The sequence below is a fragment of the Telmatherina bonti genome (assembly GCF_933228915.1).
Source record: "Telmatherina bonti genome assembly, chromosome: 6".
NCBI lineage: Eukaryota > Metazoa > Chordata > Actinopteri > Atheriniformes > Telmatherinidae > Telmatherina > Telmatherina bonti.
In genome coordinates this window covers 13,744,503-13,816,591 of record NC_136624.1, presented here as the reverse complement: position 1 = coordinate 13,816,591, position 72,089 = coordinate 13,744,503, and the positions used below count along the sequence as shown (strand labels likewise).

The following is a 72,089-nucleotide window of genomic DNA, read 5'->3' as shown; positions in this document are numbered from 1 at the left end:
TGGAAAAAAGAAAGAAGACTCGAGGCTTCATTAAGTGACTCTGGTGGTTCTGTGCTGAGAGGGTCGACCTTCAGAGAAAGAACTTCTTCTTTCAGAGCTTTTTCACCTGATCTGCAAGTGTTTGCTTAACATTAGCCCCACACTGGAAATGTTGACTTTGAGCTCCGCTCCCTCCTTTCCAGCTCCTGATACTCAGAGTGTAAACACCTCCCCGTATGAGTGTGATGATGATGATGATGGCCTTCCACAGCTACCCTTTCCTTTTACGCACTGGATGGAGCAGCAAGCAGAGCTGAACACACAAAAACAGCTGTTGGAGAGGTAAATAAAACCCTTGTTAAACTTAGAAGTGTCCTCTGTGCTCTCTTATGTCAAGCTTCCAGGCTTCAGGTTGGAGACATTAACTCTACAAGGGGTGTTTTGCATCCAAGTATTTTAAATAAAAAAATATTAACTGCTTTCCTGAGAAATTATTATTTCATTCCTAATTCAGTTTAAAATCAAAACAGACTTTTTGGGGGGAAATAATCACAAGGGCGCACAAATAACCACAGACATACATACAGAAGAAATACACAAACCATATTGCTATTGCTGTAAATTTACTCTGCACTTGTCTTATAGAGTGTTTTATTTTAAGATGTTTAGAATTAAGCTTCTACTTTTAAAGTGTATCATGGATATTCTTCCATGTGTGCAAATAGTATAATATTTAGTATAATATTAAAATAACAAAAATTTAATTGTAGTTATTCTCACAGTCAATGTCATTTTCTACCAAGGGATTTATCATCACTAATTTTTTTCTGTGTAAACACACACACGCACACACACACATATGAACGTATGTTTTATATATATATATATATATATATATATATATATATATATATATATATATATATATATATATATATATATATATATATATATATATATATATATATATATATATATATAAAATGTTCGTCCATGAGACTGAAGCTCACTCTGTCACCTGTTTGACCTCCCCTTCCTCCCTCTCCTCCCCCCTCTGCAGCCTCTGTTTCCAGCACATGGCCCTTATGTTACCTGCTATGCCAGCATTGCTGTTTATTTTTTCAGGAATACGTTTTCTGGCGCTCTGTGCCAGAGACAATATTATGCTGGAAACATACAGGTATTAACTGTAAAGATTTCAGATGGTCAAATAAACCGGGTCTGCAGTTCTCTGCACGGCCCAACAGAGAGGAGATTGTGTGTGAAAAGCCTGCTGTTAATGAAACACATGGAAGGGGGAGGCTGCTCAGTCACTAATAATCCCTCCTCCCTCCATCCATCCACTCATCTGTCGTTCTGTGTCTCTCAGCCCAGGTGATTTCCAGCCACTTCTCTCATTCATCTTCCCCGCCTTTGATTTCAATGTGACGTTCATTTCACGCTCATTTCCTGCCACATCGCTTGGCTCTTCAAGCCGGCCTTTCATTCAAGGCTCTTAGCTGCTAAACAGCCTTTTATACTCTGAACTTTGGCAAGAGAGTGGCTGTGCAGACAAACAGCGTTCAGCAGGATGTAAATGATGATGGATCTGTTCTGGCAAGCTTCAGGATACGTTTACGTCCACCCCCCACCCCACCCCCTCATGCATCAGATCTGCGGTTCCACATACAGATGCCAAATCATCGTCAGGAGGCTTAAACATACAGCAAGATGCAGAAAAGAGGACATATCCCCAAATTAATCTATACTAACCATTTACTTTCTTAGATCCATCTTGCTGGTTCGGGTTCCACACCTGTTCTTCCGGAGCGGCCTTAATTATAGGTGTCATAGATGAAACAATGTCTTGGAAACAGTTGCTGCAGATTTCCAAACATGATGAGAATCTCCCGTCCCACCACATCCCAAAGCTGCTCTATTGGACTGGGATCTGGTGACTGTGGAGGCCACTGGAGTACAGTGTACTCTGTTTAGAACCAGTAAGGGTTTGGCTCATTGTTGCATCTCCAACCAGTCCAACTATTCTCCTCTGACCTCTAACATCAACAGGACATTTAGGTCCATACAACTGCTGCTGGCTGGATATTTTCTCTTTTTCACACCATTCTCTGTAAACCTGAGAGATGATTGTGCGTGAAAATCCCAGCAGATCACCACTTAATGGAGAACTCAACCCACCAACCATGCCAAGTTAAAAATCATTTAAATCCCATTTCCTCCTCATTCTGATGCTCGGTTTAAACTTCAGCAAGTTCGTCTTGATCATGTCTACATGATTAAATGCACTGCTTTGCTGCCATGTGATTGGCTGATTAGATATTTGTGTGAACAAGTCTGCTGCTGATGGTGATATTAATCGTTTGCAAGTGTTTATTGATGATTTTTCGTCATGTTGTTTATTTGGTCTGATTCAGAAAATCTAAGATAACCACAAAGTGACTTCAAACATTCCTTAAGAAAAATAAATAAACACCGTTGTTCAAACTTTTGCAAGTTTTCCTTACTTTTAAGCTGCATGTATAATTGTTTTATCTGTTTATTTTCCCCGGCTTCTGAGCCAAATGATGAGGAGGAAAAAAACTCTACCAAAGGAGATGATGGTGAATCTAAGGCCTTGTCCACACGTAGCAGGGTATCTCACAAGACGAAAATATTTTTCTCCTATTCAGCCGGCCATGCACAAAATTGCAGATTTATGCAATTCAGTTCAATTCAATCCAATTCAATTCAATTCAGTTCAATTCAGCTTTATTTGTATAGCGCCACTTCACAACAATGTTGTCACAGGGCACTACATATCATTTCAAGCAAATTCATACATAGCCTTTAACAGAAACCAATGGATTGCATCGACTTCAATCCAATCCCCGCAGTAAACCTCAGACTAAAGTGAAGATTTGCGAACACTACGTTTGCATGTCTGCATTTGGACATATATAACCTTGGTTTTAGGTGTTGAAACGTCACTGTCTGTGACAAAAAATCCAATCATGCCAGTTGTGTGACCTTTATTTTTCAAAGCCATGGACGTCCTTAAAACTGCGTTAGCATTATCCATTGTCCAGGCACCTTGTGTTTGTTTTCACACTGCCTACAGTACCGTTCCACGTGGACGACCAAAGAGGAAGGACGAGTTTAGGTACAGTTATCATTCGCTACCTAACCATATCACGTTCGAGGCATGATTCGTGTTTTGTGGAAGTGACGTTGTGAGACAGAAAGTTATTCTGATTGGACAGGATTAGGGGCGCTACTGCTGTGTGGTTTTGAAAAACGAGGTGGTGTGGACTCATTCATTTTACTGACCAGAGAGGGAAAGATGTTCGGTTTTAGAAAAACCCAGTTACGTGTGTACATGGTCTCAGTCAGGGGCCACCAACTCCGGGCTTTGAGGGCTTCCAGACTGTATGTTTCAGAGTTTCCCTGCTGCAACACACTTGACCCAAATCAATGGCTCATTAACAGGCAGGTGAAGAAGATGACAAAATGTTGGGGTAACCTTTTCATTTGAATCAACTGTGTGTCGTACCCGGGAAACACTAAAACCTGCAGGATGGTAGCTTATGAGGACCGGAGTTGGTGACCCCCTGATCGAGGTGATGACAGCTTATTAAAACTCTTCAGACAAAACCAGTCGCAGTTTTAATCAGCACAGACAACGAGATTTTCATCCACCATGTTTTACAGTTCAGTTGACATAAGCAGACATTATTTTTTGCTTTGTCCAATTTCATGCAAACAACCTTTTTTTTTTTGGTCAATATGATTGCTTCTAGATATATTTTTATATTTCCCAGATTTAATCACTATGCATGCGATTTGTTTGAAAGATGCTTTCTCTGTGTGATCGTACTGTCATGTAATGATGTCTGTGTTTATTTGTACAGATAAACTAGCCACCTTTATCTGTACAAGCTCCTTTGTATTCACTTGTTAATTAAAAAGTTTAACCTACATGAAAGTGAGAAGTTTCTGAATCGCTGAGAAGGAAATAGTCTGGAAGTTAAAACTCTCACCATGGATCAGAACTGATGTTGGAACAAAAATGTTCATTTTTATTGTATTTACTGGGTAAATGGTAAATCTTGCAGGCTTATAACGTGTTTTTATTTGTGAAAAGTGATTTAAAAAATTAGAGGTGATTTATTTATATGAACAACCTGTGTCTGAAACAGAAGGATAAGGGCGCCCCCTTCAGGTGTTGATGGGTAAACTCGATCAGGTAGCCAGCAAACTGCAATACCTACTCTCCCCTTGTCTTTCTATAAAATTTAGAGTTCTATGCCCAAATAAATACTTAATATCCTTAATTTGAACCTTTAAACCTCCTTGTAAAATTATGGTATGTGAAGGAGTGGTAGAAATTTTGACTATCCAGGCCATGGTTTTAATGTCTATAAATTCTCTGCTATCCACAAACACACACAGAGCTGTAAGTCTTTGCCTCTCCCTCTGAATAACCCTTCCATCACTTACAGCTAGTTTAAAGTTTGCATCATAAAGTAAATACAGGGCCAAATGAAGAAAAAAGTACATAAAAATCTCAAAAGGCAGGGCTTAAAAATGTCTATGGTTGCTTATGATGATGTTTAAAGAAAACTGAAGTGTTCTTCCTGGAAACTTCATGTTCACTGAATATGAACTTTTTTTTAATTTAATGAAATGTTACCTATCTGTGGTGGATCAAGCTATCTGAAAAAAATGGAGGACTGGAAAACTGTGCTCATATTGGGAGAAACAGATACGTATAGTTGTGTCCAAAAAAGGAGAAAACAGTCCAGTTTATAAAGAAAAGCCAGAGTGTGGCACTGGAAGAGGCAGGATTCTTCATCAGAACATGCTAATGCCCCGTGAAGGGCCTGAGAGCTTGAAGAATAGTATTTAACACATAAATACCACGTCCACTGCTCCGAAGAACAAAATGTGGCAAATCCAATCCATACATCAGCCTGAGTCCACCATCACAGCAGAGAGTGGGGACTCCAGCTGAAGATCTTGTGGACAATAATGGGACTGAAAACGACATTCAGGAGGCGACACAAACAGCTCAAGCCACAGACTAACCGAGAGATCAGGAGACAGAACTGACTGATCTCAACAGGAAAAACGTCCCAAAGAAACACTGACATGTGAATCACTGGGTCAGCCCACTCACCGTGTGGGGGGTCTTCATGTCAACACACCAGTGTGTGGACAGTGTGTCGTGGTGACCGCCAATGTTTGGACAACATATACTTTATCCTACTCCTGTCGGATATTACTAAGAGTTTGCTAAAAGTTTTATAATGAACTTGTGTCTTATTATGTGAGAAATTAATGCAGCAACGTGGACTGTGTGAAAACTGAGTTGTTACTATTAGTTTGCACATTATCGGACAGGAAAAAAGAAAAAGACTGAAAACAAGTTTGCCGAAATGTAAATGTTGCATTTACATTTTTAACACAAGATTTTGTTTGGTATCATTGTCAGACAAATATTACTCACCAGGTTTCAGTTACCTACATGACTTAGACATGAACCATGATGCCTGAATAATGTAAGTGGTTGTTTACAGTATATTGGTCAAGTCCGGAGAAGGTACAGAGAGCAGAAATGCTATGTGTTGTTGCACATTAGCATTATTTGTTCTGTTATTAGGACTTTTAAAGGTAAAACTAGATTAAATTAAGGAAATTGTGTTGATTTGTGAGATACTGTGAAGTTCTGCTAGCCATTTACTTATTTTTTTTAGAGCCGTCGGTCTGAGTGGTGTAACATTAAAGGGCCCACAAGTTCATTTATAGAAACGTTAAATGAATGTCAAACAACTGGGAATTTCTAGGGAAGTTTTTAGTCCAGAGTCACAGCGATTGTAAAGCGAGATGTACTGATGATCTACTTTGCTTGGTAACCTAAGGAGGTTTGTCTTTGCATGATTGGAATCAAATCAGAAGGATATTCAGTGTTAGGACCAGTATGTTCTTCAGGATCTCCTCCTGACCAGAAAACAACAGGTACAGAGTGATCAGGTCCTGACCAGTAAGCTGCTGGGACGTCTTCACACCAGTTCCAGCTGAATGGCCATCACTTCTCTCTGATCCAGAATTAGTAGCACACACAAGTGACTTTTTTTTTGTTTCTGTTTATCTCATTATGGTTAAACACATTTTACCTAAATGTGCTAAAAGTGCTTTTAACTAACTGCATGAATGAAACATAACTGCACTGAATCAAGCCTGAAATAATAATCCACTCCAACAACAACCACACCATCTGGATGAATATATGATGATTTGTGGATTCTGCTTCTGTTTTTAAGTTATTTCTCTACCAGTCTAGCTTTGTTTCTTTATTCAGTCCCTTTGATTCAGCTTACGTCCAGTTCATGGGTCCTTATCCTGTTTTCTCTTAATCATGACAGAGTGATTTGGCCTAATGTGGACCCACAAGACCTCAGCAGGTGTGAGGAGGATTTTATGGAGTTGCATCTGACCTAGAGGGCTTATGAGTGCATGTCAGGTCCTTCCTGTATGGGACAATGACAGCTCTGAACATGATCAAGCTGTTATCCGTAAAACCAGTCTGCCACCCCCAGAATCCATCCATATCGTGTCTGTCATCCTTCTGGCCCAACAGCCTGCGTTGGAGTCACCTTCCTGAAAAAAGCTCTCCAGACTGAGTGCTTCTGTTCAGCCAGACTCATTTACCTCCAGTCAACGTGTTGGCACGCTTCTGGGTTTGGATGAAGCGCCTGTGGCGGAGAACCCGACCCCACACTGGAGGTAGAGCCACTGCCAGCTCCAAGATCCCCACCTTTTCAATAACCATTTTATGAATTCAGGTTCTATTTTTGAATCAGCACCTGCGGTCTCATCATTAGCAAATCCCACCACCTGCTCACTTGCATCCCCTCCCAATCCACACCAGCCTCCCCCAAAGCTTGTAGTTTCATTTTACAAGTGGTCATGGAGTGAGAGGTTTTGGATTAATGATGTTGATTGGACCCTAAAAAACCAGCAGGGGGCTGGATTCATCGTTACGGCTCCTATTGCAGATATTTTTAACTTGTCCACACACACTGCTGTATGTGGATTCATGTTGGGGACCGGGCTGATCTTAACTTCTCTTGACCTACTTCAGTTTTGTCCTGTCTGTCCATGGTTCTGGAAAGACAATAACTTCAAACCATTTTGTTGTGATCCAAGTACAGTACGTTTATATTGTTTATTTATTATAACTGTGTTCATACAAGCCAATTCATTTAAAAAAAAAAAAAAAAAAAAAATTACCCAGCTGCCCACCAAACATCAGACGTCCATAGATGTTTTCATGGCTGAATCAGGTCAGCTCGTCGAAGCCTGTTTATTTTATTAATTTGTTTATTAATTTAGACCAAAGTTAACCTGACCCTTAAGGAAAATGGGATTTATGTGCTTTAAATACCATCTGCTGCAGGTACGTATATCCATTTACAATTCTATTTTAGTCTTTTATTTAGTTCAAAATGGATTTTGATGGATAGATGATAGATAGATGGATAGTTGCTTTTGCCTTTCGCTATTTGGCAAACTGCATATTGAGGTAGCAGTTAACACTGTTGTCTCATTGCTAGTCGCTGGTTTGAGCCTTTGGTCAGTTGTGTGTGTCCACATGTTTCAGTAATGTCAGGCCTTGTTACCGGCGAGGAAATTTCTTTTTCTCTGTGCGATGGAATGGTGGTTGCTCCAGGATGTGCTCTGCAACCCTGCATAGGAACATGTGGGAAAGGATATTGGAGAGAATTTTGTCACCTAAACTTCTTTTCCACAACATGATAAAATATATATTTTTACGCCTTTCACTTGTCAACCAAAGCACAATGTTGATGATGCATTGTGCAAAGTAATCTTTTCATGGTCTTTTCAAACGACTTGTGCTGTGTGGGAAATGGGAAATCTTGACTTTGAATTAATCCTCCACCCTTTGTGGGTGTGTGTCAGTGGAAAATGGAAAAGACTCTTAAATAAACAAGAAGATAAAAGTCTTCAATAGAACTAGAACTATCAAGTGGGGGCATCTGTCTAGACCAGTTTGGGGTGGCAAGAATTAAAAGGAAGGATCAATAATTACTGTAAAGACAGGAAGACCTGCTGTGTCATGATGTGGTGTTTTGTGTTTCTCCTTAGTTCTGGTTTCCTGTTTTAAATTGTAGTTTTTCATGTTTAGTTCTCTTGGTTCTTGTTTAGCTTCATTGTTTTCCTGTTGATTTAGTTCACCTGGGTTCATTTAGTAGATTTGTGTCACCTGTGTCTTGTTGTGTTCAGTGTATTTATAGTCCTCACTGGTTGGTTTTCTTTGCTGGTTCATTTTGTTGTTTTAGTCCCCTGAGTTCCTGTGGTTTAAATAAATCTATGTCAGGATGGGTGGTGGGGATGTGGACCCAAATGCAGAAATGAGCCACAGGGAAGCAGATTCAAGACCGATTTTTTTAATAGATAATAAAAGAAAAAGAAAGTGGAAAATATATAAACTATTGAAATGAAATAATTCTATTTATTTCTTTCTGCCTTGGCCAGAGACTGCCTACCCTGTCTACACTATATATATATATATATGTATATATATATATATATATATATTTTTTTTTTTTTTTAATTTATTTATTGAAAATACAAAGTTTAATAGGAGTCAAACTGGATTTTGAAAAAAATCTTTACAGAAAGCAATTGCATACAATTTTTACAGTTAGACAAAAAATTACTTTCCATATTTGCTTGTGCATAAGTAATTAAATGATGCATGACAGGAGTTTTAATGCACTAAGTTTGGTTAAACAAAGAAAAGTACAGTTTAATGAGTGATTGTTGTCTTTAAAGACCTGCATAACCTCATATTACTGAGGTAAAGTCCAAGATTTGATCCGCATTCACACATTTTTTCTACTATCCCTGCTAAGTATAATTTCTAGTCGCCACTGTGATATAAAAACTCCAAAAACCACTGGCTGATACTCTGGGGGGAAAAAAAAACAGCGTCCAAAACATCCAGGTTAGCAACAATCTCACAAGAAAATGTTTTTAATTATAACAAAAAACAAAACTTCTGTTTTTCTATTCACTAACCTCAGGTCCTGTTTAAGGTCTATTGGGAAAAAAACAAGCAGTATTTTCATCGTTTTGTTCCTATTCACATCTTAAATTTCTTAATTTCAAATTATTTGTCCTGGAAATGCACTGTTATGCAGGGAATTTGAAGAAAATTCCCATCAAATACGATTGGGGGTCTTTCTGCATCAATGCTGCTACTCAGTGATATGGATAAATAACAGCTCATGTCCTATATGAATGGACTGATAATCCCTATTCTCAGAGTGAAAAGGTCTGAACTGAGAGCCCATTTCGTTTGATTGCATCATTAGTAGCTCGGCGTCCTTCTACACTTCTTGTTTCTACCAGTATTAGCAGTGAAATCATCATAAATAAAGATGATCTCTTCAGTCAGTTCAAGGAAACTTTCCAGGAATCAGTGGCTAGGTTTTATTTAAAATCATGTAATGATAAAAAAAAATAAATAAATAAAAAAAAAAAAAACTCAGAAATTACATTAAAGAACAAACTTAGCACATCATAGCAGTGATAATGTGACAAACATTAAAAACATCTTTTTCTGCTATTGTTGCTTCAGAACCACAGCAGGACAGAACACCATCACTGATTTATCGTTGACCTGCTAAACTCAGGATTTTGTAGGGTAATAAATATAGTAATTGTTTTTTCTGAACTAAAAAACAGAAGTCATACCTTTATTTAGTTGTTCGAAGAACAGAAAAGTTGTGCAGAAAATGTTTTTATACTTCATCGTTAGTTGCCTTCATGCCTGTTTTAGCCCTGTGGGATATACAAAAAACTTATATTTTAATATTGTAATTGCTTCACTTAATAAAGTTAGAAAAATGAGTAGTAGACAAGTGGATTCCAGCTTCCACATTGACTCCAGCAGCAGTTGTCCTTTCTGCTAATTTTTTCTCTATTTCAACATTTTCTGTTTTTACCAAAACCGCTTTCTGAGCGTCCACAGATTAGATCATATTTACACACACAGACACACACACACACACACACACAGGCAAGGACAAGAACAGGTTGGTCATTTCTACACTTTGTGTAAAAAAAATTCTATAAATGAGGGTCCTGGGTGGGATCTTTAGAGCTGGTCCGAACACCCAGTAAAGTGAAGCTGCTTCCAGTGGTGACCAGCAGGTGGCAGCATCAGCACACAGACTAGATTTCTTCTTCACGGCCTCTGAACTTCTTTAATCTAGATGTCCTCCTTAAAAAATAAAAAATAAAAAATGTATGAAAAGCAAATACTTAACTTTAACTCTTCTACCAATACAAATGTACTGAATATTTTAATGAAAAGATGTGGTGTGTCTGAGATAAAATGAGCGTGCAGCATCAGAAACAGTCCCAACAAACACACAGTTTGACCAGAAATGAGCAGCTGGGTGAAAATATCCCACAAAAAGTCAGGCAGCGGTCCATCATTTGTGTTTCAATGCTAAACATGATCAATATAAAACTTTATTTATGTATAACTTTTCTAAACAATTATGACAAAGTGCTTCAAAATTAATCTGAAAACTGAACAGATGAACTAAAACAGAACAAGAAGATAAAATGAAACTATACTGAAACAAAACAAAAACATTTAATACAGTTCCAAACCTTAAAAGAAAGCAACAAATCCAAGCAGAGACATAACAGATTATTAGTGACAACATACAGCAGGGGCATCAGGGGAAAAAAGAAAGACTATTGGGAGTGACTGGGATATTATCTACAGTGATGCCGCATTATGTCTGATTATATCTGAATCATTAATACGCTATAGATGTTTGAGTCCACATGATAAGTATGTTCACATCATCATCAACCAAACAACTAAGGTTGGGTTTAAACCAAAGAATCTCTTCTCTGTAATCAGTGCAGTACAAACTATAATATTCACATGTTTTATCTCTTTTAGGAGTTAAGAGTCACCACCAGTCATTTAATAAACCATAAAACTTCATCTTCCATCTATATGTTAGAAATTTGTATGTCCAGTTTTATACATTGGTACAACCAAGAGACATCTGCAAGATAAATTAGCTCAACATAAATATGCAATTAGTCCAGGTAATGTCAACTATCCTACAGCAAAACATTTCTCTAGGTGCCACAGCGGTGATCCATCGACATATGGAACTGATCATTCCTGCTGTCCATTAGAGGTGATCCTCAAAGCAAACTTGACCAGAGGAAGGTCAGACCTTTTCATTTATAGGCCATTAAATTTCAGGCCTGAGTAGGAGATTCACAATTGACAGGTTTTTCTTGTAAACATTTCTGTTTACAGTCAACATTTTGTTTCAGTGGTTGTTTTCTGAACTCTTCAATTCAGTTCAAATGTGTTCATATAGCATCTTAGACCAGCCTCTGCTGACCAAAGTGCTTCACGACAGCAACTCTATCACAGAGGAAATAAAAATAATTCCATTACAGAGAAAAACAATCATGCCGTTTAAAAAAAAAACTTTCTGTGGTTTGACTTTTTATGATGTTTGTTGACTATTTGTGTAGGCTTGGCAGTGCAGCTCCTGTTGCGTGGCCATTTTTGTAGTTCTTTGTAGTTTTCCCCCGTGTTTCCTGTGGGAGGAGTGATGCCGATGGAAACTTCTTTCCCTAGTGGAAAATTCCCATTTGTGGAATTCCATGATAAAGTCACCCTGAACTCTTTTCACCCTTTCAGTCCTGAGCCTATTTTTCACACCTCAGAAATTGTACAAGCATACTGAAGCAGCATATCTCTGCAACACAAAGTCTATTTGAAGTCATAGTAGAGGGATATGCTAAGCTGTCTGAGGATCAGATGATATAGCACAAATTAAAGCAGTTTTGGGCTTACCTGCCTGAAGAACAAAAACAAAAAAGCAAATGTGAATATCCTTTTAGAATGACGCAAAAGTAGCTTAAAATGTATTAAAGTCCGTTTGACCCTCTGAGGACGGTGAGTGCACTAAAAGGTTGTGATGTTAAGAACTCACTATGACTGCTAAAAAAATTATCAATTAATTTTTCATCTGTGTTTTAACGCTGTGTCTGAGATTCTAGGAATGAAAATAGGCAGATGCCTTTAAATTACAGTTTGATTTCCCCGAGACAGCAGCGCATTTACATATAAACAACAGGCTCTTCTGGCCTTTACGTCTTTGGTAGCACACCACTGCCCCATCCATTGCTGTGTATTTAAGATGTTGCCTCTGTCTTGAAAGTGAAAAAATTGGAAATGAAATATAGTGATGAATATGATTATGAGAATTGCTAAGAAAAAAAAAAAAGTATATCTTAATTTATTTGATTTTTTCAGTCAATACCAAAATATGATATATATATATATATATATATATATATATATATATATATATATATATATATATATATATATATATATATATATATATATGTGTGTGTGTGTGTGTGTGTGTGTGTGTGTATATGTATATATGCATGTATATGTATATACATATATAGGTGAAAGCAACACCACTGCCTAATAATACAACAAACCAAACTGCAAAATGATACCTAGCCAATTGGCCCAGTCTCTTCACAATTCACAAAGAATCTTACAAAACACAAGGAAGCAAAAGGCCTTAAAGGCTCCACACAAACAATCAGTCTCGAAAGTCTAAGTAGCAAAGTGGGCAGGCTGTCAAACAAAGAACACATTCAGCTGCCCCTGAATGAAGAGATGCCGCTTTTTATCCTGCACAAGTGCCACCTGAATCAGCAGCGAATTAGGGAATAACATGTATATATATATATATATATATATATATATATATATATATATATATATATATATATATATATATAAAATGTGTGTGTGTGTGTGTGTGTGTGTGTGTGTGTGTGTGTGTGTGTGTGTGTGTGTGTACATATTTGCCTCTCGTGTCCAGTGTCGTCTGCTTTGTGTTCCAGTAGCCCGTTTGTCATCACAACACCCTGGTTCCTTGGTGTGTGACGCAGACCTTGGTTGCTCGGGTGACGTCTGAGCCGAAATGTAGTTGGGCAGCAGTACTAAGGTTCTTGCCCAAGGACCCAACTGGATGATGTTGCTTTTGGAGCTATGTAAATACCTATCACTATGTTACCAGTAAATACCTATCACTATGTTACCAGCGGGTAGCATGGTCCTAGGTTAAACTGTTGCTTTTTGGTAAACATATATATATATATATATATATATATATATATATATATATATATATATATATATATATATATATATATATATATATATATATATGTACGTATGAATGTGTGAGTGTGAGTGTTTGTGACAAAAGACATCACGCGGTGACTCAGATGATGTCTGGTGTGAGGCAACTCCAACTTCTCCTTTTGGTAAATTAACAATACGCCCACAATAGTAGCTTACTTCACATATTACACACAGTCACTCTGGACAGAGCCCCCCACCCCCACCCCCACTCTCCAGTCTTCATTTCCTTCCATGGACCTGAGCTATCACTCATATATAATATAGGTCATGAAGCTAAGATGCTGCCAAGGACATTCCCATCACCACGTAAATCTAATTTATGGAGTGTACACACTCACTCACACATACACAAACACACACAAGTACACTAATACACACACACACACACACACACACACACACAATATCTTTGTATTGGGTTTTCCCCTGTTTAACTTATCTTATCTTTTTGTCTTTCCAGATATGCTCGGATTAATGAAGCATAACAGTTTTGATTGAGGAGAAAATCCCCACGTGTGCCTGCAGCTCAGCAATAAAAATATCTACTCCAGGAAATTTCCATCATTTATATGAATTATTTTACAATCTAGAGTCAGAGTTTGGAGCCACAAGAGCATTTACTTTCACAGACTGTTTTACTGTTCTCACATGCATATTCTGTACGTCATCAATATTCAGAAAGAAGTTTCACTTCTATTAAACACCCAACTCTCAGCTGATGCTCAAACAACCCCGGAGGCAAACATGTGAAGTGCTTCGTATTTCACTTCTGTTTCAGTGGAGAGGAACCTTTGAGGAGAAAAGGGGAAACCAGTGATGATTCTTCACAGTGAAAAACCTGAAAAGAAAAACGAAAACTGGAAAACTGTGACAAAACAAGCTGTTTTTATTCTTGGCAGATGAGAGAGGGAAGTCATCTGTGATAAAAGGAGGAAGTATAGTGAAAGGGAAATGGAAAGCCGGGATTGAAAGAGGGACTTTACCAGAAGCTGTCGTCACTCAAAGAATTTCCATGAAGCAGCAAAAAACCCCGCAGGGCAACCATTAAAAAATTCCTGTTGGGAGGATCTTTTTTTCTTTGACTGAAATAAAGAAAAGAAAAGATTTCTCTGATAGGAAGAAAATCGCTTCCCATCATCGTAGATAAGACACATCCCAGTGGTTACTTAAATAAGAAAAAAATTTTTATTAGTTCTTTATAAACAGATAATTTTGTATATTATTGATATTAAACTGGACAATTTGGTTTGTTTAGTGAAATGCATTTAAAAACAAATACTTTACTTTTTAAATGGGATTTGCCTGTTTTAAATTTCTGCGCAAAACAGACGGAAGGACTTTTTTCTGAAGAAAATTCTTTCAAAATCTGTTATATTTCGCCCCTCTGTGTTTGATATGAATTATTATGCTGTTTTAGGAACAAAATATTACTATGCTGGTTTAAGACTTATATACAGCTCAGTTTTTCTTTTACAATAGATAGCAGTCGTTGTGAGCAGGGTCACATCTGTAATTTATATACACACACACACACACACACACACACACATATATATATATATATATATATATATACACACACATATATATATATATATATATATATATATATATATATATATATATATATATATATATATATATATATATATATATATATATAGCGGCTGAAACGAGTTTCCTCTGCAGGGTGGCATAGCTCTCCCTTAGTGATAAAGTGAGGAGCTCAGTCATCTGTGAGGGGTACAGACTCTCCTCCATATCAAGAGGAGCCTGATGAGTAGTCGAGAGCATCTGGTTAGGATGCCTCCTGGACGTCTCCCTTGTGAGGTATTCCAGGTACGTCTCTCAGGTAGGAGACCTAAAGAAAGGCCCAGGACACACTGGAGGGATTATATCTCTCAGCTGGCCCGGGAACACCTCTGGATCCCTCAAGATGAGCTGGCGAATATGACAAGGGAGAGGGAAGTTTGGGCTTCTCTGCTTAGGAGGCTGCCCCTGCAACCCAGCCCAGATAATAGTCACGAGATGGAAGGATTGACAGATACCCGATAATCTGGATATGTCACACTCTAATTCTGACCAAAGTTAAAAATTAAACTGTTGGATGTTGTACTTGGAGATCTCAATTGATGGGACACCTCACGCCAACTTCTGTCTCCTCCATATACCCCTGCCAGAAACACCAAAAGAGTAATGGTATGGTCGGATAAATTGTCCTATTTTGTCATACTTTTTTCATTTTAAAGTTAAACAGGCCTCACAAAAACATAACAAAACAGAAAGCAAGAAAACATTGTGAAAACTCAGTCTGCTGAGCCCCCCACACCTTTATTTTTTCTTTATTTATATGTTGGGGGGCGTGGCCAAGCTGCAGTCCTCGCTGATTGGCGGAGAGAGGAAACGCCGTGGCGTATAGATGAGCGGACGTGCCGGTGAGGAGCCTCAGTGACGACTAGCAGCACTGGAAGGAGGCGAAAAAGGAAAGAAAACGTTCAAGAGTTGGACGTCGCAAACGTTTACTGGACTATTGTTGGACGCAACAGCGACACAGAAAACCTCCAGAGACATATCCCCGCCAAGTTAACTTTGTGCTCAACTTTAGGTTTTTGTATTTAATCACCTGAGAGGACAGCCATGATCAGCCTCTGCCTCGTGCTGTTGTTATCGGTCTCCGTCTACTCAGAGTCGGTAAGTTATTCCTATAAATTTCGCAGTTTATTCTAAAAAAAAAAAAAAAAAAACTTTCTTCTGGCGCTGAAGTTTTATGCAAGCAGACCGTGTAGCTGTAAGCCATTACATAGCTTTGATTTGACACGAGGAGAAATATTTTACCCGGATTAACTGGTTAAAACAGAAAATGTAGTTGTTTAGTTGAGCTACTGCTTTGTTGTTAACTCCAGCTGGGGGAAGAGAAACTCACAGGCATCCGCAGCCTGCTGCCATTATCCCATACGGGGCCCAGACTGGGGGAAAAGCTGGCAGGCGCTGCTCATTTTTACGTGAAAGACTGGGTTTGTTGGGAAATGTTTGGACTGATCTTCCTCCCAGAAGTGTGTGTGTGTGTGTGTGTGTGTGTGTGTTGCTGACTGAATCAGCGGAGTTTTCAGCGTACTTCTTTCTTTCTTCCCCACTTTTCCTGCTTTCTAAAACACTCCAGCAGGCTGTTTGGGAACATTTGGGATGAGTTAAACAGGGACTTCCTGTGTTGCCAAAAGCTAAAGGTTGACTTAATGTCGAAAGAATTTGTGTACTGAGGCTCTGGAAGTGGCTGAGATTTTCCAAACACCAAGCCTCAGTCTGTGTGGAAGTTTAACTCAATCAGGTTTATTGTTTTATAAATCTTTAAATTCTTTTATTCATTTCAAATGGTTAATAAAGAGCTTCCATATTCTTGGTTTTTAGGATTAACATCCATATTAGATTCACACATGTATTATGTTACACAGCCAGTAAAATCCATGTTATATATATCCTTATCTGCTGGTGGGACTTTTTAAAGCTGCTCTGCTTTCATAGATAGATAGTTCATGGGAAAAACCAAGATGGAACCATGGCAGCAAGTGGTAAATATGATCCATGTTGTAAATTAAGATTCAAACTAAGATATTTTATAATTGAAAGAAAAGCTCTGTGAATGGACTAGTCTGTGTATTTCTGGTCAGCTGGAGGTGTAGGCTAGTTTTATTTGGCTGTGAATAAAGTTGGAGGAAGAATAAGACACAAAACCAGTGGATAGAGATTTTCTGGAGTTCCTTTCAAATGCTGGTCACAACACTTGTACATAAACCACCTAGTTAAACATGTCCTGGGAGAAATATCAGAATGATTCACAAAATCTCAACCCACTTAGCATCCTGTCTTTTCCTAAAAAGAAAAAAAAAGGTTTTTGTGTAACAATGTTATTTGTGCAGGTCATCTAATTTTCCTGAGACTTGTTTTTGCAGTTAATAAATATTATTATTGAGTAAAACAGGAGTTCTACAACACATGTACGCAAACCAAAGTGTTCCAACTCAAGACTCCAGTGTGACAGTCAGCCATTCAGCGTGTTTATAGAGTTTGTAAATGACTGAACTTTAGTCATTGCTTTTATTTTCTATATTTCAGACTATCTGGTCTTTGAACATGGCAGCGCCCATGGTCTTAGCATTAGCTGCTAATTTGGGAGCTAACTAGCTTGTAAAATGCTTTACTTTGTGTGTCTGATCATGTTATAATGCCTTTATGATCTCCTTGCATATTATTGAAATTGGATATTAATGAGACTTTTGGTGTGTATAGTAGGACTGTTTAACTCGGTCCCACGAGAGGACCTGCAGTCCTGCAGGTTTTCTGTGTATCTGTGCTTTACCACACCCAACTCAACCTAAATGGACTCAACAGCCTATTAAGTTCTGCTCAGTGACTCATTATTTTGAGTCAGGTGTGTTGAAACAGGGAAACATTGAAGACTTGCAGGACTGCGGCCCTCAGAAAGTTCAGTACTGTCATCATTTCCAGTTGAATTGTGCTACTGACTGTTTCATTTAACTTAATAGCAAAATGGATCAAAATTCGTACAAAATGTTCATTTGTAATGCTGAAAGTGTAGCTTTAGCAATAAGTGTCTTCAGATCCATTGATTATTTGTCAAATGTCAGAATCTGACACATATTTCAGCACAATAAGATTTAGTTTGTCTGTGTCGATGGTCTTATGTGAACGTCAGTGTTTCTTGGGTTATTTTTACTTTGATCAGTAGCAAGTATTCATCAGGAAGAGTGTAGCAGTTTGTCTGTAAGCCACCCACATGCAAACACATGCACCCTGCCCCTCCTCCTCTTCCCAGTCAGCCCAGTTGGTCTGTACAAATGGTGTGAAGAGTGAAGCAGCCATGATGGCCGGTTCGACGACATGCCTGACGTACGCATGTTTTTAGTCCGTTGGCCTGTTGTTGTCATGAAACGTGGGTGTCGGAAACGTAGAGGTCGGTCGGATCCACTTCGTCTTTACAGTCCATAACATTCCTCAGATCCACGGAGCTTCTCACTCCTCCTCCTCTTTCTTTTTTTCTTCCTCCTCCCTGCTGGAATGTGACCTTTGGTGATCTTGACCGGCCCTCTTGGGGATTTTGCACACTTGGAGGGATCTCAATAGGGCTCCAGGACCTTTTCACAGGGACACTTCTTTAACCCTGCCTCGCGTGGATACACCTACAGCTTTCCCACCACACATTTGCTCTTTCCTATTTTTCCTGCTCCTTAAATGAGCTCCAGATTCCGGCCTTTGCCTCTCCACTTAGTCCTCCCTTCATCCAGTCCGTTCACCTTTTTTCTTTGCTTGCCTTTGATGGGTACTTATCCCCCTGAGCTTCTACAATCCTTCCCTCCACCTTCCTTTTCTTCCCCCGACCCACTGAGGTCATTATTGGTATGTGGGTTTGGCCTAATCGATAACAATGTTCTCTACCTGACGATAGAGTGTGCTCTGAATGCATAAAGGGTTTCTTTTTTCTTTTCTTCTTTTTTTTTCTGTTTGGAAGCCACATGAGCGATAGGAATGTTTTTATCCGAGGATTGAGTTGGATTTCAAATCCACTGAATACCATGAGGAAGTTATTGCTTCATTTGGCAAAAGTCTGCCCCAGGTAATCGTGTACAGTTTTATCAGCTTGTCCAGCTGAAACAGGGCCAAACAGGTACTGCTTTTCTTTCTTTCTCACTTTTTTTCTTCTTCTTCTTCTTTATCCCCCCTGTCGGCATTTTCTGCCCATGTATGGCCACAAGTTCCAACAGGTCTGTGAGTCAGGGAAACTCCATTACGGCAACTTTTATCTGAATTGTGTAGTAATCTGCACCGCTTTCATTCAGTTAGCACCATCAGACGGCATTAATTTACCAAATGTGCCAGAGATGGCGACCGTGCTGGTTAATCAGGGCAAGAAAAAAAAAAAAAAAAAGAAATCCTCTTTGGTCTGGAGTTAATCCATGTTGCAGCAGCAAACCTCGGCTTGTTGCCTTTGCAGCTTCGGGGGCGAGTCCATTTGTTATATCTTGTTGGAATGTGACCGGTTTTGCATTTACACCCCCCGCCCCGATCATTTGCAAGAGAATGAGCCAGGTTTTTTTTTTTTTTTTTAAAAGGAAGTTTTTTTTTGTTTCTTTTGCATGACGGGGTGCAATGAAAAGCCCACGCGTTGAAAAGATGGAGGGGAAGGAGGGAGCATGATAAATAGTATGACTAGGATGTAATAATGGTTCCTGCATTGCTGTCCGCTGGTCTATAAAATCCCTTTGGGCCGAGGAATGTTGGCACAGAGAGAGGAGGTTTTTTTGTCCCTTCCTGCCTGCAATGGCGAGCCGCGGAGAATCTGATCTCCCTCCACCCCTTTCAAACCACTACATACTCTGGTGGTTGTAACGGGAACTATATGAGTACATTCAGGGCAGAAGTTGAAACCCCTCCCTTCCCTCCTGGACCTTTTTCTGGTTAAACATAAAATGTCTCATTAAAGTTTAACTTTAATGTTCAAACTGGCACTGATCTGACATTTGTATTTAACTTTATTCTGAGTTTGTTAAAGGATGCATGGATCTAGTAATCTGGAAGAGACCGGCCATATTTACATGAGTTTTAATTGAATGATTATGTAAACATCTAATTCTGAATAAAAATGACCATTTGGAATTAGATTCATATCCAGAGTAAGTGGTTTGTTTATTCTTTCTTTAAATGTACCATTTCAAAATGGTACTTTTGTGGTTTAGCCAAGAATAGAACCAGGAAGTGCAGTTTATTTCCATATATACATCAGGATGTCACATCCGCCTCTCGTCTAATCAGACTTGGTTCCCTGTACACTTCAACTTAGAACTATTATTATTTTCATGTAAACTCAAGAGAATACTTTAATTCTGAATTATTTTCTTCCACTCAGAATTAAGAAACATCAAGTAACCATAGCCACAATTTATTTATTTATTTTTTTTATTTTAAAAAACTTTACTGTTGTTCTTAAACCAAAATGTCTGATTGTAATCTGACAACATTTTAGCGAAACTAGGTGGATTGAGACTAAACGGGAGAAAGATTTTACCAGAAGTGCGGATGAGGGAATTCAGTCATGTGATCCAGGTGTGTTGGTGAAAGGGTTCATCTATAAGTTGCAGGATTGTGGATCTCCAGGACCGGACTTAAGCACCTCTGGTTTTCACTGTATCCTGAGTATACAGAATGCAGTTCAGTCTAGTTTTGTTGTTTTATGTTTTAATGTCTAAGCTGAAGAAAAGAAAATTTAGATTTTTGATGTTTTGTTGATTTTAAAATACCCAGGCAATCATGATAAATGTTCTTAGTTAAAGACAAATATATCATCTTTAAGACAACAAGTCAGGTTGATCCACACATCGTTGCTGAAAACAGAAGAACTAACTAAATCTAGGTTGAGATCACATCCTCATACGACTGAATTCCACCGTATTCCATATTATCCAGGCAATTCCATCAATTATGTCAGGCTGGGCAATAGCATACATGTTTGTGGTGAACATGTATTGATTGAACAGAGGATTGATTGAAAAACTGTCTTATTGTTGAGATTCCTCACAAATGTAAGTCTGCATAGTTTTATTTGCATTTTGCAAAATTCCCTTTCAAACAAGGTGGTTGTTGAGTCTTTGCATCAGTGTGGTTTGTCTTTACTACTCTAGAAATGCACTTTCAGTAAATGAAAGCTAAGGAAATTTAACACAGAGCTAAGATGTGATGGTTTTAGGTGGTATGAGGGCTTTTCCATCCTAGACCGTCCTTCCTGAGAAATGTCGCTCAGTAATGCAGCATTTCTTTGATGTGGTGTGTGCGTCTCACGTCGTTAAGTGTGTGTGTGTGTGTGTGTGTTACATCTGTGTGTGTGTGTGTGTTACATCTCTGTGTGTGTGTGTGTGTGTGTGTGTGTGTGTGTGTGTGTGTGTGTGTGTGTGTGTGTGTGTGTGTGTGTGAGGTCCGTCTCTCTGCAGTCAACCACCATCGCCACAGTCTCTAAACCTGCATTCTGAGTCCTCTGAATTCAGCAATGTGGTGTGTTTGTGGAGTTGTTACCTTCTTAAACCTGATGTTAACATACTTTGACTGGATCTTCTTGCCAGTTGTTGCAGGCTCAAGGCCAGTCCATGAACTTAGAAAGACCAGAACCAGCAGAACTGTGCTGGTTTTGGCCCGTGTGCACACTGTTTTGGCTCCACTGTAGATGGGACAGGAATGTGGCGGCTGACTGAGTAGCCAAGTCGACCCACATTGGGAAATAGACTTCAGTCAAAACTGAATGGCAGCACACACTCATGCACAACCTGTCAGCAGCCTGCTTTTATCTACTGTAAAAGAAACATTTTGGCTTTGTTGCCACATGTGTGGGGAGAAAAAATGGTGTCTATTTATGTTGGATTAGCTGAGCAGAAATGGTGGGATCACGGAGAGGCGCCCAGATCAACCTTGTCACAGATTTATCTGAGCTAAAACACAGTATGATGTTGTCAAAAAAATCCTTGTCCTAAAATACTAATAATGATAAAACAACCTCTGCAGCTAAGTGATTAAAGCATGATCATCATAATGGAAAAGGGGGAAAAAAAAGTCAACATTTAGGATCCACTGCAGATGTTTATTAAATAAACTGAACAAGTATTTGAGAAAAAACTGATTAAATGCACTGTTAAATATTTAGTCAACCTCTTCCACAAAAATACGAGTGTAAAACACTTTGAGCTGCTTTTGTATGAAAAGGGCTTTATAAAGTTCGGTTCGTAGAACGGTTTTGTTTGCCTGCAACTTTCTGTGTATTTTAGCTAAAGAGGTCAGTAAAGCAGTTCCTGTCCAGGCGAAGGTCCCACGTTTTGATTTTAATAACAAAATAAGTTATATTTGTGATTATAACAAGAGGAAAGCTGCAAAACAAGGAAGTTTAGGTTGAATCAGCCCTGCAGGGCCAGCATGATGAGCTTATCTTGGGAAGTGAAAGGCTACTATTGTATTATTCAATGGATGGACTTTTTCACTTGTCCATTAGAAATAATCAGTCTCAGTAGCTCAGTTGTTTATTCTGATGATTCATATTCACATGTCTGCCTGAGCTGGTTTGTCTTTGAGTGCTTCTTGTTTTCCTGCTTTTTTTTTTCCTTCTTTTTATTTCCTGCCTTTTTAACGCCGCAGGCCATCTTTCAGCTGATAAAATCCCCCGTTTACATTTGGTCTGTTGGACTGTAATGTCTTTGATCCAAGGCAGCGACATGCTGCCAGACAGACATCAAAAGGCTGGAGGATGGAAGAAGAAGAAGAAGAAGAAGAATGGAAGATGTTCAGTGAGTCTGGCGGCAGGCATTTTGGCTTACTTCTCCATCAGTCCTGGATTTGGCAGTAATGGGGAATCATCCCATCGGCATGGCTGGATGGGCTCATCGGCAGGAGGAAGTGACCAATAAAGGTTGCTTGGATAAGATCAGACGTTCCCACAGGAGGTGCTCATCAAACCTCAATTAGGCTTATCAGCGGAGGCTGAATCAACAGTCTGCTGCCCAGCTGGCGCTCTGCTCCACACAGCTACCGCTCTGTCTTAAATTCCCAGGAAGTTTGAGTGAAACCTTTATATATTTGTTTTGTATCAGATCTATTTTCTCCAGATCAGAAAATCTAAATAGCAGCCATGTTTTTCAGGCATTAGCAGTCTGATTACAGAGGACCAGTTTTACTAATTTTATTCATGTTAACAATTTAAATGAAATTAAGGTTTCTGAACAAAGCGGATTCAGACCTGCTCCTCTTTTTAAATGGAAAGCAAGCCAACATGTACCTTCTCAATATTGTCAGAGTATTATTTATCTGTAGTCCTCTGTGATCCTGACAGGATCAGGACGGTGTGACTGACTCACATGGTACTGGTAGCTGGAAACGCTGCTATAGATAGACAGGCGTAGGTAGAAGGAATCTAGAGCTCGGCTGTCAGCGCAAAAGGCAAAGGTAGGAGTGTCTATGTGAGAGAGCAGGGCTCTGTTCAACTGTTCAAGGTGTTGATCAGCTGACGAGTGAGGCCTGTGAAGGGCAGAAGATACTAAAAGATCAAACTTATTGAAATGGATCAGCACTGTGAATCAAATCTAGTTCTGATAGAAACTAGGGGATTTCGTGATAACGTATAATTACATAAATAAAATACACATGTAATATATAAAGGTAAAATATTTATATTTCATTATATGTGTCTATAAATGTGTAAAATCGCTTATGTAAGCCTAACGGTCTAACAGACTGTAGGAACACGGGAAAGTAACCTAAACCGCCAGTGTCATGTAAACGATAAATGCTGCATATTAACATGCAGAAAAGACTGCATGACCTCTATCTATAGGGTTCTACATCATAAAAATGGTTTTGATTTCTTGTCTTTCTTAATCTGACAAGAGAATTTAGTTTGCCTATTATTTTATTTGGCTAGCTTTGTCTCCCAGCTGTCCTTTAGCTGGAAAACTTCAGTTTCTTTAAACCCCGGGACAGTAGAAATGAGCAGACCATGAATCTGAAATAAATATAGTTTCTTTTCCAGACTATTGCGCACTGGTTTAAAGCTGTCCTGCTCTACAAGATGGTGAAGTTTCCCACAAAACGGAAACATTGGTCTATTTTCTTTTTGTAACTGAAGAAATTTAATGCATTACTTTGGAGGGAATCATGCGGTTAATTCTTCATTAAAAGTAACGATGTTGAGAGATCTTCTAATCGTATTGTTTTAATAACATGATTAATTGTGAAACCAAGTAACCATGACAACCCTGGTGTGGGCTGGCGTCTGATGGAAACTGAAGTGTGGAGTGTGTCCTTTGAAATGTTGCTTCAGGGGTCAGAAGTACAATCTTCCAAGCAGATGAGGTGACACAATCCATGCTACGAATCCTGCTGGTTCCAGCATGTGAGCAGCAGGTAGTGGAGGGGGGCTCTGATTGATGTAGCTGAGGATGAAAAGGAAAAGGAAAACTTCTGCTACTTGTTCTTGAGAGTAAAATTGAATATGAGTTGGATGTTTCAGCTTAGATGTTGACAGCTTAGAAAACAACTTGGTCATGTGACATTGGCCATCACAAAGCACATAGACGCACATTCCTGCATGCTGGTGTTTCCTTTCTGCCCTTTCACACACCGTACCTCCTCCACGGCGCCATGTGAATGGACCAGATGCCCCTCTCTGCAGCGGCAGATGGAGGGATTGTTTCCCGGGTTTAATGAAGGCAGGCTACCGGAGGTTTACCCCAGTTACCTTGGTTATTGATACTCTCTGAGGCATCAGCTGTCATTGTTTGGCATCCACAGAAAGGACGTTTCACTGAACGGTTGGGGGATCTGGACACTGTTGATTGGAAAACGTGTATTTTGAGACAAACTTTTTCTTATTTGTAAATATTTGATTTTTGGGCTGAATGTAAATGCTTTTAGTGAAGCATTGATCACATGACAGACTCTCTATCGCCACCTTCAAGGTAATAGGGATGTCATGACTGGAGGTTTCATGGTACGATTACTGTCGGAGAAAAATTCAGGATTTTATCGTTACTATGATTTTTACGCATTAATTGATTTTCACAACACCATAAATGTGTAAAATCACATAACAAAATATAACAACAAAAGAAAGTAACAAAAATCCACCCTGCTCTGTAAAGAATAAAAATCCTATGTGTTAATTTAGGGTTTTTCTCTCAGAGAAAACTGCTGGAAAAGGCTACAGAACCACTGGCCTTGAGGGGAATTCTACATGTTTATTGTTATAAAATTGAGTTTTTCTTGGAATTTTGAAACATGGAGACAAAGAACACATGGAGAACGTATAGCTAGCTTTGACTTCCAGCTCTGCTTAAACACATTAGCTGCTGCTGGAGGCTGAAATAATCTGTATAATGTTCAGTGAACGCTGCTTAAAGCCCTGGTTAGGTCCAATGTAATAAATAAATCAATGTTGCGTTAGTCACCGTTAACATCATTTCGCCAAACTACTGAGCATTTACTTTTAGGTCAGAAAGCTCCTGGTTATCCTGGTGATACATCTTCCATTCATTTCCTTCTTTCACTGCAACATTTTATGTTCTGCTTTCCAGGCTGGAGACACGTCCTCCACAGTGTTCCAGCTCTTCTTTCTTGTTATTCCTGTAATCACAGATATCTGACAGGAATGACTTAATACTTTGATTGAAGGAAATAACTTCCTCTGCCTTAATTTCCCCTTAATTTCTTCTGTAACTCGAGCAGAACGAAAACAAGCAACACAAGCTGGAACTTTGGTTCTGTGCTGAACTGCGGATGCTATTCCGACATGACGTTGTGTATCAAGTGACCACAATAAGGGAACTACAAGATTAATTAATCATATTATTAATCGACTTATACAGGTAATCTAATTCAATGTGGAACATAGCTACAGTGCCACCTGTTGACTGAACTGCATAAAACAGGTTTATCCTCTGTAGACCAGATGTGGCATGACTTCATTGAAGGGGAAAAAACCAGAAAGGCAGCAAACATTTCAGAGCTTTTTATAAACTGGACTGAACTCTGGAGCAGATTTTTATCAAGCTACAACATTTCCAATCAGAACTACATTAAATCAGCCTGCAGAGACGGGAAATGTTCTGAAAGAAAGCAGAGAAACCCAGAAAAGTACCGATATGACCAGGACATGGGCGTGTTTAGCACTAGTTTGTTGTGTAATACATGGGGAATGTTTAAGTAGGTCTTAATATTTAAGCTAGGCAGCTCGGCAACATTTGTCATCTACTCCTCTGATATTAGTTTCCTTTTCTCTGCATGAAGTGAATCTCTGTCTTCAGCTGCCTCGTCTCTGTTGGTATTCCTCCTTTTCTTTAACACTCCTTGTAATTCAGATCCTGTCTTTTTTCATGTCATGAAATCTGGGTCACAAGATCGCCGGCAGTTTTTTGCTTCGACATGGGGAGGCCAAATGAGCTCTGCAATTAAGAGGCTTTGGTTTAAACAATGAGCCGCTTTGTTCAGCTGATGAGTCGGACCTTTACGGCGGGCTGAGAGTTCCTGTGATAAAAGTTTATCTGAGCGATGATCAATGTTTTTACTAGAGGTGCAACAGCTGGCAGAAGTTGGTGGAACAACCGATTTTAGTTCTGAGAAGAAGTTTAAGCCTCTCTGTCCAATGGATCCATTGTGCCTCCATCGCAGGCCACAAACAGAGATATAGCTTTCCTATTTCTTTTTTTTTTCTTTTTTTTTTTTTTATTTATTATTACTACTATTAAATCCATCTGGCTGGCAGGAACCTTCTGGTTTGGCTGTGATCCACATCTGGCTTCTTATCAGATGTTGCACATTAAACAGAGTGGAGGATAAAGTTTTATTTTTTTATACACTGTAAACAACGTCACAAAGCCGGCTGGCAGGAATCAATTTTCCAGGATGTTTCCATGTTTTTGGGCTCCTCCCTCGACCACAGAGCGCTCTTCTGTAAATCACACCGCCAGACTTTGTGTTGCTGTTTGTCTCTGCATGCAGAACGGAGGAAATGTTGTTTGTTGCAACATTTCCATGGTAACAATCATGTTTGGTTACTCATGCAGTCAGTTAATGCAGGATGCATAAAAAGGAGGGCGATTAAAGTCCCAGTTGAGACGGATTTACGGGACAGAGAAGCCATTATGGTCTGGAGCGAGACGAGAAGATTGTTTTAAGATTACCAATAAACAGGCGGCGTTTAACTTCTTAGATGAAGTGAAAATTCTGAGTTTGAAATTTCATGTTGAGGAACGTCTGAGACAGTCAGATGGCGCCCGTTAGCGCGGCCACAGGCTGCAGTTAAACCAGCCTGTTAGAGCGGCGTTTCATGTTGACTCAGTTATGCAAGCTCAGTTCAGGCACTCGGTGTTCTGTCTCTGCCGGTTCAGATGGGGCTCAAGTTAAATGTACATATTTGTGTTGGTTTTGTGGAGCGGTGCATAACTTCCGACCTCTGTGGAGACGCTTTCAGGACTTCCAAAGACTTGAGCCAAACTTTGTATCGTTCCGATTACATTCTCGGGATCAGAACAGAGAGAGCTTGTTTTTTGTCCCTGTGGACCGAGACTTGGCCCAAATCCCATTTCAGCTCAGTTTCCTCAGAGTTTGATCATATAGATGGAATATTTCCTTCATTTGACCGTAAATCCAGAGTTACCGTCACTTCTTTTTACATTCCAGGAAGTTTCATCTTTTCATCTCCTTATGAATAAGTCGGCCCGTTGGGACAGGCCTTGCGTGCTCCAAACGAACATCCAGGTTTCATAACGGAGGGGTTAAAGGCCTTGTTGACACTGCCGAAGAAGAACACATCAGCTTTTCTGGGAATTCAACCTGATTTTCTCTGACATTTTGAAGTCAAATCCAACAAGAGTTTAAACTCAATAACTTAACAAAAGTCAGGATTTCAAACGTCCACACTTAAATTGTTTATTTGAAAAATAACGTTTGTGTTTAATAAGCTGAGAGGTTTTCTCAAAGTTTGAATAAATCCAGAGAAGATTAGTTCAGCCAGGTTAGTTCAGGTCAAAACATTGCTGAATCACAATATTAAAGTACAAATAAATTGGGCTATTGCTTTTTATATATGTATATATACATATACACACACACACACACACACACAACTGTAGCCCAAAATTTTATAAATTTTTTATTTTGTTTGTGCGCTGTTATTCCCAAATACAAAAAAAACAAAAACATAAAAGCTGAACTAAACAAATGGGGTAAAGTGGGGAAAAACCTTTAGATAGGGAACTAATTCAAATAGGTCCTTTGTGTGCATAAATTTAGCAAAACAAAACAAAGCCTTGGAGTCAGATACCAAAGCTGTCGGATCACCACGGATGTTTACTGTCAGAAGCTTTACATCAGTGTTTTCTGGGCCTTTAAACTCGTTTGAAACCACAGACTGAAGTAAAACAGGCCTCGGGGGGGATGATTGAAGTGTTCCTCTCCCGGCCAAACCAAATGTGACTCACGCTGCCGTACCTGCTGGCTGGATTCCTGTACAGTGACTCAGTAGACACGTTCCAGCTGGACGCGGAACCAGAAACATTTTTTACAGCATGAATCAAATTTCCTCGATCTTCATGAGTCAGACTAAAGATAGTCGGGATTGGGAATGTTCATTCCTCTTTTTCCTGGTGATCAGGCAAGAAACTGATTCAGGGTTTTTTTTTTTTCTTCTTCTTCATTACCTCCTGGTAATTAAACACACAGACACACACAGCAAAGTATAATTAAATTGGGGACAGGGGGAGTAATTTCACACAGAAGAGAAAGAAAGAAGGATCACACACATGCAGAGTCCTCATCAGCCCACCTTGTTGCAAGCAGTCACAGTAAAATGGCCGCCTTTGTTTGAGGCCCTTGTGCAGTCACAATGGGGCGCCTCCCCCTCCCTTCTTCTGCAGGCCACTTTTAAAGGCAGAGGCTGAGAGGATTACCTTCAAACACACACACTGTTACTATGCCAAGTATTTGGGAACACACACACTTAATGCTGGGAGGCCTGGGCAGGCACCGCCACCAGTTAACCCTTCAAATCCCCCCCCCCACCCCCCAGTCACAGCACTCAGATGGAAGTAATTATGAGGAGTGTGATGGAGGGGAGGGAAGAGGATGGGACAACCCAGCAGGATTTGCGGTCAGCTGTTTTTTCTCAGGAAAATCAAGTTAGCAGATTTTCTCATGAACGTGATGTCATGAGGTCAGAGCGCAGCGGCGGCCATCGGCTCTGATAAAAGATAACAGCTCGATTCTCTGATCGCACCGACTGAAAACATCTACAACTTCTTTCTGTTCATTCATGCACGTAGAATTTACCAAAGGCTCTAAAAAATAAAGATGACACAACAGATCAGTCATAAATCGTCCTATAATTCACGTAGCTGAAGCCCGACAGCTTAGAATCAATAAAAATAAATAAATGTCTTTCCTGATCAGAAAAATATCTGAAAAGAAAATGTTTTTGTTAGTTTATTAAGTCATTGAATAGAAATAAGGAAACACGCTTTCAGTTTGTTAGAAAACTCCAAAAACAGTCTAAAATTGGTCAATCTTTTCTTTCTTTTCATTTGTAAATGATCTTAGATTGAGCGAAACTAAAACTGGTAAAGTGAAATGAAAGGTTCAAGTCTGGATTATTGATGGCTTGTCAAGTTTCTGATCAGTTGTGTTTTTATTTAAACTGTAAATGAATCTGTTTATTACTGCTTGGATTTGTCTTATGAAAACGTTTGATGATGAAGGATACTCTTGTTGTTTGAAGCTCATCTGTCCTGGTTTCTCCGGCCTGGCCCTCTGTTTGGTTTTAGTCTTAATGCTGATTAACTCTGTATGCGAGTTCATGGTAATTAGGCTGATGGAGGTGTGTGTTTTAATCCCGTTCAGTGAGCTTTTGGAGCGAGTGAATGGTGAATTAAATAAGGTTGGTTTTACCTCGTGTTCATCTTTTGACACCTTTGTTTTTAACAGTTACATTGTCTTTTTTTTTCATCCACCTCAAGTCCTTTATGTGGAGAAATAACTCAAAACATTCGTCTCAGCTTAGTTTTCTCCATCACTAATACCCATTATGGTGCTTATACATCCGTTTTTCTTCGAGAGTTTGAGCAACATGATGTCCTTCATCAGACACATATCAGTAAATATTTTCATCACAGAGATAAAAACAGAGTATGTATTCAGAATATACAATATTTAATGTAATCTGATGAGATATTTGGACCAAAAATGATGACTGATTATTCTCAATTTTAAAATTAACAGAGGTGATGAAAACAAATCAGTGGTTGCTATGGAAAGTCCTTATTGTCAGTTTTTTTCCCCGACTATAAAAAGGGGTTGTGCTGAAGGTTAGACTAGGAACGCACGCTCTCTGGTGTTGGTCCACAGGTCAGCTGACACGGTACGCCACTCCGGTGTTTTCCATCACATACACTGTGGAAATATGCCTTTAAATTTCCCACCTAAACGAGAAAAGTTCTCTCGATTCGTACTTTGATGTCCGTTTTCCATCAGATGTTTTCACGTCTTGTTTGAGAAGATAAACTCCAGTTGGTTTCTCCTGACCAGCTCAGACAAAGTGGGACAGTTTGTCTGAAACCAGTCCTGCCAGCAGTCAGTGGAAGGTTTTCTTGTCACACACTGGATTGGATCCAGAAATTTGCCTGAAATGGACAGAAAAAATTTGACAGGTTGCAGCGGTGATCGTTTTCTCTAAACCCCTTCTTCCTCTGGTGTCCCAGCAGGTGAGGGAGACGGAGACATGGATGCCCATGAAGACCACACAGACGGTTACCTCGACAACACGTGACCGAGACCTGGAGGCATCGGGAGAATCCTCAAATGGCTCCGACTTCGGCTTCACAGATGACGATGATGAGTACTACTCAGAATACGACGATGATGTTTACAACGAATTCTCAGGATCTGGAGATGGAGGTTGGTCCTCAGAAATAAACTTGTGTTTCTATGGAAACTCTCTGTTTTAAATTGATCAGAAAATCTGCATCTTTCCTCAGAAGCAACTGTGTCGCCTGCAGCCGAGACCAGGCCTTCAGTCAAGGTGAGGTTTAAGTCCTCTTCTTCAACCTCTGATTCTCGGCTCCACTTTCTAAAAACTGTAACTTTTTTTCTTTATCCTGCGGCGTTCTCACGTATTCTTTCTTTCGCAGCCTGATGCCAACGACAACAAGATCCCCGAGCTGGACCGCCCAGTCCGACCAACCATCAACGAGTTGGAAAGCGTTCAGAATAGCAATGAGATTCCTCTGCAGAAGAATAAAGTTCCCGACGCTGGTGAGGAGAACCCGTCTAACGTCCTCATGTCCCGTGGTGATGACAGCATCTTTCACAAGACGGAAGTCCTCGCAGGTCAGTTTGGGTCGATGAACACACGGTGAAAGAGCTGCGTGTGATTAAATGTCTTATTGCATTTTACAATTTAACTGGTAAGATATAACAGCAAACAAGTGGGAAGTTAACTACAGACCAACAAAAAGCCCTGTCACGATAACAAATTTTGTCATGCGATTAATTGTCTCAGAAATTATCGCGATAGGCGATAATATTGCGCTGAGCAATTATTATTGTCATTTTGAGACCATTTTCAGCTAAAATAACAAAAAATGCCATAATAATGCAAGTACAACAATTCAAAGATCAACATACTTTAGTTTCTAAAGAACATTTAGCTCGATGTGCAGACTAGTTTATGGTCATCCAGTTCCCAGTCTGCTAAAACAGATCAGGATTTCTCCTGGGGGTTTTGGCAATGTGGAACATATGGTCCCTAAACAGGATGTACCAAAGTTACATAGTCAATGGTAAAGCTCATATAAGGGGACATGTTTGAACTTGACCAGAGGTAGAATGGTAAAATTCATTGTCTTTGATCGCCTTCAGTATGTCATTTTTCTTGTCATTGTAAAGTTGTGGAAATGCCGTTTGTAACATGTATGTTCATCCAGGTGATTCATACTGGCTGTAAATGCAACATTTTTCAAAATGTCGCCTTTTTAACAATTTTAAAGGGCAGCATCGCTATACCAGCCATGCTGTCTGAGTGCACGCCATGTTGCACTGTCCTGTTTGTATTTAATCTGTCAGTTAAACACCTCAGGGATCGTGAACTGTCAGGAACATGGAGCTAGCTTGTTAAGGTCTTTTTTCACAGCTGGGAATATTGCAGTTTTAAGTGCAGATGGACACTTGTTGTATTGCCGTGTTTAGTTAATATTGTCTTAAAACAAATATGACATGAGAAAAGAGAGACAAATGAAAATTATTGCGTCCGGCAAACTTATTGCGAACATTTTTTCTTATCGTGTTATCAATCGATTTATAGCTTATTGCGACAGGCCTACCAACAAACCACCTGACAGGGCTCCAACGGAGCTGAAGTTTTCAGGTGGGATTTAGAGGACTTTAGATCTTAATGTGGGAATGTTGAGCTGCAGGTTTAGAGGTTTGGGCTGGACCCAGTATGGATCCCTGAGGTACACCTTAACTCATGAAGCGCTAATGAAGAGGCGTATTCACCAATGGAGACATTAAAATGGAAGATTTAAATCATGAAAAAGGTTGAGGATGGGAAAAGAGATGATTAAACGCTAACGCAGAGGTTTGAAAACCAAACTGACTTCTTCACTCTGTGTCTAAAAATGTCTGAAGCTGATTTTTAAAAGGCTTTTGCTGAGCTTTCGTCTTCAACAAAAGTTTACAAACGAAGTAAAACAATCACTGATTTCTCTGTTCTCTTCCAGCTCTGATCGCAGGAGGTGCTGTCGGCCTGATGTTCGCTATTCTCCTCATCCTCCTCCTCATCTACCGCATGAAGAAGAAGGACGAGGGCAGCTACGACTTGGGGAAGAAGCCCATCTATAAGAAGGCACCCACCACAGAGATCTATGCATAGACCCTGACCTCCAACCAACTCCACCCTCCTCCGCTTTCCTGACCCCCCCACACACAAAACACATACACCTCACTCCCCTTGAACTCAATCAGGCCGACGTTAGGCCTCACAGTGCCTCATCATTATAATCATCGCACCTCCTCGTTTTGCCTCCGTGGGGTAAGGAGCGGTGAATCAGGAGAGAAGCCCACCAACGATCGTTTGACTGACTCCTCCTACTGATGTGTACTAATATTACTGGTGCTCTCTCAGCCAATCGGAGGCGTTTGCTTGGAGAAGAAGCAGCAGGAGTGACTGTTTCAGCTGCGGTACGCCGTGTCACCTGTACGTTTGTTTTCTTTTTTCTCGTTCCCTCTGTGTTGACGGACAAAAACAACAGAACTCGTCCTCCTTTCCACCAGTTAAACACTAACATCCCCGTTATTTATTCTCTCCTCATCTTCCTCTCCGTCTGCAGCTTTATGCTCTCGCAGCACACGATTCAGCAAGTGGAAATCTTTTTTTTTTTTTTTTTCTTTTCTTCTTCTAAAGAGACTTCATGACTCTTTGAGGCTCTGCCATCCGTTACATGTGATTTATATTTCCAGTCATGTAAATTTGAATGATTTGCTGTTCCTGAAGTCCCAGAAGAGGGAAAGCTGGTTCTGTTTCTGCCCTGTAACAACACTCTGTTGATGTTCTGTAAACCTTCAGCAGAGTTCATTAAAACAAGCTTCTGATGCCTCCTGGCATGTTTTTTTTTTTTTTTTTTTTTCCCCCCTCATGAGGGCAGAGTTCAGGCACGTAGCAGCAGATAGGTTCAGCCCAGTTAACCTGGGGAAAAAAAAATTCACAAATGCAGTCTGATCTGGGTCACAACAGGAAAACCTTCTGAAGCCTTTTCCAGCTGCTGTGCCTCCGGTGGGAGTTTTGAGACGAGTCTGAGTGAACTTAAAGGAGCGCAGACTTACATTTTCGGGGAAAATTCTTCCACAAGCACATTGGCTGCTTAGCTTAACATAAACAGAGGGAAACGGCTGGATTTAAGCAGTTGCTATGACGACTTCAGGTCGTTTTCATCCACAGCTGTTAGCGGTGTGAACTTAAAAAAAAAAAAAAAAAGGCCTGGATTTCTTTCTTTTCTTGCATTGAGTCTGAAAACAGAATTCGAATTGTGCACAGAAAAAGCTGCTGTGACATAAATACTTCATAATCGGTACTTTTTTAAAATAAAGTTTTTAGAGGTGCCAGTACACAGATTGCGGCAGCTGTGTCCACATGTTTCAGTCAGTTTGAAGGTAAGCTAGGCTAAGCTAACTGTAGCCTTATGTTTCCTGCACACACCTTAAAAAATTAAAACGTTTTTATTTTCGCTAGACAGCTTTTTAGAATTCCTTGTTTCTTTTTTTTTTTTTTTTTTTCTTTTTTTCGTCCGATAAGCTTAACAACTGTTTTTGTTTGTTTTGTTTTTTTTTGGATCGGTCTGATTGACTCTCATTTATTGGACCGCTCCACCAACCATCTGTAAATAGTCATTTAATAAACATCAAAAAGATATAAAGTTGGTACATCGCCGCTTCCTGGTGACTGAAATATTTACCAAATATTTAAATGCCAAATAGTTCTTTGTTTCCCGCGCATTAACGTTCATGTGATTCACTGTAAATGTAAAGTTTTGATACTAACGCTCCTCAATGTTTTCCCATTTGTTTGTTTTTTTTTTGTTTTGTTTTGTTTTTTTGTTTTTTTTCCTCTGGTAGATTTACCCCTTTTTTTTTTAAATATTAATTTAACTGTCAAATTATTTTATTGCATTCTTTCAGGTTGGGTTGTTTTGCCCTTTTAAGCTGTTGTATATGTGATTTTAAAAGTTTTATATACACTAGTTTGAAATTTTCAGAGACAAAATAGTTTTTGTAAGAGTTTCTATTATCTTCTAGACTTTCTTTTCCTTTGTATTTATGTGTTTTTTTTTCTTTTTTCTTTGTAGAAGGATTGATAATGTGGTTGGTATTCATCTCGTTCAGGGGATGTTTTGCGATGAGCCGTGTTGACATTAGCAGACCTTGGGTTGATTTTATTTATGGTTAGTGTGGGAAGCTTTCATTTTATTTCCTTCATGGGGGGGAGAAAATAAAAATAAATTTCCTGTTAAATGTCTGTGTGGAAAGATCAGGTCCCCACCAACAAGCGCAACCAGTTGGTCAAAGAAGCTTGGCGCTGTTACTTTCCATGACACCAAAAATAATCAAGGAGGTTCTGATAAAGTGTCAGCGAGTCTCAAGCTGACCTCGACACCAGGCTGAGGAAGAATCCGAAGAGATTACAAAGGAGGAAAAAAAAGTCGTAGTCTGCCCCAGGTCTGGTCGGTTAACACGGGAGAGAATGTTCTGCTGCTTAATGTCACAAACACCACATGTGAATCACCAATGGAGTGGAGAAGCCAATGAATCATTGGTTTCTGCATGTAGGTTCTGATTTTATTATTGGAAATAAAGCTATTTTTATGCACATTAACATGTTAAAGTTCCCTTTGTCCTCCTATTTTTTTGTCTTCTCTCCTGTTTGCTCGCTTCAAAATTAAATGAGAGACAATTTTTTTTTCTTTCTTTCTTACAAGTTAATGCTGGGAAATGCTGTTAATAATTAGCAATAAAACGCAGGGTAGCTTCTGAACTATAAAAGTGCATGCAAAACGTAAGGAGATCTTGGTGGATTTATTTTTATTTTAAAAGTTCTTCTTGGTCATTATTGCAAAAGCCAGTTTTTAATGTAATCTAACGTTTGTAAGGAAATGTATTTGCAGGATGAGAAACAGTTGAGTTGAATTGTGGGTAATGCACCACTTCAGTTGTCCTGACTGAGGAAGGCAGTCATGGCTGTTGTGCAGATGTGACTCCATTTAACCGTAAACTAATCAGCCTGCCAAACTGTAATAGATTTAGTGTTGTTTTGTAGTTTCCAAGGATGCTAACACTTGTTCAATTTTATGGCAGATTCAAAGTGACAACTTTTTTTGGGTTTATGAACATTTTAAGAAAAAAAAAAAAGTCTGGTCGAACTCTTAAAATGAAATAAACACAAGTAAACAAACAAAACATAAACATTTCATTATCTAAGAAAAACTAATCAGAATGCAGAAACTGTGTATTTAAAAAAAAAAAAAAAAAAAGAGTACCAGGAAGGAGTTGCTAATTATATTTTATTAATGCCATTTTTTCCCTCCATGTTTCCATTATCCATATGCGATTGCCGTTTCATAAGAGCAGCAGGGATGTAAATAGATTTTATAACACAGGAAAAGAGGGCGGATTCAAATGTGATATTCCACTCATCTTAATTGGATAATCTTCTCAGGATATTTTTGTGGAATGAACATTAAAACCAGAAACACCTTTCTGAGCTGAGAGACCCAAAGTGAAGAAGTCAGACTATAACCTGCTCAACACACACATTAGCAGAACCAGTGTGTGTGTGCTGGGTGGAAGCAGATGAAAGTGCTCCACCTCCACCTGAACAAACAACTTTGAAAGTTTCCCTTCTTGACCTTTATGATTCAACCTTTGCATGTGTGTGGTTTAAAATGAAAGAAAAGGAGTGTGTGTTTGTAACACTGGGTGTAAAAGGATGATGTATGAAATGTTTGTGCTGGAACGCTCCCAGCAGTGCTGAATTTATCGAGGTTTCGGCCATGCTTGTGTTTTTCACAGCAGCATAGAGGCTGACAGGCTGCAACATGTCAGCTGAATCTTTACAGATGCCAGCAACGACACACACCTCATTCAGGAGTGGTCTTATTCACTTACTGGAAAGTCACTCCTCAGGTTACAAACACAGTTTTAGTGTTAAAATATTTTTACCAGAAGTCCAATCTGCCATATCTTTATATCAGCTAACGTTACGTCATTGACTCTTTCACTAAAGAGGTTTATTTAAAAAGCGGAGGGCTGGGCGAAACCCCCTTTTTTTTTCTTTTTTTTTTTGCTGTTTTGGTCTTGTTATTTTATGCCTCTTTGTTGATATTTCAAATCTGTTTGGGCTTGTTTTCAGTGCAGCTTTACAACTGCAGTTTTAAAGTAGGCAGGATGCTGTTTTAAAATGAAAATAAAAGGAAAACTTGATTTGCTAATCTTATTAAGCTGTATTTAATTCCCAGTAGAACATCAAAAGCACATCAGATGGTGAAACTGACACCTTCAATGGAATATTTTCCATTTCATGGCAAATATTTGCATATTTTGAAGTTGATGGGAGCAACACATCTCATTTCCATATTGTTATTAGTAAATAGTGTTAATTGGTTATCGCTCATCTTTATACATGGTTGATGAGCTAGTCGGGTGTGTGTGTGTGTGTGATAGGCTCTCTAGAGACTCTGGAATTACCTCTGCTTGTAAGTGAAACCACATGGTTCAGCTGGTGCGCCACAGGAAATGAAGTTTTATTGCACTTTATCATCGGCTTATTTTTTACAGACCTGGAGGCAGCATCTGGCTTACCATACAGTCTTGTACAGAAAAGAACCAGTATAACAAGGAAAACAACAACAAGCTTGAATATTATTATAAATAAGAAGCATCTTCAGTCACAAACTTCAACTTCAGCCCATATAGAAGAGCTTTTTTTGACCTGAAGAACCTGCTTTGATGACTTGTCTTTAGTGGGTTTGACAGCCAGCGGCAGACAAAGAGGCACAGGTGAGTCCTGGAGGTGAATCCCACGTGTCCCATGACACTGTAGGGAACGTGACACCCGCAAGGAGGTCAGAAGGGAGCAGCGCAGCCTCGTGTACTGCAGTAAGTTACTGTGGTTAGTATGTTTCCTTTTCTTTTTGACATAGATAGATAGATAGATACATAGATAGATAGATAGGTAGGTAGGTAGGTAGGTAGGTAGATAGATAGATAGATAGATAGATAGATAGATAGATAGATAGATAGATAGGTAGGTAGGTAGATAGATAGATAGATAGATAGGTAGATAGATAGATAGATAGATAGATAGGTAGGTAGGTAGGTAGATAGATAGATAGATAGATAGATAGATAGATAGGTAGATAGATAGATAGGTAGGTAGGTAGATAGATAGATAGATAGATAGATAGATAGATAGATAGATAGATAGATAGATAGGTAGATAGATAGATAGATAGATAGATAGATAGATAGATAGATAGATAGATAGATAGATTGATAGGTAGGTAGATAGATAGATAGATAGATAGGTAGATAGATAGATTGATTGATAGGTAGGTAGATAGATAGATAGATAGATAGATAGATAGATAGATAGATAGATAGATAGATAGATAGATAGGTAGGTAGATAGATAGATAGATAGATAGATAGATAGATAGATAGATAGATAGATAGATAGATAGATAGATACTTTATTCATCCCCAGGGGGGGATTCAGGGTGTTCCAATTGTTCCTTTTCATAAAGAAAGATAAACAGAATAAAGTAAAGATTATTATTACAAGACAGACACTAAATATTTCAACCAAATATTTATGTTTGAGGAATAACATTTTACCAGCATCAACAATGTTCGATATAGTCAGAAAAGTCTCTGTCGAGATGTTAATAAGAAGCATGATGAGGGTGTTTTTTTAAGAATGTTGTAGTTGCCTGTAGCAACCAACAACAACCAGTAAAATAACTGCTGTACACTAAAAAAAAACTACAATGGGAAGATGTGTCACTTTCTTGATGCAGAAAAGCAATAAAAATCAAAATAAAGATGCAGAATAAACAGCAAAGTTGTCATAACCTCTTTGCTTTGTTTTATTTTAGATCATTTAATTGTTGGCAAAGACACTGTTTCCACATTTGCCCAGATCCTCGACTTCTTTTTAAGGAATAATTTGTTCATATTTATTCAGGCTTGGCCTGAAAATCTGCTCCTTCTGAAAAGATAGATAGATAGAAGTGAGTCTAGTGTACAAAGTTGTAACAAACTGTAGAATTTATGTATATAGGCCCCAGCTAAGGGGGTTGGATTAAATAAGCAAAATTCATTTTGAATGGAAAGAAAATTAAATAAATGAAGTCAAACACAGTCAATAAAAAGAATATGCTGAAGTTTTGGATCCAGCAAAAACAAGCAGCAGTCTGGAAAAGCCTCAGGGTCCAACCTGTCTGGAAAACTAAGAAATTCTTCTTAGCATTGTTGCTAAAAGCGCTGATCAGGGCTTTCTACATAAAGCCTGGGCGACTTTGTTCAACTATTATTCTTTTTTTTTTCTTGTTATCTTTACATTATAAGGGGACTAATATAACCTGAGCACCAAAGACAATCTGACATTGTACACACATCATCTGCTGCTTTTATAACCTTCTGCCTTTTCTCAGTGGAAACAGGGGTTCCTTCTTATGTCCTAATAATGTCTGAAAAACTCTTTCAGCACCCAGTCACGTTACCATCCTGTTGCCCATTAAACAAATTAGTCTTTAAATGATTTTCCGACTGGTTTTTATTTGTGCTAATTACTCTTCCAGCCTTGTGTTGTCCACGTTCCAAGTTTTTAGGCTCAGTTTCAACATTTTATGTTGTTTAAGTTGTGTTGGATATAAAATAAAGGCTTATGAGATTTTATGGCAAATTGCAAGTTTTTAGTCCTTGAAAGGTTTCAACAGTTTGACATTAAATTTACATGCTTTCATCGTGTAAAGCAGAATAAATGACATAAATCAGCATTAAAACCTTTTTTCTCTGGTGTTTAATCTGCTTCATATTCAGAAAGAAAACCAGTTTAACTTATAAATCAGTTTTATGTGGGGCATCTATGAGGTGGAAATCTGCTGTTGATGCAATTCCTGTTTTCCGAAATCAGCATTTTCCCAGCTAGCACCTTAGCATGTAGCTTGCTAATGATGCTAAATGTGATAATTTGTTTTTTCTTAAGCCTATTTGTGATTGTTCTGGTCTAATTTTAGGATTTTTTTTTTCATGTTTCCTTATTATTCTGTCTTGTTTTTTTTTTTTGTTTTTTTTTTGACACTTTAAAAAAAACAACACACGATTAAGCTCTGTAATGCCTGATGTAGTAATCTTGTGTCTCCAGAGCTGTTCTTGTTGAAGACAGTTGTGCTAGTCGTGTGTTAGTCGTTCCTGTTCATTGAGTGTTTCACCAACGTTAAATAACTTTCAGAGTGTGATTCTGCTGAAAAATGACTCAAAGATTAAAAACTTCTTTGTGTTTCAGTTGCGTTTCAGCAGAACCAGAGGCCTCCTCTCAGACCAGGGTCAGATGTTCAGATTAACATAATCCGAAACTAGTCTGCATGTTTCTATGGGACCTTTTCTTCCTTCATTTGCATATAGACACAAGTCTTCCTCCTTCCTCTTGCTCTCGTTTGAATATCCGGAGGCAGTGAGAGGAAATTGATCTCAGGTGAGCGGCAGGTAAACAGCAGAAAGACGCCATGCTTGTTCTGCTGATGTCGTCATGGAGCTCGATGTGTGCACACATTTGCATCTGCGTATGTCCGCTCCAGCGAGGTATGTTACCAAGCTTTTTTATGGTGTTTCTGTTAATAGCTCATCTATGTAGAGGCTAACCGTCCTCTCCCAGGATGTCAGGATGTTACAGCAGGCCGGCAGATGTTAGTGTTTGCTGTCATGTGCCACATTATGCTTTTGGGGCTTCATACGCCTTCTGAATCATTTGCGTTTCCAGGGTTTTGTTGATCACAGGCACTTTGTGTCAATGAAACATGTCGCTGGAGAGTCCGTCACAAACCAAACTCCAAAAGGAGTTAAAATTAATTAACTTTTTCCTTTTTTATTCTTTAAGTTTTCCATATAAATGTGTGTTAGTTTTATGTTGGCCAGAAAGTTCATTATCCTACAGGAAGCAGAGATTTTGTACTGAGACAGATTAGAAGAAACAGACATAAAAAAATAAACTGACATGAAATTAATCTCATCATGAAAATGAACACATACAGAAATAAACAAAATGAATGTGTGAGTAGCATAAGACAGGAACTTATGCAAGCGTGACTAATAATTGAAAGAACAGAATGTGAGAAAATGTATGTCTGAATCAAGACATACATCATATTTTATTCAGTTTAACATTATTTATTGTGAACTGCTGCCATATTAAGTCATGTCAAGGTGCTTTTATAGTCCGTTTCAGTCTTTTTAATTGTGGTTCAACCAAAGAAAAATCCATCATATGATCCAAGTTACTCTAGTTTAGCACAGTTGCGCCCGTTTTGAATGTGCTTGATGAGAAACTAAAAAGGTTTAACTACATGTCCATCTTCAAGAAAAGGTTTTAAAAATGTTACTTTTATCATCTTACAAGGAATTCTGGGTAAATTATTCATTACATTAAAAACTTTGCAAATAGATGATTTGATCTCTACCTCAAGGTTAGTTGGATCTGTAGCATTGCTCTGTTATGTCTCAAGGATATATTATAATTCTCTGAATGCTGGGATTATTGAAGTATTTATTTATTCCTGTTGTATGTCTATTTGTGTTCAACATAACTCTAAAAGTTAAGGACGGATTTTCATGAAATTTTCAGGAGTTGTTGGAAATGTGAAAAGGAAGAACTGATTTAGTTTTGGTGGTGATCTGGGTCACTGTTTGGATCCAATAATGCTTTAGAACTGTGGAACTTGGCAGAGGTTTTTACTCTCTGAGTGTTTTTCTACTTTAATTTATGTAGTCACAGAAAAACTGATACATAGTTTGTAAATCACCTCTTTATCTGTAGAAAACTGGGCGCCTAATATTAAGCTTAGCTTCCTTGGTGGTGTGTTCGTGTTTATGTGTGTTGATGAAACAAAACAAACTAGACTGAAGTAATCCATAAAAATAATGACCAAGATAAGGAAACCAATGGATTGCATGAAATCTTCTTTGTTTTAATTCTCCATCTCAAGGTGCATAGCAGGAAGCAAAACCTCCATTAGAACCAGAACCAGGACAGAAAACACCCATGTGAACCAGGAGGGAAAACCTCCATTAGAACCAGAACCAGGAATGACGACCATCTGGACAGAGACAACTGTTTAAGTTATGCTAGCTTTGCAGCATTGATCATCCAGCTTCAAATACTTTATTCTATCTGGTTGAACATTTATGCCCTTCTAATTTATTGTTTATTTCATTTGGGGACAAATTTATAAATGCAACCACGGAGACATAAAAAGATGTAAAATATGACTTGACTTACTAACCTGTTTTGTTGTGGCTGAAAATAAGTTAATAGAATTTAAAGCAATCTGTCTGATGAAGATGTTGTAGACTGGCCTCCTATGAAGAATTCAGACCATAGCAGAGTTTAAACAGTCAGTTGTGGTTTGTTTACATCAAAACCATAAAGCAATGTTGCAAACATCGATTTGGATTTAATTTGAGCTTTTATGAGTCTGTTTACATGGCCGTAAAAAACTGATAACTGACAGTTATAAAGTTGTATGTGATGCATCTACATTCAATAATGAAATGCAAAATTAAAAAAACCCCAGTTTGCATTTTCTCTTCTATCATCATATTTATTTCAGAGTATCATTATTTTTAAAGCAGACCATGCAGTCTACATCATCACTTTAATAATCTGATAATCCCATAAACTGCATAATGATCAGATTTTTGTTATGCATGTAAATGAGAAGGTGACTGAATGTAAACAGTTTCTACTCTAAAGATGCTGAAAGTCTAAGTTCTTTAAAACTTGTCCATAAGAAATATTTGTTTAACTTATTAATGATTCTCTAATGAGTCGTGGACAAAAGTGGTTATCCACGACTCATTGTTTTGGATTCTGCTTTTTTCAACTGGTTGAAGAACCATGTTACAGGATATTCTGCAAACTTTTAATTGTCTTTATTCGTCTCCTAATTTGCTGATTAATTAAGAGAAATAAACCATAAAGAACAAGATAATGGATCCATTTTTTTCTGCATTTAGGCAAATTTCTCCTCTTTTGTTCAACGTGACGTGAAACTGCCAGGAAGAAATGTTAAGCTCTGCACCAGAGGTTTGGTTTTGGTTGCGACTGTTTATATGTTTCTTTCAGCTCTGCCTCCTTTTAGAAAGCAGATCACACAAACTCAGAGGAAACGAAGGGGTCTTAAATCTGTCAACACTCTCAGAGAGGTCAGAGGTCAGGTGACGAGGGAATACAGGAAATGAGGTTGTAGGTGTGTATGTGTGTGTGTGTGTGTGTTTATATGATGACGATGTGACGTGACATTGTTTGGGTTTGGCTAGTGTCTACGCCAACCCGACAGACGTCACCCTGCTGGAACTAACATGCTTTTCATGACCGTAAAACTTCTTAATGTGCACTTTATCTGCTTTTAACTCAAACTCAAATGTGTGTGTGTGCGTGTGTGTTTGAATTTGAGGATTACAAATGCCATCGTGATGTTGGAACAACTTCTTTTTTCTCTTCCTTCATTGGTTTCCCTCTCTGTGCCTCCTCCTCGCTGCCTCTCTCAGCCATAGGCCATCTTTTGTCTTCATGCAAAAATGCACATTCCTCATGGCCTCTGCCCACAGACACACAAACACACACACACTCACAGGCATTCCTTCGCCTGGCAACAATGAGGTCTTTGTGCTGCACGCCGCCCGTGTTTTCATTTCATTTTTTATTGCTTTTGAACTCCTCGCATGGAGAATTTAATCATCTCTCCACCGGTTCCTGAGGTTGGTTTTGAAAAGGATTTTTTTTTGTTTGGCGGCTGGTAGTCAGGGAGGCCGGCAGCTGCAATGTGTGTGTTCGCTCCCGTAGCACACAAGCAGAAACACCCACCCCACATGATTCCGAGGACAAAAGGACTGCATGTATTCAGAGGCACCTGACTTCACTTTTGTTTTTGTTCCAGCTCTTATCGTCACTGCTCGAAGCCAAAAGGTTGCAGGCTGTGAAAACTTAAGAGGCAGGAGGAGGGCAGGAAGTCATCAAATATGACAAACGACACCAGTTCACACTTCTTCATCCACAAACTTCTCTCTTCAGGCACAGAACACACGAAAACCTGCAAAGTCACTCAATACAGAATCCTTTTTTTTTTTTTTTTTTTTTAAATTAGTATCAGTATTCGAACTCTACAATCATACCCTTTTTTTAGAGTCACAGAGCTCTTTGGCAAGAAAGACATGAATAACTACAAAGAACAATGATCAAGGATTATGCAAAACAACCACACGGACCAAACACTGCCTGCAAAAATGCACAACCACCAGGAAACACAAAAAGATTGCAAGGAAGTGGAATATATCACACAAAATAACAACAACATTGTAAAAACACTCCTATTTAAAGACCAGTTGTCATGAGCATGGAGCATCCTCATGGTGTCTGGTGTCCTCAGTGAGATCCAGGCAGAAACTATCCATGAACTTCCAGCTTCACAGAAGAAATCCAGACTAGCACGATACTGGATCCAGAAAAATGTATTATTTAATTTCTTTTTTTTTTTTTTTTTTTTTTAAATAATTATATGATGTCTGTCTGTAAAGCGTCTTGAGATGGCATTGCCGTGATTTGACGCTATATAAATAAAGTTGAATTGAATTGAATTGAATTGAATATGATGCAATAAAAATACAACAGATGAACATTTGCAGCTCTTTGCAACTTGGAACAAAATCCAGATAATTGAATAAATTAATGCTTCAATGGACTGGCGACTGGCCTCTCGCCTGCTGGGATGGGTTCCGGCTTCCCCACAAACCTGAACTGGACTGATGGGTGAACAAATGAACAAATAAACTAACAAACATATGAATGACATTTTTGCCGGTTGTAAAACAAAAACAGAACAGCTCACCGCCATTCATACTGATTTGCAAAAACATGCAGAATCATTTGGAACGACACACATAAAGAAGGATTGAGATCAAAACCTGTGAAAAGAGACAACCAGGAAACACAACATGACGACAAAGAGTTGAAATACACACCTAACAATTGTAGCAACAATAACAGAGATGCAAAATGACAACAAAAATACAAAATTATCTGGAAGCATTGAAAGCATGACTGCATAGAGTAAAAAACACTGCAACTAAGCTGTTAGAGGAGACACTTTCACTTTGTCTGCCTGCACAGTTACAGATGTGTATTATTCATTTTTGATTAAAAAAAAAAAAAAAAAAAAAAAAAAAAGATACATAGAAAAGAAAAAGCTACAAAGTGATACATAAAGACAATCCAGCTAAGTTCCCTAAAAACAAAATTATCTGATGATAAAACATGCTGTGGCCTGCTTTCATAACCACTGTCATAAAACTCCTATCAGCAGCTCCATATTTCTCTTTTACAGCAGTGGAGAACAAAGACAGGTATGTTGATGACAGGACACCTGTAAAGCGTTTGAAATTTCATCATGGACTCCCGCACAAAGCTCCCTCAGATACAATGCTCGGTCAGTTAACCCAGTTTCTGCAGAGCTGCATACCAGCACACCTGAGATCTGCTGCATGGCTTCGCCTCTGGCTACCCGCGGCTCAATGACGGTTCTTCATGCTGCTCAGCCCTGCCAGCTGTCTGGCCGCAGACACAGAGGATGAACCCTGAAACTCCCTCTGAGGATGCAGCTTAAATCATTTGAAGCTTTTCTCACACAACTCAGTAGTTATGCATAAAATTATTACTTTAAATACTTTAAAGTGTGTGACTCAAAATTATGAAAATGACAGGAGAGAAATTTGCATTTTTGTTTTACAAGCATAATGCAATAATTTAACCCTTTCATGGATAATAGCCCTGTAGTGGACACTATTTACAAGCTTTTTTCTTGCATATTCATGAATGAAGATGGTATTTTTGTAAATAAACCAATTCAGTGGATGTTAGTGAGTCATCCAATATGTTTCCACTCACTGGAGAATAAATAAATATATGGTATAACTGAATATAATGTTATTACGCAAACTTGCCTTCATGATAAACAGGAAAAACAAATGATACAGCTATATTTTATAGAAGATTTACATAATGAAATTATGATTATACATTATTTTATGAATATTTTATAGAATACATTAAAATGAATCATAAATCATGATAAATTCTAAATATCACTAATTAACAAAAAAGTATCATTTATATGTCTGTAGACGTTAAATACTGTATTTAAAAACCATTTTGGATTGTTTTTTTTGTTTTTTTTGTTTTTTTTAAAAAATTAAATCATGCATAAATTTAGATTCTAAAGTTTCCCTTTGATGGCTGCCATCTTAGCATATATCATTACAACAGTGTAAATCACAAGACCGATAAAAATTTAGCACTGTTTAAGTGTTACTGTTATTATATATATATATTTAAAAAATAAAGGTAACACTTAAACAACACAATGTAACTCCAAGTCACCCTCGCTTCTGTGTAATCAAATTGTCCACTCAGGAAGCAACACTAATTGACAATCAATTTTACATGCTATTCCGATGCTTTCTGGCTGATGTTTTGGTCACTTTTGAATGCTGGCGGTGCTTTCATTCTAGTGGTAGCATGAGACGGAGTCTCCAACCCACACAAGTGGCTCAGGTAGTGCAGCTCATTCAGGATGGCACATCAATGCGAGCTGTGGCAAGAAGGTTTGCTGTGTCTGTCAGTGTAGAGTCCAGAGCATGGAGGCGCTACCAGGAGACAGGCCAGTACATCAGGAGATGTGGAGGAGGCCGTGGGAAGGCAACAACCCAGCAGCAGGACCTCTACCTCCTTCTTTGTGCAAGGAGGAACAGGAGGAGCACTGCCAGAGCCCTGCTAAATGAGCTCCAGCAGGCCACAAATGTGCATGTGTCTGCTCAAAAAGTCAGAAACAGACTCCATGAGGGTGGTATGAGGGTCCGACGTCCACAGATGGGGGTTGTGCTTACAGCCCAACACCATGCAGGACGTTTGGCATTTGCCAGAGAACACCAAGATTGGCAAATTTGCCACCGGTATCATGAGCTCTTCACAGATGAAAGCAGGTTCACACTGAACACATGTGACAGAGTCTGGAGAACGTTCTGCTGCCTGCAACATCCTCCAGCATCTCCAGGTACCAGGATGAGATCTTCAGACCCCTTGTGGGACCATATGCTGGTGCGGTTGGCCCTGGGTTCCTCCTAATGCAAGACCATGCTAGACCTCATGTGGCTGGAGTGTGTCAGCAGTTCCTGCAACATGAAGGCATTGATGTTAGTGACTGGCCCGCCCGTTCCTCAGACCTGAATCCAATTGAGCACATCTTGGACATCATGTCTCGCTCCATCCACCAACGCCAAGTTGCACCACAGACTGTCCAGGAGTTGGCGGATGCTTTAGTCCAGGTCTGGGAGGAGATCCCTCAGGAGAACATCTGCCGCCTCATCAGGAGCATGCCCAGGTGTTGTAGGGAGGTCATACAGGCACGCGGAGACCACACACACTACTGAGCCTCATTTTGACTTGTCTAAAGGACATTACATCAAAGTTGGATCAGCCTGTAGAGTGGTTTTCCACTTTCATTTTGAGTATAACTCCAAATCCAGACCTCCATGGGTTGATACGTTTGATTTTCATCAATAATTTTTGTGTGATTTTGTTGTCAGCATGGAACTATGGAAAGAACAAAGTATTTAATAAAATATTTCATTCATTCAGATCTACAACGTGTTGCTTTAGTGTTCCCTTTATTTTATTTTTTTAGCAGTGTGTATATGTATATATATACATATATATATATATATATATATATATATATATATATATATATATATATATATATATATATATATATAAAACACAATTCAAAATTATATTGTTCAAATAAATATTTGAATGTCATGAAAGTATTTAACTGGAACAGAGTAAACATAACAATTAAAACAATATTATATAAAATCTTCTTATCTATTTCAATCTTATTACTATTTTGGAGGGAAATGATGTTTAAATTGTGTTTGAAGAGGATTCTCACGATTTGAGAAACAGCAGATGTCTCCTTCTCTCTCTCTCTATGTGTGTGTGTGTGTGTGTGTGTGTGTGTGTGTGTGTGTGTGTGTGTGGGGTGGGATGTTGCCTTGGTAACACAGCCAAAGTTTAACTTCATAATGGTGGAAAGAATGACGTGGCGTCTGCAGAAACATGCCACCATCAGCTCCTGTTACACCTGGGTGACTCACCACCTGCTCACCCAGACACACACTTTTACACACACACCCACACACACACACACACACATTGTGGTTAAGCCATTAGACTTAAGTTCCAACGGGCAGAAGCCCTCATGGGTTCAAACCCCAATCTCTGGTAGGAACCAATGGTCTGTCAGAGAAACATCCATGAGCACATCAATCCTGTCTGCTGCTTTTGACACAGTGAACCATCCGATTCTCCTCTCCACACTCTCTGAGCTCAGTGTCTCTGGATCTGTCCTCTCCTGGTTCTCGTCCTACCTCTCAGGTAGAGGAGAGAAGTGTCCAGCTCACGAGTTGAAAACAGGGGTGCCTCTAGGGTCGATGCCTGGCCCTCTTCTCTTCTCACACTTCCTCACTTGGTGCAGTCATAAGCTCTTACGGCTTCTCCTATCACTGTTACGCTAATGACACTCAGCTTTTCCTCTCCTCTCCTTCCCTCCGGATGACACAACCGTCTCAATCAGCTTACCTTGATATCTCTGCATGGATGAAGGCTCATCACCTTCAGCTCAATCTGTCCAAGACAGAGCTCATTGCCCGCACAGCCAGTCATTCCTTACATCCGCAATTAAGTGTGAAGCTTGCCTCTCTCACACTTGTTCCTATTCCTGCTGCCCAGAATCTTGGGGTCATGGTGAATGACCCGTTGACCTTTAAGGTCCAAACAAACAAAAAGACAAAAAACAAAACAAAACAAAACAAAAAAACCTGCAGCACTTCATGGAAGGACCTGTGTCCAACTGGACAGTCCACCAGCACCTCCCTACGATGTCCTCTACTGTTTGATTTTGTGTTTGTGTTGTTCTCACTTATATGTAAGTCGCTTTGGATAAAAGTGTCTGCTAAATTACTGTAGAATAGAATAGAATAGAATAGAATAGAATTGGATGGATGGACGGATGGATGGATGGATGGATGGATGGATGGACAGATGGATGGATGGATGGATGGACGGATGGATGGATGGACAGATGGATGGATGGATGGATGGATGGATGGATGGATGGACAGATGGATGGATGGATGGATGGACAGATGGACAAACGGACGAATGCATGGATGGATGGATGGATGGATGGATGGATGGACAGATGGATGGATGGATGGATGGACAGATGGACAAACGGACGAATGGATGGATGGATGGACAGATGAATGGATGGACAGATGAACGAATGGATGGATGGATGGACAGATGAATGGATGGACAGATGAACGAATGGATGGATGGATGGATGGATGGATGGATGGTTGGGGACAAAGAGATGAGCTAATCAGAGTAGAGAAAGCTCAGCAGGTGATCAGAGGTTGAAGCATCATGATGGTTTCCATACAGAGCGCTCACGGGGGTCCACTCTTGGGTAGTCTCTAAGACTGGACATGGGGATTGAACATGTGTACTTGTGGTGCTCCACTCAATGAGTTGAAGATTCTGGAGAAATCCTCATGTTTAAACAGAATGGACACTAGACATTGAAGTGTTGGTGGAGTTAAAACTGGATCATCTGGGAGAAAGAACTCTAAAGCTTTTTTCACGCATGTGTTTAAGTCCTGAAACGGACCACAGATGTTGTGGACGGGTGGCGTGTGAGCACACAAACGTCTGCAGCATTCACTCCAGATTTCTCCACCCAGATGGAACCGAGAAAGCTGAATTTGTCACTCTTGATGCATGTCAAACATCTGCCGGCCTCCTGCTTCAGGTGAAATGTGTGTAAATGTGTGATGAATGCGAAAACACAGTGTTCACATTCAGGTTTTTACATGAACTTTATTAATAGATATCTGCCTGAGCTTGTTTTGAATGTTTTTTTAAAGGATTTCTTCAGGAAAAATCCATATTTTCTCCATCTTTTCTGTCTCCACTCTCCTTCTTTCCCCCCTTCAGCTGAAGAGCTGCTCTTTCTTCATTTTATTTTTCTTTTAAACGCATCATCAACTGATCGGAGGCAAAGAGTTTTTGTCACGTCACACTCACCTGGACTTTGGACTCACTCACCCCACTCCCAGCCTCCACCTTCCTCCTTCTCCGTCAACGCTTCTCCAATGTGCTGAACAAACATGACAGTGTGCTGCAAATGTAGAACGTCTGTGCCACTACATTTAAGGCAGTTTTTTTTTTATTTAACATGAACGTTGCTTCTGCAGGATCATAACATTTAAAGTCAGACTGAGACGAAACTCAGCTCCCAGGTTTGGTCTGGACCAGTAACATTTGTCCCACATTTGCTGGCCATATATGAAGCAATTCTAAACACACAAACAGAGCAGTGCTATGTAATGTTTTACATGCTGACAACACTGTTTACTGTCAGATGACCTGTTTTCGTAAAACTCCCACTTTTTGTTTATCTTCAGAGGGATGTTTGGATGTCACGGTGGACTCACTGCTGTTCTGGTAGACATATATGTTCTCATAGGCTGCCCCGAGTCCCTTCAAGTCACCATAGATCAGGGGTGTCCAGCTGCAGTCCTCCAGGACCACAATCCTTCAGGTTTTCCATGTACCAATACACCTGACTCGGGTGTTTTCATCCCAAACAGGAAGCGACGCTGCATAAAAAGACAGAAGAAAAGAAAAAGTACATCTACGGTTATTTATTTTAGTCATTACAAACTGTCTGAAGATGCAAAAGAGATTTTCAAAAATTAATACCTGAGAAAACAATATAGAACCACACTGTGGAGAAAAATCAACAACTAAAACTGCATTTTACTATTTTCTAAAAGGAGACATGCTTATTGTAAAGATAAAATACTGATTATAGATGTTATGGAAACACTGGCCTCAACTCGTCTGTGTCAGAAAAATGGACTGATGTTTCTGCCAGATCACAACTGTCAGGTTTTCTCCTGTTCTGGATGTTGTCTTGAGAGCTGTGTCTGTCTGTGTGTGTAATTCTACATTGAGCTGTGTTTGGCAGGTCACGGCAGCAGGTAACAGGATCCTCCCAGAGCTCTGGCTGATTTGGGGAACAATATAGGAGGTGTAACATGTCCACATTGTTTCTGAACGACCCAACAGGCTGCTGGTTCCTCCTTTATGCTCAGCAGCTCCCCGGGAAACTCAGAGGAATCATTACCAGGAAAAGGAAAGACATGAAATCACCAGTCTGGGACTGGTTTGTAATTACTCACCCAATCTGACGGCTGTTGGCGTTTCAACATCACATTATCTAATGCAGACCAGAACCAGAGTCCAGAAGCAGGACAGCGAGTGTTCATTTTGTCATGCTTTAATCCAAACCTGGAAATAATCTGAATATGAGCACAAGATGTGTCATTTATTTTTTTAAGCAGCAGCAGGAAACTGTCTCAGGTCAGTTTAGACATAAACTGATGTGAGGGAACTGCAGAGATCCAGTCTGAAACAGGTGAGTCAGGATGAGTTTTGCTGAGACAGGATGATTTACAAGATAAAAGAAGGCAGTTCTGGAAACCTGTCTGGTGTGAAAGTTGAAGGACATGCAAAGTTTCTCACGGCAGTACAACAGGCCACCAGACTTGGACAGATAATGTGTTTCTGAGGGATTCACGGTCAAAGACAGTTAAAGAGTTTTGTTGTCATTCAGAAGCAGAAAATATTCTCTCATCCAGGCATCCGAGTCTTTGAACCGGGATGAACCTTTTGTCTCATTGAAGATCAATGAGACTAAACTTCTCCTGTTTTAGATCATTTTAGGGGCACAAAGTGGCAGAACATGTCTCCTTTAATACTTACATGTAATCTAACTTACTGGTTTTATCCAAAGTTTTATCTGTTTCACAATGGAAAAGGTGTCTGCCGTAAAATTCAATGGGAACGTTTCAATGCAACATTAAAGTGGTTCAGTTTCAACACCTGACATGTTGTTTAAGTTCTACAGGGAATAGAACGTGGGTGGATGAGATTTCTTTATATCCAGACTTCTATTCACCCATCAATAATATCTAAAATTTAACATTTTTCCGGTAATTTAAACAAATGGTAAACAAACAGGTTTTGTTTTGACCTTTAGCACATGAATGCATCACTTTACTTTCATTCAGCCCTTATATTTAGAAGATGTGATTATTCAGGAGGATCATCAATGACAATATTCGTCCCCAATCAGCAAGCTTCCATCACTGCCACTCAGGAAATTCCACTCATTCCTGAATGATTCCTCTCATCGTTGCCTCAGTCTGTTTCTTCACCAAGATGGAGTTTCTCTCTCTCGTTCTTCCTCCCCTCCTCCCTGTCAACACTGCGTCTGTCACCACCCTTCACCCTTCACCTCTGACCCTCAGTCAGACTTAATAACAGGAAGTGATTGACTCCCTGCTGTGATGGGAAGAAAAACGAGGTGAAAGATGGTTTGAGGGCTTCATGCTAGAAGGAGCGCTTCCTGGTCTGTTTAATCACTTCACCTCGCCTGCAGTCACTGTTCAGCTCCTGTAAACGTCACTTGTTTTCTTATTAATGATTAATTCATGCACTTTTCCGCTCTAAAACACAGAAATCTGGATACTTTAATTTTCTGAATGAAATAAATTTTCCATTTTTAATCCGGTTGGTCAATGTCAGCAGTCCCAGTTTATATAAACATAAAAAAAGTTGCATGATGAGCTTGTAAATAAAAACTGTACTCTGTGTAAAATGCAGCTGTCAGATTGGTCAACTCATCATCATGTATGAAATCAAAGAAAATGATAAATAGTCATAATAAACTAGCCTTGCCTTCATTTTTCCACTCTGTGTTTTATCAGATACCCGCATTAAAAAAAAACAAAAAAACATAAACGTGTAACAGAAATAGAATAAAACAGACTTCAATTAATCTTGCAGAACCATGAATTGTGTTTCTTTAATTATATAAATATCTGATATAACAATCAAAATAATAACAAAAACACCTAAAAGGAAAACTTATCCTGCTCTCTCGCTAATTTAAAACATGAAATTTAAATACCGGCGCTGAAGCTGAATGCAAAGCAACTGTTTACACCATTGGAGATGACCGATCTGACCAGTTTAGGTGAGCTGGTCTTAGTTGCAGCTTTTAGACCCCTTTCATAGTCCACTTCCTCTTTGTGTCGACACTGCAGGACCTGCAGCTGAAGGTGATTTACAGAACTTCCAACATACACTCTGTTTTAGCGCTAACTTCAGAGCCGAAGGAGAATAATCTCCTGCATGACTGAGCAATGACTGGTTGTATGGAACAAAAGCAACACTGAAAGAAAGCGCCCTTAAGAAGATCAGTTAGATTCAATCTTTGGCCCATAACACAACCTGTTGTGGTTTTTCTATGTGAAAATCTTTTGCGCAGAAAGTAATCTGTAACACATTCAGCTGACAGTATGAAAGGAAAGCTGACACCAGAACCTCCTGGAGGGGAGAAATTCTGAGGTGTGTTTGACAGCTGGAAGAAGAATTAAACGTTTGGGGGTTTTCTGCTCGGGTTGAACTAAATCAGCTCCATGTGTGTTTGAAGGTACAGTAAATCCAGCGCCGTGCCCCGGGTTCATTTCACGGAGGGTTGGGATGAATGTTAAGCTGGCTAAAGGCCGCTCAGGAGTCTCCACCCTCTGGGGGGAACATCAAGAGGTAGTCAGCATACTTTATGTATGGAGTCAAAGTAATATGATTCCCTTTCTTTCACTTCCTCCATCTCAATGTGCATATGTGTGAACACGTGTGATAATTGGACTCCATGTGTTTGCAAATACGCTGCATGTTCTTTACAGTTTTTCTGTGCTGAGAACGGAGGCCTAATGTTGTCTAGTTTACCTGAAATAAGTAAACCCAGCAGTCTGAAACAGACTTTTGCCACCTGACAACACACTTTACATTTATATTTCTTCTTGTGAAAAGTTCAATGCCTGCTTTAAAAGCTGTCGTCGGCCTTTACTAGTATGTAGAGCTGTTGCTGCCCAGCAGAACCCTGAGGCCGAGAAACCACACGTACTAACTTTAGCTTCCAGGAAGCTACAGCCGCTTTGCAGCTGAATTTTGCTTTATGCACAGTTTAACACGATAACCAGTGGATATACTGACATTTTTACCAGTCACTATGGCTGTAGGAGGACATTATATAAGGAAGAGAGGAAATGAAAGAAAGAAAGGAAATAGAGCAGGGAATAAGACAAGAGTCGACATAAGAGACTGTTTTTACTGGCTGAAAGGAGCTCACAGTAACAGGTAGGATGCAAGATGGATGCTAAATTAAGACCCAGTAATGCTTGACGTAGAAGGAGAATACACAGAGATGGACTGTTTTGGATGTCTACTGTGTCGGTTACACACGTACTTTGGTCGGTTTAAATGGGGCTTGGCTATCCATCACATAACGCAGAAAGCAGTGATACCACTAGAAACTGCGGGGGCAGTGTTGAGTTTTAGAGCTGACAACCAGTGAAATAAACACACCAGAGAAGAAGAGGAACAGGAATAAAATGGCACAGAAACTGACAAATAAAAAGCACTTGAAGAAGACGTCGAAGTTGAGAACAGGATAAAACTTTTTGCCGTGCGTTTTTCTACTTTTCCTGGTGTTTTTGGCTGGTTGTAAACAACTTTATAGCAGTACATTACAAATCCCAACCGGTGTCAAAGCACAGAGGTGAACTCTGATCTGCTAAAGGATGACTGACTGTGAAGTCTGTGACAGTCACATGGAAGTATGAGGGCAGGAACATATGACAACATTTGAAACAGATGTCCCCATTTAAGAACATAAGGGAGCATAAATTGACTTTTATCACTGATAGGGAAAATCTGCAAACGTTCTGTAGTGCGTCTTTAAAGGTCCAATGTGTCAGAATTACTTGCATCTAATGTTAAGGTTGGACATAGAAACATCAAATACAAAGCAATGCTGTGAATAGACAGTGGCTTCCAGTGGCCAAAATTCATCCAGACTTTAACATGTTTTCATATGCGAGTAGATCCATTGACCTCAGTTGCCGTGACGACTACAATTTAGATCACTGCTTTGACATTGTCTACATGTATTGTGTCTTTTTCTACGGTCCTTTTAAGGTGTTATTTATACAGTGTCAGATTGCTACCAACGCAGTTTTTTTTTTTTTTTTTTAATTTTACCCATGATGAGCCAAACTTCAAGAGAGAGAAGTTTCTGATTTGGAAAACCAGTGTAGAGAGAACAGGTGTCCACATTCCACTGTAATTTTATCAGTATGTTGTTATGCTAACATCCGGTACAGATTTACAGGGCTTAATCTTTTGACATTTGAATGGATTTTTTTCTTTTGCATTAATAAGATTGTTTGTATTATAGACAGCAAAAAAATGTATCATAAAACTGCAGCTCTTTGAGTTATTGGAACATTTTATACTAAATTATTCTGCTAAAGCTACTGCTTTGTAGATAATAATCATGTTTTAAAACATTACAGCAGAGCGTATAATCACTCCTAATGTTTACATCATCACATTGAATAGAAAAATGCAACAAGTAGATTCAAACAAAGCATAATGAAATATAGTTAGAGTGAAGCTTCAGGCTTACAGTGACTGAAATAGAAAGGATTATCCTGAACTCTACATTTCAACTGCAAACCAGTTTCATCAAAGCTTGTCTCAGTTCTCCTTAAGCTCGTATATCACCAAGAATCTGGGAGTAAATCCAGCGGCTCCAACAGAAATTGGCTGCAGACTTTTGGTGACACGTTTCACACTTTTCCCCCCAAAGTTTTTCCTTTATGCAGCAAATTATTTCCATCCTCAGTAAAGTTAGAAAGGTATCTTAGTAGGCTTTTTCACAGTCTGGGAATGATGGGCCCTTACTGTGCATCGGTGTTGTGTGAAAGTCAAGCAGAACTGAGTTGCATGTGTGAATAGTCACCAAAGAACTGCAGCTGGTTAACAGGGACATATTTCTCTTGACAGTAAGGTGGAACCAGTAAGTTAAAGAGCTGGTGTTAAGGGCTGAGAAAGAGATCAGTGATAGGGGTTTTAATTTAATTATAATTTACAATCAATTTAATGAAAATTTAGTCTGATATAATAAAAATGGAAGTCAGATTTACAATTAATGTTTAAGGTCTCTGTGATTGTCAAACCGGTTTGTGCTTAATTCCACACAGTAGTGCTCATGTTTTATACAACTTTATTTATATAGCGCCACTTCACAACAATGTTGTCACAGGGCACTTTACATAGACGAATCAACATACACATCATTTCAATTCATACATATCCTATAATAGAAACCAACTGGTTGCATCAAATCATGACTTTGATCCAAATCCCCATCCTGAGCGTGCACTTGGCAACAGTGGGAAGGAAAAAACTCCCCTTTAACAGGAAGAAAACCTCCAGCAGAGCCCGGCTCAGGGAGGGCAGCCATCTGCCTCGACTGGTTGGCTCGATTCTGTTTAACTGCAGAGATCCTGAAAACTGATAAAAGTCCCATCCCTCCACAGTCTGGGACTGAACCCCATCCACCAAAACAACAATGCATCCAGAATTTGGGAGTGGAAGTGAGCACGATTCTTCCATGTGAAACTAAGGCGCCTTTGCTAAATGAAGAAATTACAAACATGTCTTGTTTCTTCAGACTCCAATCATCCAATCCAGTAAATGAGAGCACAATAGTCGTCAGCAAGTTTTTCATGAGTTCAACGTTGACCCACTTTCTTAACGCTGCTGCTTATCCCACAACTGGATTTTCTTTCCAAATGTGGCTCCTATAAATAGAGAAATTAACAAGCTTTCCAACTGTACAAGATTTATTGCCATGCTTTGTTACAACATACAAATAATCCACCAAGCACTCATTTACTACATTTTTGTGCTACATTTATGAAACAGTGGCTGGACGTTTGAAACTGCAGCAAGTTTTGTACTAAAGACAACATTTGTTGATCACTTAGAAATGACAAGTGACAAATCTTTTTTTTTTTTTTCTTAACGAGGCCAGTCAACAACAATCTCTCAATGTGACATCTCTTCGCAGGGTGCATTCGCACCAAGTGGTCCATTAGACATGGTACAACTGGGAACCTTTGCTGAGTTTGGGGTTGCAGCCTTCTTCCAGTCTGGGTTTGTTTTCAGACTGCACTTCTTCAAACAAATCAGACTTTAATATAAATTATTTCTGGTCTTGGTTGATTACTTTTTTGTCTGAACTTTGTCAGTTCTTTTACATCTGATCATGAGCCGTTCCTGCCAACCAGAGTCACCTACATGTGAGAATGTCATTTGCTTGGTAGTCCACTTCCTGCATTTATATTGGTTCACTTGAAGCGGACCGAGACCAGCTTTGTAAGCTGACCAGAGTTCAATTCTTTGATCCACATCAGAGTTTGTTTGTGGATTCACACCTCCCCAAACAAATCAGACTTTTCCAAGCAAATGAACTAGGATTCAAATCAGAAGGTTTTAAACTAATGAAAGCTGATGTGATGCAAACTTTTTTTTAAATTAAATGTGGAGAAGAAAAATAACTCATGATGGATTTCAAGAATAATATAAACAGTCCCCCATTAATTTGCATTAAAGGTCAGCACACTAAGATTGTTGAATTCTACAAGTACCTTGGCATCCTTTAAAAGAACAGAAACTAGGTTCTTCTTTGTGAAGAAACTCAGATCTTTTAATTTAATCTTTTAATGGACCCTCTTTCTGTGCTTCAACAGTATATTTTTTTTCTGTTGTGCTGTGTTTAGGAAGCAGCATTTGTGTAGATGACAAAAGTAAGATCAACAAATTGATTGAAAAAGCTGATGCTGGGACTGGTGTAGTCCTGATACTCTGATTCTCTGGATGACTTTCTAGGTAAAGGGTCTAAATGAAGAATTGTTTCATTTCTAAAAAGCTATCATCTGCACATCATGTTTTGTAATCTTAAAAGCTCTTTTAATGTACAATTTGTTATGCCTCAGTGTTCTACAGAATGTTTCTGATGATCTTTTGTTCTTGCAGCCGTCAGATTTTTTATTGAACACATGCAATTTATGCATCCAAGTAGGTTTTATGTATTTTTATTCTTGGGTTTTATGTTATGCTGCAATTTGCAATTTCTATGTTTATATTTTCTGAGTATATGTAGTTTGGTGGGAAAAAATCTCCCATGTGAAGCACATTTCATCTCATCTCATTCAAGTCATCTCATCTCATCTCATCTCACTTATCTCATTTAAACTCATATCAACTCATCTTAACTCATCTCATTATCTTAGCTAACCTATTTTTGGATTTGATAATGCTCAAAATTTAAATGTTTTTTCAATGTGTTAATATGTTTTTTTAAAGGAAAAATTATCAGCATGTTTATCTGTATATGGCTGCGTACCATACAGTTCCACTGTAAACATATGCTACACTTCTAGATAGTGTGACCAGTGACTTTCTGTATTCTACCTGTTACTAAGTTGACAATACAGCTTGATCTCTTGCAGAAACAAACTCTATTTATTTGCTCATTTCAGAGAAAAACAAACAAACATTTAAATCTGTCCAGTCCCTCTCCTTCAGGGGCATTGTACAAACAGACTATATATGCTGTGCTAAAACAATGTACATAACTTTAGCAAATTATGCACTTGCTTTTATCTAATCATACCCAAGAATAAAAAAAGGAAAATTTAAAACTACTATGGAAATCCTATACCTAAACAAATAAATCAGAAAGTAGATTTAAGATAGGAATGGTGAACCCCAGAGTGTCTTTTTGCACCTCACAGTATGCCACAATCATTACATCATCAGTTAAAAAAAACATATAGTTTTGATGATAGGATAGATTTTTCGTTTTTTTAATCCAACATATAATACAAAATAAAATTATTCATTCTGGGATGTTTTGGGATTAATTTTGAAAAATGTTAATCATTTTTACTGTTCATCTCCAACATCAGCCCCATGACAGGCCTCTGCAAGAAACACAAAGTGATTAAAGAAATTTTTTTTCTTTTTTTTTTTTTTTTTTTGTTGTTTTTATTACATTTTGTTTTTAAAATTATTTTCAGTTCTTAGGTAGGTACAAATGTCCAAATAAGTTTTCATTTGACCAGTCCTTTGTGAAAGCTTAAGGGATTTAGGTCCCCATCAAATTGTCAAATGATAGTCCTGTTTTGACTGTAAGCCCAAAACCCTAATCTATAAAAGGGATAAAAGTACCAAACCAAATTAGTTATACTGTATTTAGTACAATTTTTGAGAAGCTGAATTTACTTTGTTGATGAACAATTGAACTGACAATAATCACTTCTCAAATAGCTGCAGTTCGTGTAGTTTGGGAAATGTGTCAAATAAATACAGTATTTTAGGTTCAAGAGTTAAAATGTCTCATTTAAAAGATTTCTCTTTTCTCAGATAAGACATGAAAACACCCAGCAGTTACAGTAATTGCACATTGGATCTATTCATAGCACAGCAGGCTCCTGTTTGATTCCTGGCAGTCTTCATCATAATATTTACTCTTCTAAAGCTGTGGATTAAAATGGTCAGTCACTGAATTCCTGTGCAGAAGAAATCCAGTTTCCAACTTTGATTTTTGAGTGACTCAGAGCTCCATGAATAGATCTACAGAAATAACATTTGACTCTCCAAAAAGTAGAAGTGCGAAATTGTGGTCCTATTTGCATATAAACGAGCAAAAATCCGAACTTCTTCTAAAACTTTATTGTTGTTTTCATGCTGCTTTGTTCCAACCTCCATTTTATCCACAATTTGCTGATTAATTGAGTGTTTTAAATAACAGGCCTTAGTTTTGTTGCTACCTCATCACACTTCACAAAAAGACTAGGAAATGTCACTCAGAGCTCAAATGTCTATAATCATATAAAAGCAAACAAAAACCAGAACCACAGCATGAACTGTCTGAAAAACTAAAATTTTCCTCACTGATTGAACCATTCTCCTTCCTTACATGAAAACTGCACTTCTCTTACTAAATAAATATTACTGACACCATAACATTAAACTTTTCCTCAAAGTTTATGTTATTCAGAACAGTTTCCCACAGGGTTGCTTCTCACACGTCCAATCTCTCAGATGCGGAAGCATGTGGAAACATTTAAAAGTGGCAGCCCCAAATCACCATGTCCTCCATCACCCTCAAACACCACCCTGAGAGGGCTGTGAACCCGTGCAGAGAGGTCAGAGGTCAAAAACAAGGGGAGAGCACCAGGATGGAGGCCAGGCCTCCCAATCAGCAGCCAGAGCGGACAAACGACAGATGACAGTATCGGGACAAAAGTACACACACACACACACACACACACACACACACACGCACACACACGCATAGACAAAATAGCACCACCTACTGCAGGTTAGCTTCATGTGGCCTAACCACATGTGAGAAGTAAAAACAAAATAAAAAACAGCCAAATGAGAGACAATCAGATCTGCAGCAATGTCAACCGTGAACTAAAATGCTAAGATGCAAGATTTTATAAAATGTCTGATCAAGCATCCGTCATCTATTTATCAGTATGTAAGTTCAACATTGTCTTTTTTATTCATGTGTATAAAATATAATTCTTGAGCAAAACCTTTCTCCATTTTTATCTTGTGGCTGTCCACCGCAGTTGTTTGTTTCTTGTGATTAAAAACTACTTCCTCTGTCCAATTCTAACCCGATACACACCCCCCCCCCCCCCCCCGAGACACAACAAAGTTGTGTTTATTCACCTTAAACTGTTGTTGTTGTTGTTGTTGCACATGGGCTTTCGTGAATAAAAATTAGGTCAAGCAATGTTTTATTAAATTGTTGGGAAGTTTAAAAAATTGATACCAATAAGTCCATCTTAGTTATTCACGAGAATTGACTGAAATTCCTCCTTGATGTTTTGACTGTTTTAGGAACAACCACTCGTTTGTTAGGCTTAAGCACTGAAACCACCTGGTAATAGTTAGGCATTCAAATTAAAGTTACTTGGTTTAGTGGCAGAAAACATTACATCTGGGCTATATATATATATATATGTATACATAATATATAGACATAAAGCCACAACACTGACAAACATACACTACACTAAAATGTGTGTATTTTCCAAAGAGCTATGGTTCTATGGGTACAGACTGGATGAAGATTAAAAAACAGGTAAGACCACAAAACTGAGTTACGAGCATTTCGACTTCTACTTGTTTGGGGTTGTTTTAGCATCTTTTCATTGTTCATTTTGTATTTACTAATTCCTGCAAAGCTATAATTTATTAACAATTAAACTAAACACAAAGCATCATTGTGTTAATTGGTTATGAATAATCCCATTACTTTTATTTTTTTATTTGATTGACAAGATGTGGACATCTCTTCCTAGAACCATTCAGTTGTCCAGAATATAGTTACTAGTTAATTTTATTTTATTTTATTTTTTTGTCAATTAAATCTGAGCCATACAATATTTTTCTCACAAGTATTAACATGTATTTCTTTGGGTTTTAAATGATTCATTATACATCGTAGATGTGATATTGATTTTCTTTTTAACAAAAAGTTTAAAATTTAATTTATTTATCTCCCCCCCCCCACCCACCCCATCTCTATATAAGTTTTCATAAATAGCATAAAGCTGTAGACACAAACTTCACCATCAGTTTCAACATGGGAGGCCAGTCTGGAATTGGTGTTTGTCAGTTGTATTTTGGGATTTAATAACACTCTTTTCTCGGGTTAATGCTGTCAAATCTTTAACTTGAGTGTTTCTCCTTTAACCTCAAACCCCCACATCATCCAACCACATGTCAAAACGTCCAACTAATTATGTGAACAAAGTAAACAATTCTCTGATTGGCTGACAGTGTAAATTTCGTGTCAAAATGTCACTTCAACAGTCAGACTTTCACAACCTTTTTATCTTCCATGTCTTGTAACATCAGTCACTGGCACTGCTGCTGCTACATTCATATTTTTCAACTCTGCTTTAGTAGCAGTATCTGACTCTTTCTGTTAATCCGAGGCATTACGGGAACCTGATCCCATGTCCTGCATTCCTGTAAACAAAGAAGGAGGAAAAGTTGGGAAAGGGACACAAAGAAAACTGAGAACCAAGATACTGGAAACATTTTAGCCAAATATTTATGATGGTGAGATGGATGGAATTTCAGAAAGTATTATCTTTATTTTGATCATATGACAGACATGTTTATTATATTACCATTTGTTAATTCTAGATATTTATTGGATGTGTTTTATTTGTTTTTTTTTATAGCAAGCAATGACAAGCATTTAGGGCACCCTAGTTTAGGGGTGGGCGACTGCAGTCCTTGGTGGCTGCAGGTCTCCAAGTGATAGGAGTTTCCCTGATGCAACACACCTGACACAAATCAACGGGTAATTAGCAAACTTGTGCAGACTTTAATGTCAAGCTCTGCATAAGTCTGCTAATTAAGTCTGATGTGTGTCAAATGTGTTGCAGTAGAGAAACTCCAAACACTTGCAGGTCTGTCGCCCTCCAAAGACTGCAGTTGCCCACCCCTGCTGTAGTTGTTGGGGCTAAGCTGGTTGTTTGTTGTGATCTACAGACATGAGTGACGCCGAGCTGGGAGATGGTTGTGGTTGCAACCACTCCTGGAGGAGCTGCACTAGGAATGGTCGTAGCCACTGTCAGAATAGTTGCACACTTGCGTTTTCAGGATGGTTGATCAATGCTGCAACTGCTTGGAGAATGACGGATACACATTGCTACACCATTCAGAGTGGTTTATAACATATACTGCCATGCTCAGAAGTTCACAGTGGGGGGGTTGAAGAATCCACCTCGGGGCACTGAATGGCTGATCACAACCACTGCATTTACCATTCTCCAAGTGATAAGAACCAGTGTGCAACTGCTCTGACACTGGATGTAAACACTGATGCAGTGGTTGTGAAAACAACCTAAATCCTCCTAATCTAAAGTGGCTGTAAACATTCTGAAGGTGATAGTATGTTTTAGAACCCATGCAGAGACACAACAACATGTATCTAGTCTAAAACCCATTTTATTTATAGGCACCAATCTCAACACTCAAGGTCTTCATGAAGATAAAAAAAACAAGCTACAAAATACAATAAATAACAGAAGATAAATAACATGTTGCAAATAACAACAAAGACTTAAATAGGCATCAAAACAAGCATAACTGATTAGGACACTGTCCAGACTTGCCTACTCATGGAGCAAAGGCAAGCCTGAACATGTGCGCTTTTACTTGTGAGTTGGGAGCTAATGCTAACATTTTGGAGGGTAGTGAGTCGTACAGCCTGTAGGGAGAGCAGCTGAATTAGTAGTTGTCCAGGATGACATCCAGGCTCTTAATCTGAAGGGAGAGAAAGATGGAGGAATTGTCAGCGGATATCACAACAGTGCCAGATTTGGTTAAAGTGAACAATTGTTTTCCAAGCAGTAGGAATATTTATTAACCATTATGAAAGGGGTGCTGCCAGCGTACAACAGTTCCAACAGCAGTCACCACCTTTTTTTTTAATTACCTTTCACCTGTGCCTGAGGATAATCCCCTCAGATTATGGAGTGTGAAATGTGTAAACAGTTATAATCTACGAGGAACTGTCAAGCAAAATCAATGAGAGAGAATGCGAGATGAGAATGAGAGAAAGAGAAATGCATTGTTCGTGTCTTCATTCCTCCGTACATTTCACCTGTGTTTTTCAGATTGAAGAGCGTGGACAAAAAATCGATTGTTACTGTGGTTCAGCCTGTTTGGGGACCTGTAACACAACCACTCTGACCATGGATGCAACCATTTCGCAACCACAGTCATTTTAAGACCTCGACTGCTGCATGAAAAGGTGCACAGACTCAGTGAATTGGGACGCACACTGGTGTGTTGCTCTTGATTTGACTTGGAAATACTGAATTCAATTCAGTTCAAGTTAGCTTTGACTGAATCAAAGATCAGAGGTGTCAAGCTCCAGTCCTCGAGGGCCGGTATCCAGCAGGTTTTTGTTGTTTCCCTCGACCAACACAGCTGATTCAGCTGATTGCATATCACCAATTCACAACAAAGTTATGACCGGGTGGCCTGCGATTCAGAAGTACACTTTGTTAACATCCAGTGATAATGAACAGCTTAAGGAGACAGTCCAGTTCTCTGTAGTCCATTTAGAATCCATTTAAAATTCATAACAACCCTGTTCACGTAAGCCAATTTATAAAAATAATTGCCTAGTAGCAGTAGATCTAAAGGGATGGATAAGGTTCCCCAAGACATCCCTTCATATAAGATTTATCCAAAAGGAAAGTTTGAGGATCCATCTCAAAAGTAGAGAGGGTGTCTCTCTACTGGGAGCTGGTTCCACAGAGTGGGTCTCATTCTGCTGTGAGAACATCTAGGAATCACAAGTAAACCTGCAAGATAACCTGTAAAACATCTTTAAGATCACACAGAGATTGTCCCTAAGAGCTTCATACGTATGAAAAAGAACAGGAGAAAAAGGATCTCTGATCATAATTCTCACCCGAACCCTCGTTGCAGCATTTTGGATCAACTGGAGACTTTTCAGAACATTTTTGGAACAAGTTTTGAGTTGCAGTTGTCCGATCTAAAAGTAATAAATTCATGGACTAGTTTGTCTGCTTCACTCTGAGAAAGGATGTTCTTCATTCAGGGAATATGATGTAGGTGAATGATGTCACTCCTAAAAGAGAAAAAAAAAAAAAAGAATGTTTTTATATGAGTCAAATTATAGATCCTGGATCAAAATAACTCTAAGCTCCCTCGCTGTACTGGAGGCCAAGTTAATGTGATTCAATAGATCAGAGGTGTCAAGCTCCAGTCCTCGAGGGCCGGTATCCAGCAGGTTTTTGTTGTTTCCCTCGACCAACACAGCTGATTCAAATCAAATGGATCCATTCGTGTCAACCTATTCATGAATTTCAGTCAGGTGTGTTGGAGCATAAAGACACCAAAAACCTGCCCATTACTGGCCAACATTACTGGAGTTTAACACCTGTGCTACAGATGGACAGTGCCTTTATGAGGTGCTCAGGTCCAACAACAACAACCTCAGTCTGTCTGAATTGTCTTTGCAGCAAACCTCAGTATGCCTCTGAGTCATACTGATACTATTTTACAACCCTGATGGTCTTACTGGTTTCGTCTACATTCTTATTTACTTTTACATATGGCGTTTATTTGCCCATTTAAGATCATGTAAAGAATTTTCCCATTTTTGTTACTGGTCCTTTAGTTGATGCCAGTGCAGAGTACCTGAAAACTTTACCTGAATCATCCTTTCATCACCAACCTTCCCATGAGAAGTGATGCTGCGAGTGATGCTCCAAAGCTGTACAAGACTTTACACGCCATCACCGTGAATTTAATCTTTTCATGTCACCTCACTCCACGAAAAAAAATTCAGAGGATTAGTGGTTTGACCTCTGGTGTGAGGAAACAAACTGAGGCTGTGGATGGCTGCTGTGCTGATTCTGCATGTCTTCCTTTTCTGTGTGCAGAAATCAGTTTAAATGTGCAAACAAAATGCTCAAAACAAACTAAACTTGGAAAGAAATTGTATTTTGTGCACTGAATATGATCCCTCTTTTAAACTCCAGAACTTGTAAGGGTTTTCTAAGGTTGACATACGAGTAAAGGGTGCATGTTTGCAGTGAACCGGATATGTCCTCACTGAGAGATGAAGCATCTGAAAAAACCACTACAACACGTCCAAAGTCACGTTTTTTATTTTCACCGTGTTTGTCAAGTGTTCTGCCAAACATCCTGAGTAAACTGTGGAGCAGAGCAGGAGACTCGCTCCTCCTTTTCCTCCATCCACATGATCTGTAGATTGTTTTGGTTCATGTTGTTCCATTCCAGCTAAGATTGATCTGGTGGAGGTCAATATGACAGATAAACTCATACAGAAATGCAAACACTGTCTGCAAAGAGTCCTCCAGATAACACACAACACAAGTGAAATGAGATGTTTCATAAGAGGTTTCATAAGTCTGTCTGTGTGTTTTCTTTATGTCTGATTTTAAACTGTAAAGCGCTTTGAGTTACATATTTTATGTTGGAAAAGCGCTTCATAAATAAAGTTTGATTTGATGAAGCTGTCAAACTTCAGTTAACAGTAAAATTCAATCTAAATAAATAAGTCACTTTCAAAGTGTTGCGAGTTTAATATTTTAAAAAAGCTTGAATAGAGATTTTTTTTTTTTGACAAGTAGGGATCTATATTCAGAACCTTTACGATTTCAAACAGAATGATTTCATGATGAAGTTTAGCAGAATGCTGGCTAAATGATCGTCTTGTTTCCGTGTAGTTGTGTGAATGTGAGAGTAATGCCAGGCAGACACTGTGCGATTTTGAGGCGATTTCACCACCATTTTGCTGTCGCAGACCACATCGTGGAAACATTGTAGCGTCGGGATGTCCGGTCGGGAGGTCGTGAGCCGTACAGTGTGAGAACACTCACGAGGAAGGATTAATTGCTGCTACGTTGTAAGGATGATGCTGCGACCTCCCGATCAAACTTCTGGCATGTCAGAAATTTTCACCGTCGCTCGTACAGTGTGAGTGGTGTTACGTCACGATTCTACATTCGCACCTGCGCAGAAGACACCGGTGGAGCTTTAAACAATGACGGGCAACCCCAACTTCAGACGTGTGCGGTGGACACAGCTGCTAGAAGAGAGATTAGTAGAGCGATGGAGAGAACACGAGGTTTTCTTTTTTATTTTGTTTCAGCGCACAAGACAGCGCACACAACTGCAACAACTTGCTGCCTGCTCGCCATCTTGTTGTCAGGCACGCTGTGGTTGTCATAGGAACTAGGAACCTTTGTTTTTTTGTTGTTCACACTCGAGCACGTCGTGCCGTCACACACCGACAACTAGTCGTGATTGTCAATAATGGTGGCTGACAGGAGTCGTACAGTGAGTACACATGTCGTAGGGTCAAATAGAGTACGAGGGACAAACCCGGTCGTGCAGTTGGAGCATTTCCCCGACAGTCAGATTTCTAAAATCGCACAGTGTCCGCCTGGCATAAGAGCTGATAGTCTGTAATCGCTAGCGGAGGTAGTTCATCTGCCTGATTGTGTTTAAAGTAACTCAAAAAGTTAAGGATGGATTTTCATGAAATTTTCAGGCGTTCTTGTAAATGTGAAATGGAAGAACTGATCAAATTTTGGTGGTTATCCAGCTCAACGTTTGGAACCAGGAACTTTTTAAAGGCCTTGTCGGAGGTTTGCGCTCTTTGAGCGCTTTTGTTGTTCCTGAAAGAATCGTAATCATTTCTGAAATGTGTGAAGATCTTCCTTCTCAATATTTTTGCTTTGGAAAATTTAGAACATTTCTACAGCTGCTCTGTGTTCATGTGGTGTGACATTAACACATGTTGACATGTTTTAGCATCTTGTTGCCATTTGGCAGCAGAGTCAGAAATACATGAAAATCTCAGCAATGACTTCTGAAATATTACAATCTCAGAAATATTTTATGTCAAGTTATTTCAGGAGTAAGTCTTAAAATTTCAGAAATATGTCAAACAATCTCAGAAAAGTTCTTCGAAACTCATGAAAGCCTCTGAAACGGAAATATATCAATCAGTGTATGTCGCAGGTGCTGTTGGTGATCATTTTGCTGTTGATTGAAAACAACAGAAATCTTAATTAAGTTTTTAAAAAATTATTTTTCAGTATATTTCACATTTCTAACTAAATTTTCATTTTTTTCTTGTAAAGCTAACCGTTCAAATAATTCAGAATAAACATTTTCTTCCCACCCGGGTCTACATTACAAAGTAAGACCAGGGCCTATTTAAGTAACTTCAGGTTTAGATTGAGATTTCCAGTATGATGAAGCTTCGGACCGGCAGTGGCTCAGGCGGTAGAGCAGGTCATCCAATGATGGTTGGTGATTTGAATCCCACTGCCCCAGCCCATCTGCCATTGTGTCCTTGGGAAAGACATCCTCCGTGCCTACAGTGTCGTCATCACTTGTAAATGGGTATGAATGTTTTGTGGCAGTCAGAGAGGCAGTAAGTGCACATTAGCTGCCAACTTCTGTCAGTCTGCCCCAGGGCAACTGCACATGCTGCTTACTACCACCAAGGATGAATAATGGAAATGTTGGCAAAGTGGCGTCCGCAATAAAATTTGAGCAGTGGTCTTTCTGTGTTGCATTTGCATGTTCTCCCCGTGTATGCATGGGTTCTCTTCCGGCTTCCTCCCACCATCCAAAGACATGCATGTTAGGTTAACTGGGTACTCTAAATTGTCCTAGGAGTGAGTGTGAGCATGAATGGTTGTTTGTGTCTCTGTGATAGACTGGCAATCTGTCCAGGGTGTACCCTGCCTCTCACCCAATGATTGCTGGGATATGCTCCAGCTGCCTCACACCCCTTAATTGGACGAAGCAGTTAAGAAAATGGATGGATGGATTGATTGTCTCAACTTTGAAACAAAAGCAGGAAACCTAACTTCTTCCAGAGCAGGTTCGATTCTGGGATTTTCCTGACCAATCGTATCTTCTAAAATGAAAAAATTGTATAGTGACAGTCTCTACCTAAGGGAAAGTTGAAGACGAATTGAGCTTTTTGATTTTTACCAATCTTCATCTTCATCTGGGAGAAGTGTGCTCAAACTAGGAACCAAATATGAAGTTTGTTCCTGTTATATCCTAACGGTGTGTTCAGACCAAACGCGTTTTGAGCATTTTCGACGGTCAAAACGCTGAACGCTCGACGCTGGTCACTAAACTGCCACTTTTTTGTCCGATGCCCAAAACACTCCCAACGCTCCTGCTGTGTCTGCCGCTTGTGTGTTTGGAGCAAGCAGCAGAAAAGAGAGGGAGGCGGCGCTTTCCTTCCAGTCAGTTTGAATGATGGCGGATTCAGTAGAGAGCTGGTATGGTTTTATTTAATAAATAAAGCTAGAGGACGTTGTCGTAGGGCAGTGATAGTCAGTGTTAATGCAACAAGAGCCGCATTCAGCAGAGAGCCGCCGCCGCCGCCAAACAAAACGTTGCTAGGCAACGTATCCTGCTACGTTGCCAAATCAGTAACTTTCAGCTTTTTAGCAAGGAATGGTTATCCTAAATATTGCATGGAGTAATGGCATCTCAGCCCCGTGTCTGGGTTCACCACAGGGATCCTCCAGGAGCTGCGAGCTGATCGCTCTGATTGGTTGACGCCCCGCATCGAGCGGCCAAAGTTCAGCTTTGTCCATCTCTGGCTTTTGACCGGCGTTCCGTGCAGAATGCGCATCAAGCTTAAAAAACTTCTTAAATTTTCGGCGCGTTCCACACGGAACGCCGACGCCCAAAACGCGATGCGAGAAAGCTCGACGCCCCCTTGCCGCGCCTCCACATAGACTTTACATGTAAACCTGCCGCTCTTGATGCTCAAAACGCGTTTGGTCTGAACACACCGTAAGACTGGGGAAAACTTCCATACTGTCCTTTATTATTTAAACAGATTCAAACATGATGATCAGAACTTGGACAAGACAGTCCATTTATTTCAGCACTGGACACGTGCTAAAAAAAACAGGAAGGCGATCTTCAATCTGGGCCAAGAGGAAACTCATTTAACCAACACCGTTCCAAGGTACAAAATACTGATGCACAGAACTAGGCTGCAACAGTTTCCCCCCAAAAATATGTGAAACTGATCTACAGTCATTTTACTTATTACAATGATGAACAGTTAAAGATTTCCTGCCTTCTTCTCTAATATGTGAGTAAGCAGTTGAACTCAACAAACTATGTCATATATGCTTTTGGATCTATTCATCCGCAAATGAATATGATAACATGAAAAAAAAAAAAAAACACTGGAACATTTCAGTTCTTTTTATTAAATGTTTAGAGCTTGCTGTCAGAAAATGAAGTTGAACATTTACAATAAATTCACTGACTAAGTTAATTTTCTGTTTGTTCTTTATTACCTGTGGAGATCAGTGTTGCATCAGATAGAATAAAGACTGATTCAACTTTGTCATGTACCACAACAATATACCTGCAACACCCTTGTTTAATGAAAAAACACACTTAAATCTCAGGGCCTTTCCAACAACCACAATGTCATTTCTGATGATTACACCTTGGTAGGTTATTGAAGGCTGCACACATCTGCTTACATTCAGATGAAAGATAATAAGCAACCTAAACCTTACAATGGCTAAATGAAACCCCAGCACATTGTGAGTAACTTTTCAGCACTGTTGAATCAAAAAAATAACTTGAAAAGTAAAGCTTAGATTTAGATCTTAATCTGTCTGTGGTAAACTCTTTCAGGCTGAATAACCGAGACCACACAATGAAGCAACTGTTGTGGCCTTAGATACTGTAACTGTAACTTCAGATTGTGAGTTAGAAGGAAAAGACACTTTAGAAAGTCCCACCGCTTGAACACAAACTTTAACTTGCACTGAAGAACTTTTTACATTGAAAAGGGTCTAAGTACTTCCCCCTCCATGAGTTACGATAAATGCCTCCCACAATGAGAAGCGGGTGTTTTCAAACATCTGTTGATAGTGCGAAGCATCTCTTTGGTGGTTTCTCTGTGGTTTTTACTGAGAAGCAACTAAAATCCCACCATAGCTTGTGCTTTTTAAATGCTGCAGCTACTTGAGACACTAATAGGAACCACAGAAAGACTCTTGGCTTTTTTTTTCAACAGCAAGCTAAAAAACGTTAGCACTGTGGTGAGCTTTGAAGTGGATTTCCCCTTGTCGATGCTCCTTTGTTCATCTCTGAGAAATAAGGCTGCAGGAGGAAATAGGATGCAGCAGCAGACAACAGCTTATTTGCACTTACAGCAGGTATTTTCCTGATTTCTGATGGCAGGAAACAAACTTACGGAAGATGCTGCAGTTTACAGGTTCCTTTGAATTTACATATGAAATCTTTAGCAAACAATTGTAGATGTGGGGATTGATTCCATGTAATAAAAGACAAAAATATAATCCTTGTTTGTTTGTGTTTGTCTGTGTTCTTGTTTATGTTACGTTAGAGGAACCTGTAGAGGAACAACTGTTGACCTTGTAGGGACAATTAAACCTTATGGGGACCAAAGTGTGGCAGTCCTTTCATTTGTAGAGTCCTTGTCAGGATGAAAGGAGAGGATGAGAAAGAAAAGAGGGTGTAGAAAAATATCTTCATATGCTGTTGTATTGTGGATCATTTGTAGGGGTTTAACGGTGTATCCTGAGGGACCTACTTGAAGAGCATTTGAGTAATCGTTGCTTTATTTGTTTAGCTATTGAGAGGCAAGCTAGCAATGAACAACACCACTGATTTTCTTTCTGATCTAATGACAAGTAATAAGGCTTGTACGAAAACTTAATGCAGGGAAAGGAGTTAATAGTTTACATACGTTTGCTGTTCAATACAGAATACTGTGTGATTCAAACAGAAAGTTCCTGTAAAATATACAATAACATTATGTAGTAGTAATAAGTTTTAAATGCATGCATCAGCAGAGACTTTAAATTATACTTAACGTATAAAAAGTGCTCATGTATTCTGATTTGACTGAGTGTTGCGGCTAAATGTCCAACGCCATTATCTTCTTCAGCCGCTGCAGGCTAAACACGGGAGATGTTGATGACGCGCACTAAGATGTATGTTCTCCTTCTTGCGTTTGTTTATTTTCATCGTTACTTTAAATAAATTACAACGAACAAACAATACACAGAGTAGGCCACTATACGATCGCATCTAATTGTGGTCAACAAAAAGTTCACTCCCGAGCTCACCCCACTTCTGCATCCTTACAGCCAAGCGATGCACTCAGGTGAGTGCAACTATTTCTAACGTGTACATTCACACCCAAAGTGACACACCCTCCACCCAAGTGCCAATCAAGCATGCACACATCAGCATATTCGCAGACATTTATGACTTATAATATGGCTCCTACACTGAGGATGACTGAAGAAGACTCTGATTTTCCCACAGATCTGATTACATTTTTTGCAGCTTTTTCATACTGAACATAGCTGCAAAGTATTGAAAAAATATGATGCTGCCTCGTGAACACACATCTTTACTGATATTTCTGCTGAAATAAAAGCATTTGTCTCAAACAATGCTATTCTACATTCTATTCTGCAGCCATTTGGCAGATGCTTTTCCCAAAAGCAACTTACATCTAAATCGTGCTGTCAAATAAGTCAGAGGATTATTTTGTCGCACAAGCAATATTACATTTTGTAATGTTCCTGAAATGAGAATAAACCAGATTGCAGATTTGTTTGTAATTAATTGATGAGAAGCTGCAGAGTAGCTGTGAATGTGAGCTTGAGTTCTGCAGGGCGCCGACTGCATCGGCGCTCGTGGTTGAGCTTA

General features: G+C 39.2%; 1 protein-coding gene across 2 annotated transcripts; it reads left to right on the top strand.

The window, feature by feature from the left end:
- The first annotated feature begins 15,731 nt into the window (after nt 1-15,731).
- sdc4 (syndecan 4) lies at nt 15,732-35,215 on the top strand. Of its 2 annotated transcripts, none has more exons than XM_079242695.1 (5): nt 15,732-15,958; nt 30,562-30,754; nt 30,835-30,878; nt 30,988-31,186; nt 32,578-35,215. In XM_079242695.1, exons 1-5 carry the CDS (start codon nt 15,905-15,907, stop codon nt 32,727-32,729), a joined length of 642 nt encoding a protein of 213 aa, XP_079098821.1. In that variant the 5' UTR covers nt 15,732-15,904; the 3' UTR covers nt 32,730-35,215. The 2 variants fall into 2 exon arrangements, with proteins under 2 accessions (XP_079098821.1, XP_079098820.1); XM_079242694.1 differs by having other exon boundaries at nt 30,559-30,754.
- The last annotated feature ends 36,874 nt before the right edge of the window (nt 35,216-72,089 follow it).

Excerpts from the sequence above, each read along its gene's own strand:
- sdc4 (XM_079242694.1), top strand. The coding sequence starts at position 15,905 with ATGATCAGCCTCTGCCTCGTGCTGTTGTTATCGGTCTCCGTCTACTCA. Across the intron at positions 30,755-30,834 it reads CTCAGGATCTGGAGATGGAG|AAGCAACTGTGTCGCCTGCA; the intron begins GTTGGTCCTCAG and ends ATCTTTCCTCAG. Across the intron at positions 31,187-32,577 it reads CAAGACGGAAGTCCTCGCAG|CTCTGATCGCAGGAGGTGCT; the intron begins GTCAGTTTGGGT and ends GTTCTCTTCCAG.